Source organism: Mytilus edulis, chromosome 4 (genome assembly GCF_963676685.1).
Source record: "Mytilus edulis chromosome 4, xbMytEdul2.2, whole genome shotgun sequence".
NCBI lineage: Eukaryota > Metazoa > Mollusca > Bivalvia > Mytilida > Mytilidae > Mytilus > Mytilus edulis.
The window spans coordinates 29,447,024-29,519,112 of record NC_092347.1 but is presented as its reverse complement, the minus strand read 5'-3'; the positions used below and the strand labels follow the sequence as shown (position 1 = coordinate 29,519,112).

Genomic DNA, 72,089 nt, shown 5'->3' with positions numbered 1-72,089 from the left:
TAGGAGTTCGAGGCATATAAATGTTGAAAATATGTCGCAGAACCTTATGTTTAACTTAAAAAATAGAGCATATGAACTTTCCACTCCAGGTTATAGTTTTTTTTTATCCAACTCAAATGTAAAAGTGTCACATTTTAGCCGCAAAAGGAGCCCATTTGGAAAGTTCATTGTCTATATATATATATCTACAGAATTGTAATTTACAGAATTTTTCGTCATATTAGCATGTTAGTAGATTGAAGGCAATATCTCGTGATGGGCATTTTGAATGGACATTTACACTTTATCAACATGATTATATGTCACCTTTAAAGAACTTTATAGATCAAATCCCTTTGTGATAACTTATATATTAAAGATTTTAAATAAAACGTTGGACAATTAATTCATCAATAATTATTTATCAAAATTTATTACGAATTTTTATAATGCAAAATGTATTCATGGATTTTGAAAATTTTATCAGTTACAACAACATTTTTTTTATAAATTTAAATCTCCACGAGATAATATAATTGACAGGCATAGACATATGACATGCGCGTAGCTACGTTTACGTCAAAACGCCCGGGCGTACACTTGAATTTTGAAAATAAAACAAATAATCGACATAGAATAAGAAAATCTGATCAAAAGCACATCAGCCTTGTGCTTCTTTTTTCACTGGATTGTAATTTTGAATAAAAAGGGACTAAATTTACTCAAATAGATCATTTAATATATTTGTTCGAATCTTTTGTAAAAGTCTGAATCCACTATGAATTCTACCTTCTTTTCTTATATTTAAGCAATTCACTATCTGCTCAGATTCGATATGTTGTTTGTATTTTTGTCGAACCTGTGATTTATGTCCCAAAGGCGAGACAAAGCGGCGTCAATATTTCGGTTCCGAATGTGGATAAATTCTTTTAAATGACTCTCTGTGAAATTTTACGAAAGTTGTACAGAAACTGTTTATGATCAAAAGAGTATTCAGAGCAATATAATAATGCAATTATATCTTTAATTTTCCCGCATTTTAAGGATAAAATGTATGTCTTTCTGTAATTCATAAGTGGTCGCAGTTTGGGCTTACATTTTGTTATTTTTTCTACTTGTCGAACCTTCATCGAAATTTATGAAAATGTCGGAAGAAGCTTTTTCTATGACTAATTTCTAAAGCTAACATTTTAAAAGCATTTGTTTTCGTTCATTTTTCTTTTCTTTTCTGATAGACAGATAGCCTGACTGTTCTTTACGCAATTAATTGTTTTACATGCTCAATAAAATTAACGGTACCAATTTTCTTGCACCAGATGCGCATTTCGACAATACATGTCTCTTCAGTGATGCTCGTGGCCAAAATATTTAAAATCCAAAGCTTATATAAAAGATGAAGAGCTATAATCCAAAAGGTCCAAAAAGTGTAGCCAAATCCGTGAAAGGAATCAGAGCTTTGCATGAGGGAGATACATTCCTTAATTTATAATAATTTATAATATTTTGTATCAGCAAATTTTAATAACACAAAAAATCCGTATGTTTCATGCCAGTACCGAAGTACTGGCTACTGGGCTGGTGATACCTTCGGGGACTAATAGTCCACCAGCAGAGGCATCGACCCAGTGGTATAAACCTTCATAGATTGTCGTGAAATATTCCAGATCAAGAAAAAAATATCAAAAGATTTTTTTTTTTTTTAATCCCTTTAAAGGAATGATACATTCAATTTGAATCACTTTTTGTGGAAGAAATCCTAGATGTTCCAGAATTTTTTTATATTGCACCTCTTAGAATTTTTTTTTCGTGTTCATTAAAAGGTGCTTTTGTTGATTATATGCTTACTCACGGCACCATTTAAACTTATTCAAAAGTAATATTGGTTTGAACGTTTTCTTTAAAACCAATGACCATTAGGCTAGCTGCCACTTTAACACGATGAATAAGTTAAAATTGAGAATGGAAATGGGGAAAGTGTCAAAGAGACAACAACCCGACCAAATAAAAAACAACAGCAGAAGGTCACCAACAGGTCTTCAATGTAGCGAGAAATTCCCACACCCGGAGGCGTCCTTCAGCTGGCCCCTAAACAAATATATACTAGTCCAGTGATAATGAACGCCATACTAATTTCCAAATTGTACACAAGAAACTAAAATTAAAATAATACAAGACTAACAAAGGCCAGAGGCTCCTGACTTGGGACAGGCGCAAAAATGCGGCGGGGTTAAACATGTTTGTTAACATATTACAAAATTTAACAAAAAAAACCAAAAAAAAACATTTAGATTCAAAAGTATGTTGTTATCAATGATTTTTTACTGACAGGAATCATTATGGTATCTCATTCTCGATAGCTTTCGGGGGCTTCGTCCCTTTCGAACCCACTACCAACAGGTGCTTTGACATTAAGCGGTTGTCACCCCTCATATCCCTCGCCAAGGTTCGGGCGTACACGTAAAAATGACCCAGCTACGCCACTGTATGATAAATTATTAGCAACTTATCACATAAGGAAAAGGAAGCATCACACTTCTGTGGCATATAAAATTAGTACAAATAAAACTAGGTCGAGTTTGCATAAGTCATTTCGAGACAGTGAGTAGGCTTTTAAGTCTACGTCAAACACAGAGATGTTTCATTATAATTTCAATATGAATATTTCATTTATTCATTACAGAAAACATCCTACGTGCTTATCAGAGTTAATGTTCTCGAAAGTATCCTAGGATTCGTCCTAAGAAACATCCTACTCGCTTATCAGGGTTGATGTTCTCGAAAGTATCCTAAGATTCGTCCTAAGAAACATCCTACTCGCTTATCGGGGTTGATGTTCTCGAAAGTATCCCAAGATTCGTCCTAAGAAATATCCTACGCGCTTATCAGGGTTGATGTTATCGAAAGTATCCTAAGATTCGTCCTAAGAAACATCCTACGCGCTTATCAGGGTTGATGTTCTCGAAAGTATCCTACGATTCGTCCTAAGAAACATCCTACTCGATTATCAGATGTACATAGGGAATATTTTTATCCTATAAGGAAAAGTTAAGTCGAGAAAACTATAATAAAAAATAGCTAATCATACAAGATAAACAAAAAGAGACAATAAGCCTGATATCATTGATCAGCTATGTACACGAGGGAGCAGGACGGCTTTTTTAAAACTGTTTAAACGGAAGGACATTTGGGCTCTAAGCCTTTGAATATGTAAAAATAACAAAATTAACCAAAAAACAAGACCGGAAGTACTTTGAAAAGTATCCCCTACATACTACACAGTCAAATATTTATTTTGTTCAGATAAACAATAGATAAATTAGATATGATTTTTCTTATGAACTGCACATTTAAATTCCGCCTTTAATTAGTCAAGCAGCTTGATGCTATTTGTGGATTGATATTTGGTTTTCTTACCACCTTCTAACCATGTTACTTTGAAGACAGTATCATGGTTGCTATGATAAACTTTTAGTATTCTACCCCCTTGCAGTGTTGTCGGTTTCATTTTAAACGTATTAGACTTGCTTGCCTTTTCATATAAAAGACGTAACAGTAAATCTACTCCGCTTTTTATTTACTAAATAATAGTTTATTTTTTCATGCATGGATTAATTGTATTTTTTTAAAGAATAAACACACGAAAAAACAATTTGTGGCGAAATAACCCAGCACCTTACGAAAGAAAAGTACAATATGTGCTGTATTCAATGTTGATATAAAATCATTCGTAAACAGTAAACAGTGACAACTCAAACGATATTAACCACTTTCTCTCTTGAAAGTTAATTTCAGAAAAAATATATTCGAATATTTCAAAAAATTGATAATTGCTCATGACTGTTCATGGCATGTACGAATTCATGGTGTATCAACCAAATAAAGTCCGGCTTAACGTTTATTTAGAAAATTGAATCACACAAAATGTCTTTCCGTTGACCTGAAACAGCCAATGTGCGTCCTCTTTCTGCAATTCCCTTATTTTTTCATATAAAAACATAATGCTGATAGAGGAGTCTCTTTGTCTGCGCAGGATATACAATAACAATGTCATGAACTGTCGAAATATATATGGACATACATTCCAGTTCCTTGTTGTAAGGAAACATTTCTTTTCTTGTGCATCAGATCACAAGTGCATGGCAACTATCCATCTCGGTCGATTCATTTTTTGTTAATTGTTAACATGTTTTTGAACTAAACATTCGTTAACTATTTGTCACTGGACATTAAATACGTTTGTGGTATTGGTGGTAAATACGTTTGACATATGGAATATTTGAAATTGAGTGGTCAGGTTTGAAGTTCTGTATATTCAGCTACACGATATTTCCACCGACATCATGTTTTGTCCATGGAGGACCTACTTCGGTTGCCATCAGTTATACAATAGATGTACAAACATTTTAAGATAAAACTGAGAATGGAAATGGGTAATATATCAAGGAGACAAAAATCCGACCAAAGAGCAGATAATAGTCGAAGGCAAACAATGGGTCTTCAATACAGCGAGAAAATCACGCCCTTAGGACAGGCGCAAAAACGCGGCGGAGTTATAATTGTTTAGTGAGATCCCAACCCTCCCCTATACCTCTAGCCAATGTAGAAAAAGAAACGCACAGCACAACGCACATTAAAACTTATTTTTAAAGAAGTCCGAGTCATTAGTTAGGCAGCTGTGATTATTCTGGTACTTCGAGCGAGGATGGTTTAAAGTCTACCACTAGATTCACATATTAAAAGTTTGGTTTAATCTAATGTCAGAGAGTTCAACATTTCAAATTTGTTTTACAAATAAAACTTATAAATTGTTTTGCCATACAAGGAGATATACCAATAATTTTGACACCTCCTTAATGTTATCGGTTTAATTGAATGGCCATTTTAAAATATTAAGTCTTCTTTGTTTTTTGTTTATTTTAAGATTTTGTAATACAACCTCATTAAATACAATGATCTATAAAGATTGATTCAAGTGTTCTTATGATCATGTTTAATTAGAAACATAGTATACTATTGACGTATATTTATTGGTATTTTGTATCTAGATCGTTTAAATGTTTATGTATATAAGACATTAAGCTGCATGTGACATGAATTTCTTTAAGAAACGGATTAAAAATAATGGGTTCTATTTGGTAATAATTGATTTTAAATACTAGAATTTCCATTATCTTCGTGTAAATTTATCATGTTTTTGTAGGGTAAATTTCTTTATTTTTAAATCATTTATCTAAGTTGTAAAACTATTGAATTATTACTAAGTCATTATAAAATATTTAGTTGAATCCGAGAACAAATTGCTCTATTATGGAGAGAAAGATCTAAAGAGGGTTGAAAGATATCAGAAGGACAGTCAAACTCATAGATTGAAAATAAACTGACAATTATGAATATGACAGTTGTTGTCCATTCGTTTGATGTGTTTAATCATTTGATTTTTCCATTTGATTGGGACTTTCCGTTTTGAATTTTCCTCAGAGTTCAGTATTTTTGTGATTTTACTTTTTAACGTTAAATCGGGGAATTTTTTTAGCTACAACGAATTCAAATAAAATTCACCAAAAGTAATTGTCCCCTAAAAGTTATGTGTTCAGAAAGAAAAATAAGGTGATTGGATTATGGAATATAATATGTCTGGATATTATTTTGATTTGAATATAAAAAAAACGCTTTAAAGCATACTTTCAGACCAAATAAAAAAAACCTTCTGTTCTCTACCATAGCTGCTAACAAATACGTTAATTTACAGCTTATAATAAATCTGGATAGTCAGAGTTATTACGCTTCATTAATAATTCTATTTTTTAATAAATCTGAAGTTTTTATAACAAAATATGCACACACGCTTTTTTCACCTAGTTAATTTTAAATACGTTTTAAAAAATATACCTCGTAAGACTATCCCAAATCCGATCCCTGAGATGAGTCCTTAAGTTCACCAATTGACATGACCCGCATGACTCGTGACTGTTAATCATCGCAATAAATAATATTCACAGAATAACCATTCATTCAAATAAATTTCATAAGAGTTGAAGTCAAATAGTGAGATATTCAAGTTGACTTTCTTTTAAAAACAGTCAAAAGTCTAAGACGTTTGTTTCCTACCCATGTCCATTAGTTCCCAAAAGCATTGTTTTACTGCAAGACGTGCTAGAATGAATATACCGACAACAGAGGGGCGAAATATACAAGAGGAACAGTCAAACTCATAGATCGAAAAAAAAAAACAGACAACGCCATGGCTAAAAAAGAAAAAGACAAACAGACAAATAATAGTATACACAAGACATACATGTAACATAGCAAACTAAAGACCAAGCAACACGAAACCCATCAAAAACTGTTGGTGGTTTCAAGAGACATGCTGTTGAAACATCAATCCAAAAGTCATTTGTTAATACGATTGTTTCTTGGTATGGGAAAAAAGAAATTTGCAAGTTATTCACTATTATTTACTTTTTTGTTTGGCTTCTCTTTCTTTTCGCCAGTTTTTGTGTAATTTTGTCTATAACAACACGTTTGAAGTGTAACACAGCTTTTGATAATTAAAGTCTTTAACTAATTTACTAAAAATTTTGTAACATACTTAATAAAAAATAGGATCAAATCAAAACCAAGAAGTACTGACAAAAGTCAAGAAGATCAAAAATAGTTTAATGCCTTCAAGTGTAACATTTAAATAAAATCACATTACACATTCAATTTCACCTTTAGAAAAATAAACCAAATTTTAAAGGCTTTAATAGAAAAACAATAGCTAGTGGTAAAAAGTCTTTTTCAATCTTGTTAGTCCTATTACGAATCAAAATGGCTTTGTAATTCAATAATGCGAAATATTGGAATGAATTCAAAGAAAATATTACATAGTCAAAAAATCAAGAGACTTTTTAAGTATAAGATTATCCCATGGTTTGATATTTATTTCTTTCAGTCATCAATATTGGTTCTATATCTTTGGATAATGTGACAATATAGACAATCTGATGAGGTTAAGGTAGGAATAATTAACTATAATTCATAGAATAACAGGTGTACTTGATAATGGAGAGAAAAATACTCATTTGTTGACTTAAATCTGAAATCAAAAGAATGTTATTTTCATAATATAATGATATATAATATATTTCCGTAATTACAAAACAAACTCCGCACATCCCACAACACAAGTCTATAGAAAACCGTATTTTATGTTCTTAATTTCTAATACACCCATTAAAATAGCATTGTACTCCTGCATCATGATACTAAAACGTATAGACTTCTGATGTCAATTTACTTCTTTCTCAAAAAAAATAAAAAAAAATAAAGATTTGCCTCGGTTACTTGTTGGGGCATAAACTCGTACAAATACATTAATTATTTTCCGACAAATGAAATTCATATTGCCTGCTTATATATATGTAAATTAGTTGACCTTTTTTATTCTTTTATTTTAAATTAAGAAGATTCTTTGTATTCGTAAATAAGGAACCATAAAAAATTGAGAGTACACAAATATTTTTTTTAAATTTTCAACTAACCAACAAAAAAAAGACAAGAGACTGCATAATATAATTATGTCCAGCTCTCAATCGTTTATTACCAGTAAAAAGACTATCAGTAATTCAACTTATAGTCTGAGTATTGGAATACATCACTCCAAAGAACATTGTGAAAATTAACTTTCCATTTTATCCCGATATTTATATTAAAATCTTCTAAGTAATTGCATTTGTCAGTCATAATTCATCCGTTACCATTTCTAATTACCGATAAACAGAATATTTATTAATATAAATGAGACCCAATGTTGTAATGTAATTTCAAGCAGTGCAAGTGTCATCTGCAGAAATATTCTATATAATTGATAAATAGAAATAATAAAGAAACTAATTACAGTGACAATGTTATGCTGTCGGCTACACGTTCTAATTTCACTCACAGAATTATCACATATATTAGAAAGCTGTGAAGTTTTGTCACTGGTGAAAATCGCTTGCTAATTCTTTCCTAAAATGATGTCGATTTCATCCCTCTACTATGTTCGTTTCAATGCAATCTGCTAACTGCTTCGGGAATTAACAATAGATTGAGTCAATTGCGGTTAATTTGTTTCATAAATTAACATTCAATAATTGACAAAATAACTGTATGCGGCGATAACAACCTATTAATTTAACAATAACGGTTAATAACATATTATCAATAAATTTGTAAATAACAAATCAATACCGGACAGATGTAAGCGGAAAATGTTTTACTCGTGTTGTACCATAATTGGCTCTTATGTTATGATCTGAATAGACGAAAATTGAAGCAAATAATATCTCGATATAAATTAATAACAAAATTAAGTAATTATATATGATACATAGATATAATTAACAATAACATCAAAAGAAGGCTTTTAAATTGACAGAGTAAAGATTTTTATTTGTTTGTCTCAATTTTATAATATTTTGCTAAAAGGTCTTTAATAGCTTGATTTTATAATACAATAGAAAAGACTATTATTTGCCTGCTAAATGATTTGTATAAGAACGTGTTAATAGGTACTTAAAACTGGGTGGTATCTTTATAGAAACGGACACATAACAAAGCTTTACTTCATATCTACAACTTTGATTTATAAAAAAAACCAAGTCACAATATAAAAATTAAAATACAACGTTTTGAAAAAAAATCAATATTTGCTTTCTACTTGTCATTCTCAAAGTTGTCTTGTAAAAGTGCACTGATTGATACATGATTGTTTTATTAGTTGTCTTGTAAAAGTGTACTGATTGATACATGATTGTTTTATTAGTTGTCTTGTAAAAGTGTACTGATTGATACATGATTGTTTTATTAGTTGTCTTCGTCTTTGAGTGATTTTAGTAAATGCTATATTACTCTAAAACTGTACTTTTGTTTATTCTTGAGGTCTCTACACTAAATCCATTGTATGTGCAATGATTGATTTTTTTTTTATGGCAAAGGTGCTAAAATCTATGTGATTTGGTGTTTTGCGGACTGTTTTCTCAGTGGAAATCACGTCAAATATGCGTATGTCCATATAGATCTATTTGAATTGCTTGTCACACTAAATAGGCATTAAACACAAAGACAAATGACAAAAGTTAAATATAGCTTGTTCAATTTAATGTTTCCTAAGATTAAAATATTGAACGAATTTATTGAAAAGACGTCATAAGCAATCGGGGAAAAATGCATGACTGTAATTTTCATTGGTTGTTAGATTTCAGCAACTGCGAGTACTCTTAGAATTTAACTAAGTGTCTTTATTATTGTATGGATGTATAAATACACTGCCATGTCCGCTCAGTGGTTTTGTAACTTATCTTTTTGCTTCGTATCGATCGGAGTAGTAAAGCTCTTTTTGATATTTTTTTAAAAATTATAGTCTGTTCATATGTTGTGCTGTTTGACCTATGTCACAGGGTAGGGGGTGGGATGGGTGCCTGCAAACATACTTTATCTCGCCACATAATTTAGGTACCTGTCCCAAATCGTAATTGCTTACTTTCTGTTCATTTGAACATTGATGCATAGATGACGGGGTATCTTTAATGCATCCCTCTCTCCGACTGACCGGGACTGCATATTTATTCACCCCCTCGGATACGCGAACTCTGTGCTTTATCCATGTTCTGCCGGATGAGACAAATTCATATAAGTTAATTATTAACTCATCATAGATACTAGGACTAAAATTTTACACTTTAATACGCCAGACGTAAAAGACTCATCAGTGACGCTCGAATCAAAAAATGTTTAAAAGGCCAAATAAAGTACGAAATTGAAGAGCATTGAGGACCAAAAATTCCTAAAAGTTTTGCCAAAATCATATGATCATAATGACGTTCTAAAAGCAAGATATTGCGTCTCAAATGGTAACGTCAAATTTTTACGTTTTTCGGCGATTAATGATTATTTGGGATAAGTTTTTTGTATTGCGCTTCGATTTTTTTTTTGCAAATCAATATGGATACTTCTTGATGTTTGGTTGAATTGAATATGCATAGAATATTTCCCAATGAAAGTATCGTAAGCAACAAACAACAAATTATATCGTATTTTGGTAATGCATAAATCTATATGAAATGAGAAGATATATACGGTATGACGAGTGCGACTGCCAATGAGACAACTCTCTACCACAGACCAATTGACATAGTTTAAACATATTTATTTATAGTGGATTGGGAAACAAGTTTTGCAACTTATATTGAGGTTCATGTGGACCCTATGTCTAAAATGGCCGTATTTTCACCTCAAAATTTACTCTGAGTACAGACAAACCTGCGCATCTGTAATTTTTTCCAGGCATCTAGATAAATGAATTTTAAATATGTTTTATGTTTTAGAAAAATAAAAACTTACCAGGATTTTGCCGTGCACTTTTTTCATTCCTCCAGAAGGTGCCAAAATAAACTAAGTTGGGAAACAGGTTTGAGAACTTCCCCACAGGTAAAAATTAAAGTGGGCATTTTTAATTGACATGGACATTAGATGGACAATAGATACAAGGTAAACTCAACTGTTTGTTAATTTTATCATCTTCTGCAGAGACGAAAAAAAGTGTACGGCAAAATCCAGTTAAGTTATGAATTTTCTAAATCATACAATGCATTTGAATTCTATTAATCTAGGGCATGCTATGCCTTTAAACTTTTCCAGATGCACAGGTTTGCCTGTACTCAGAGTAAATTTTGAGGTGAAAATACGGCCATTTTAGCCATAGGGTCCACATGAACCTTAATCCCTTTCCACTTTGCGGGTGCGAGTGCTGCCTTGTAGCGGCATTAGCCTGCTCTTTTTCGAAATCTTGTAGATTAGGTGTCTTTAACGTGCAAGAGATATGGCTCTCTCTTTACACGGGTCAGCCATTTATCGTCCCCTTCCGACGGACTATCATCGTTTCCTCGAGACCATACTCGCAAATGATGTCAAGGGAGAGCCGAAAATTCAATTCCTGAAATTTTCATCCCAGACGGGAACCTTTTGTTAGTAATCCGATGCACTAACCACTACACCACGGCTCTCTTATTATGCCGATTGACATAAAACATAATAAAATGCAGTTTCCCCATTTAGAACCGAAAAGGAGATAGATATATATTTTGCTTAAATATTAAAAGTTTGTCAGGAATTACAAGTTAAAATTCACTATAATTTCTTTAATATCGGTACCATTAGATTAAGAAATGAAACGTTTGTCAGGAAAACAAATGTTAATTATAGTTCATCTGATGTGTTTACAAGCTTTGTATGATGTGGAGAGGTATATAGCCACGCTTAAGGCCCAATTTTATTTTCACTTTCAAGTTCGATACATATGAATCTTATTGCAGAAAAATAAAAAAAATCGCAGTTTAACGCTTCCCAAATTTGAAAATTTGATAAAGATGATTTTTTATCCTCTTGTGATACAAAACTTTTTCACAACTTAAGAACCTCATCTAAACGAACAACCCCAGTCATCGGATTTTTTTTTAATACTTTGTGGTTTTGTTGTTAGTATCTGACTATCAAGAAAATTCTATCTAAGGAAATATATACAGATAATCCAGCATAAATAGCGTACCCCGAATCGACAACGTTGAAAACGTATGAAAATCGTCCAGTGTACAAACTTGAAAGACATTTTATTTCTTTGAAAACGAAGTCGTTTTGACTACGCAAATTATCAAAAAGTATGTAGCTGTTTTGTAAAGTTGAAGTACAATTACGGAAAAGCACTATTTAACATGCAACTAATCTAAATTTTCAATAAATAACGTCGCAAATGACAATTTATTTGTAAAAAACGGCGAAATCCGACATTGGACATCTTGCAAGACATTTGCCAGAAGCCTTTACATTTTTATATGAGTGTGATTTTTATATATGTGTGAGTGCAAAATTTCGATTTTGATATGGTCTATGTATGTACTTTTGTGGGCATAATTTACACAAACGAAATATCATATAATCTTATATTTTAAAACCTATAAATTTTGATAACATAACATCTTCCAAAATCTGACCAATATGAACACTATTTGTTTTTGCCAAAAAATAGCGTTGGTCGTTACAGGAACGCATATTCGGTAATATTGTTATACTTTATATGTAAAGCATATCATTCATTCGAATTTTCGTTGATTTAACACTGTTTTGAAGAACACAAACATCCCTGCTAAAGTGATCATGCGTATAGTCTGTTACGTTTGACATGCATCTTTTTGACATTTTGTCAATATGTTGTCCTTATTTCAGACTATAGTTAAATATGATAAAACAACTTGTAGATTTTTTCGGAATAGTATTTACCTATCTAGTCTATGGATATAAGTTTTGTTATGATTTTATAGAAAAGCTGTTTATTAGTGTGGACTGGTTGATTACACGGTATTGACACAATAACGTGCGTAACGTCTTTGCTATTTTCTTTGGAAAGGGGGAGTGGTTGGGTAGTATATGAAGCACACATACGGTATGATTACAAAGAAAGCTCACCTTAAATTTTGTTTTTGTCGAATAAAAAAAGGTTCGACACCAAGACAATGCAAGTAATTTCACTGTTTTCATTACTTTGCACAGCTAATAAAATTAAAAGTTAATAACGGAATGGATAATGAAATTTTAGGGCTGTATTCACAGGTACGCCTACTTTTATGATCCATCTTAAGAAACGGATTACCGTGACAAAAGATGCACAATTTTTATAATGTATAATGAAACACTAGCTGCCTCAGGAAATTACAACACGGTAAACATGCATGTTTATTAGTTCTTAATACGCGACCGGGTCTTTTATAAAGGGTATCTTCGTTGTTGAGAACCGTCTAATGATCAACTAATTGTTGATCTGATGTTGGACCATTAACGATAATCATATCAAATAGCAAGACAAGAGGAAGTCATTGCACACGGCTTTTAATTTGCTTGTTAATAAATCAATCACAACAAATTTCTTCATACAACTTTATAACATCGTTTAGCCTATTGGAGGCTCGTTAAGGAAAATTTATTTAATTGAGGGAATGATTCAAATTATCATTTACACCAGTAATTTGAAATAATGACACGATGATCAATGTGTATTTGGAGATTTGTAAAGTTTTCCGTGATATTTTGTAATAGCGATTACTTTATAATATTACGATGCAATCCAGTTAATTTCATCTAGTACCATACAGCTGTAGTCGTTTATCGTTTGTAACTAGCTATGCTTGTCTAACTCAAACATTTCGATGCCAAACGGCTCGTTATCACTCGATGATAAACGGCTCGTAATCGATCGATGTTTAACAGCTGGACTCTCTCGATGGCAAGCAGTTTGCAACCTCTCGATGATAAACGACTTGTAACCTCTCGATGTACATGTCTCGTTACCATTTCAAAATTAAACAACTCGAAACCTCACCATGTTAAAGAGCTTGTTACCTCTCGTTAAGGAACAGCTAGTAATTTCTTGGTGTTTTACAGCTCGTAACCTCTCGATAATGAACAGCTCGTAACCTCTCGATAATGAACAGCTCGTTAAATCTCAATAATGAACAGATCGTAAACTTTCGATAATCATCAGGAACAGCTCGTAACCTCTCGGTGTTCAACAGCTGGCAACCTTTCGATAATGAACAGCTCATAACCTTTCGATAATGATCATGAACAGCTCGTAACCTCTTGATGTTTAACATCTCACAACCTTCCACAGCTCGTAGCCTCTCAAAGTTAAACAGCGGGCAACCTTTCGATAATGAACAGCTCTTAACCTTTCGATAATGAACAGTTCGTTACTTCTATGAAATAATATAAGATATTATAAATCCTCATAATCAAACTTAAATCCAGAGGATAAAAGGATGATAATTTTGAACTATCTTTGTTATAGAAATATCTAAACATCCTAACGGCTTGCGTCAGATAAAGAGTGACAGATTTGACACTATTGGTTGCAACATTAATTATTATAAAATGAAAGTTTATTAAAAAGAATAGATTTATTCTGTTCCATTTCATCTCCAGTCCTTGCCCAAACTATTTGATAACTGGAAATAATAAAAACTCTCATTGAGTGCTGTCTGTGACCCATATATCATCGCTTATAATTACAAATAAATTATCCCATGTGCTTCATGTAACCGCTTAGAATTAAAAAGAACCCAAGTGCTTCACTCAAAAGATATGATCGCAAATAATATCAAACATAAATCCCAGTTCAGCAGTGAAACAGGACTCAAAAATCCACGTGTGAACCCAGAAATACATTATCGCTTGAAATATAAAACAAATATCCACAGAGTTTGCCCTAGATATAACCTCTGAGAATGTTAAACATTTCATTGCAAATCCTGAAATATATGATCGCTTAAAATAAAAATGTATAGGGATTGATATATATATACATTTTCACATACAATTTGAAAAATGCCCTGACACGTATATTGAGAACGATATCGGCTTCAAAATATTTGCAGAACATATTTTGATATTTATTTTTATTTGACAAACTTTAAGTTTTGTGTCAAATTGACTTTGAATGTTCGTAGTTAATGTAAATTAGGGAAAGCACTCACTGCCATTTGAGAATTCTCTCTCAATCTATGCTAACTTATTTCCGTTGTTGAATATCTTTGAAATCTCTATGACAAACATCAATAAAAACTATTGCCTGTCCTGGGAAGAATACAATTCGTCCTAGACCTGCTTTTAAACATTTATTTCTTAAACAGTTTTTAAAAGAAGAACAGATTCCTTTCGAATTCTATGCATCCTAACCAGACACTTGTGATTTCCATCATTTAGAAGTTGTTTCATTGCTATTGTTTAACCTTAATGACATGATACTTGGTATATCTTTTGATCGCTACAAGATTATTGCATCTTATTTTGTGATGACTTGGTTTTATTTCATTATTGTAATGCAATCGTTAATATTACGTAACAATGTCGAGCTTCTATCAACCCAAAACGCTCCTCGAAAATACTAAATAAAGACATCTTAACACATATGTGAACACGCAACAAATTCTTCTTTCTTAACATGTTGATTTTAAAACTTGTCACCGAATTTCCGTTTTTCTTCAAACGGATATGAAACTAGTTGGCGTTAAATCTCGCAAAATCACGTCAAATTCTAATTTCACTAATGGCGAACAGATAATGACTTCCGGTTTACAATAATTGATCACTCATTGGTAGTTGTTTAACGACTTAGGAACGATAAAACATGATGCCATGTAATGGGGGAATTAAACCAGTAAAAATCAATTACACATCGGATATTTATCCTCGGATACCATTAGGAATAGTTAATAGAATTGAATATAGTTGAAAAGTTTGATTGAGTACTTACGTAAAATGGATAAAGCATCTGTTTTGCTAAAATTTAAGATGGATTTTGTCTCAAGAAAGATATTGATTGTATTTTAATCTAAAGAAAGCCAGCTTCGACACTCGAATTGTTGATTTTCAACATAAATGGAATCTTAGTACTATTATTCTCTGATAATTATTCAGAGCTTTTTAATTACCATAAGAAATAAATTTATTATTATCAAAAAGAGGGTACTAAATAGGTTTCCCCCCTCTCAGTTACTCTTACAGCTTGAGAGTTTTGTGTCATTGGATTGATTGGTAATATATGTGAGGGTATTTTGTTTTTTTTGCATTTTAGAACAGCAGAAAAATTTACCTTCGAATTCTGCAGTTCCCCCTTCTTTTTTTTTTTAATTCATAATGAAGTTGTGTCCTTTTTATGAAATGATTAAATATTTTGCATTTGGCATTTACATGTGTTTTTAATCACACGAAAAGAACTAAGATTTAAGTTTCACAATATTGCTTATGTTCTAAGGAAAAATTTAAAAACAAAAATGCAATATATTTTTTTTCAAATATTCTGGACTCGAACACATCACTTAAGAGACATTCGTTGCCAAGATGCGCATCTGGCGTAATTTGTGCATGTACAAAACAATAAACGAAAAACACATTAATGCTTTGCGACAAAATGCGAAAACAACCGAATTATAGAGTCCTGACTTGTGACAGACACATATAGAACGTAGCGGAACTACACATGTTGTGTACGCCTAACCCTCTTCCTATCACGAAACAGTTGTCTAAAAGTAAAACATAAGAATTAATAAAGGCACCAGTAGTAATCTGCTGTTCAATAGTCAATATTCGAATCAGCAAAACTAAATGCAGGTACCAAAACTAAAACCGAAGGAAACAAATCAGCTATAAGAGGAAACAACTGAACAACAGAAACTCTGACCTGCAACAAAAACAAACGCCAAAACACATAGAAAAGTACTGGAGGTAAAAACCGCCTGACTTTGTACTCTAAATAAAACTATTAAATCAGTTGAATAGGTAATCATGCTGTAAACTCTCATAACATGCCGACTATTTTTCAGCTGAGCAGGCTATACATTTCACCGGGTTGTACTGCTTAAACGTAAACGTTGCTTTAATTCGTACTTTGGAATCTGAATCACAAATTTCAGGTTTTATCACTTGGAGAAAAAGACATCTAACAAAAATACGTGTATACGTAAATATACAAAGTGCTGATTTTCTTGTGAGCCAACTGTCAAACTACTTGGCATTGGCATAGATTATCAACTAAGTTTTTATATTCATATTGGTAAAACATCAGGAAGGCAACTCAGCAACTAAATATTTGAAACCTTTGAGAACTTATTATAAGCTTACTATTTTTAATACATTTATTTTGTCAAATTTCAAATTCTGTCCTTTGGTATGGCATTTCTGTACCGAGAAAAGAAACAAAAAAGAAAAAAAATGTGAAAGAAAGAGCACAAACTAGGTTTGTGTATATGAAGATATCATTCATGCTCATATGAACTGTTGCTTGAAAAGACTAAGATGCCAACACTGCATAGTAAAAGACAAAGCTCAATAGCAACTGAAACGTTTAATAAGTTAACACCTGTCTGTTTACATGATCTATGGAATGTAAACGATTGTGAATATTCTTCCAGGCAGATAAAGTAATATACTCGATATTACACATGTAAAACTGATCAGTTTGGAAAGAAAAATTTTGAATTTTCAGCTGCTATACTCTGTGAAACAGCCTACCTGACCATTTCAAGACTGAAAATAGTTTTCAATTTAAGAGCCTTGTAAAGTCTTGGAATTGTTCAAAACGTGTTGTTCTGCGTGTATAGACTAGCACTTTATAGTAATTGCTCTATAAATGTTTGCACAAAGCCTTATATTTTGCATGTCTGCTATATTTTTTGGGGCTTATTTTAGTTGTGCTTTAATTGTATTTGTGCTTCAATTTTAGTTATGCTTTAGTTCTGTCATTTCTAGATGTGTAGTTAGAAATGCTTTGCATGGATTTCAATATGCCTGTGCTCTTTCTAAGGATTAGAAATATTTTTGCTGCTTATATATCTTATGTTCTGTTAATAGCTCACAAGATTTTATGTTTGTATTGCTATATGTGAACAGAATCAAAATAAAACTTTCGTATTCGTATTTGTATTCGTATTCGTATTCGTATTCGTATCGTATTAGTATTCTGTGCAATATCTTTTATGATATATTTCATTCTTAAAAATTTTCAACCGGTAGGGTACAAAGTCTATGTCCTATTGAGACAGATTTTTTTTTTTACACAAAAAATGTCATAATGTTTTAAATTATTTGTATTTAAGTTAAGAGCGTGTTTTTCTCGCTTTTATGATAATAAAGATATTTTAAGATGGTGTTAATTTTATTGATAAATGATTAGAAAGATATACCAGATATCAGTTCACTCAACTACACAAATGTCATTTCGGACGTCACGGCGGCGTCGATAATTTCCATTTAGAACTTTAAAAATTAAATATAAACAGCAGCGTGCACGAAATTAGATATTTACGGAAGCGTATTAGCGCCACACATTTTTTTTTAATTTTTCTTCCTACGTTTGCGTTATAACGCAAACCTTTGCGATATAACGCAAACCTTTGCCTTTGCGATATAACGCAATACCTTTGCGTTGTTACGCAAACCTTTGCGATATAACGCAAACCTTTGCCTTTGTGATATAACGCAAACCTTTGCGTTGTAACGCAAACCTTTGCGATATAACGCAAACCTTTGCGATATAACGTAAAAAATGTTTTAAATTATTTGTATTTAAGTTAAGAGCGTGTATTTCTTGCTTTTATGATAATAAAGATATTTTAAGATGTTGTTAATTTTATTGATAAATGATTAGAATGATATACCAGATATCAGTTCACTCAACTACACAAATGTCATTTCGGACGTCACGGCGGCGTCAATAATTTCCATTTAGAACTTTAAAATTAAATTGAAACAGCAGCGTGCACGAAATTAGATATTTACGGAAGCGTATTAGCGCCACACATTTTTTTTAAATTTTTCTTCCTATGTTTGCGTTAAACGCAAACCTTTGCGTTATAACGCAAACCTTTGCGATATAACGCAAACCTTTGCGTTGTAACGCAAACCTTTGCGATATAACGCAAACCTTTGCGATATAACGCAAATATCTTTATTTCAATTATTCATTAAGTTTTGTATATATGTCCGTCTGTCATTCATTTCGGATGTGATTTACTAGTAGATAAAAAAAGAAACATACATACAAGGCCAAATCATTATAATAAATATGCATAGAAATAATGGAATAATTGAAGTGCAATTATACATAAATTAAGACTGATTTGTGCATCAGAAAAGTATATAATTTAACAAGAAAATAGATATAGTTTAGTATGTCATATTAAAATTGAAAGATCAAAAATAATGTCATACAATTGTGAAAATTAATGGTTTTTGGGTGGTTGTTAGGTTTTTGTTTGTTGATGTTGGGGTTGTGTTGCTTTATTTTTACATTTTGTCGGCTTCTAAATTGATAATGGAAATTGGTAATATGTCAAAGAGCCGAAGGCCACCAATTGGTCTCCAATTCAGCGAGGAAAAACCCGTAACCGTAAGCGGGTCTCAGATGGCCCCTAAATAAAAATGTGCTAGTTCACTGAAAACAGACGTCATACTAAACTCCAAAACATATAAATGAACTAAAAAAAACCAAAAAAAACAGAAAAACATCCAAGACTAATAAAGACCAGGGGCTCCTGACTTGGGACAGGCGCAAGATGCGGCGGGGTTAAAAACGTGTTTTGTGATATCTTAGTATATAATAAAAGTATATATAAAAATAAGCTAAAAATGTTGATAGGTCATGGACCTTCTTTTCGAGATATTTGAGATTTAAAATATGGCGGGAAAAGGCTGACTTGGACTTTTACCTTATATTTGCATTGGTACTATCAGTTCTCAAAACAAAAGAAAGAAAATTAAGAATCTTCTAAAATTTTGGTAAATGACCTTTCATGAGCTTCTAAGTCTTACGTGAAAAAATAAATGGGTGTTATGGGGCAAAATATTTTACATTGTATTGTATGGAAAAACACCAAGGAGTCCGAACATTTGACACTAATTCCAAAACCTCACCTAAGTACATCCTTAAGTTAAGAGCGTGTTTTTCTTGCTTTTATGATAATAAAGATATTTTAAGATGGTGTTAATTTTATTGATAAATGATAAGAATGATATACCAGATATCAGTTCACTCAACTACACAAATGTCATTTCGGACGTCACGGCGGCGTCAATAATTTCCATTTAGAACTTTAAAATTAAATATAAACAGCAGCGTGCACGAAATTAGATATTTACGGAAGCGTATTAGCGCCACACATTTTATTTTTTATTTTTCTTCCTATGTTTGCGTGACGACGCAAACCTTTTCGTTATAATGCAAACCTTTGCGATATAACGCAAACCTTTGTCTTTGCGATATAACGCAAACCTTTGCGTTGTTACGCAAACCTTTGCGATATAACGCAAACATTTGCGTTACAACGCAAACCTTACGGTATAATAAATAAAACCATCACAATACGCACAGAAAAACTCAGTTTAAAAGAAGTCCGAGTCAGTTTTCTTTCATTGATATCCTTCAGTTCATGATGAAAAACTGTTATATATTGTTTTTACAATTTTGCCGCAAAAGTTACATGATTTCAGATTGATGGACTCATCAACATAATCGTCTGATGTCTTCTTAAGGAACACATATTTATATATGAGATTACATGTATTATACAGATTGGTACTTATTTAAGCAATCATTGTTCAGATCAAGTAAAACGTGATAGACTATAAGTAAAATGCACATGAGTTCGATAACAAACTAGTATATTTATGTATGTTCGATAACAAACTAGTATATTTATGTATGTCACCTTTTTCTATGTTTTGTCTTTTAGTCTTTTTAATTTTCAAAAACTTGAGGAAAATGGAATGATATTAAACTACAATCTTTAGTTGTATAAAAAGCTAAAATAAACATTTTCCAGAAACACAATAATAATCGCGTGACGGTCTTACACCATGGCTGAGAATAGACAAAATAAAAATTGTTTTAATACGATTAAGAAAATCGAACAGATCATGAGAAACCATTAACAATTTTTAGTAAATTTTCGGTACAAACATTTCTTTATTTAAAACGAGGACACTTAGGTGAATTAAAAGTGTCCCAGTCTTAAAACACTTTCGATAAACATTACTGAATTATCTTGCTACAATACATGACTTTCTTCTTTTAGTTTCTAGCGATCCTTCATTTATTGAAGATTATTGAAGACTCTGTCTGTAATAAAAACACTTGATATTAAAAAACTAACCATTTCAACATTCACGTGTATTATCGAAATGAAAATATAACATGTTGATTAAAACACAAACTATACTCCGCATGTTTATGTGTCTCGCGTTAGGTATAGTAGGTTGTCTTTCTTTAAATCAACTATCAACTTTATACATGACTTCTCTTATACTTACTTTTATACCAAATCTTTAACTTACATTTTTTTTAAATTACTTAAGCAAGCTCAATTATCTCCTTTTTAATGTAGTAAATTCGGTTGTATTGGCTAATGTAAGATACTAACATACTATTTGCATGAGCTTAATGCTTATACGACTAAGTCGAATGTCTCCGGAAGTTCCCGAGACCTTGTCGCGTGCTAAATAATTGTTTTCGAATTTCTTACCCGGATGTTGATAATGACAAAAACAGATTATAAAAGAGATGAAATTAGTATATAAAGCCTGTGTCAGATTAAGCCAATAATTAAACTAAACAAATCATTAACTCCTAATCCAAATCAATACTCTTAAGTATATCTAAATCAGATATACTTTACTTAACTTATATCTACTAATAATCAAATAATTAATTAAAACTTTTCACAGTTTATACCTTAGTCAATATTATAAGATGGTGACATATTTACAATATATTAGTTAGTGTCATGGACCTCAGCAGGCTATCAACGTTTCCACAGTTTTGTTGTTCATCTAATAATTAAAAATTGATAAAATAATTATTAAGGCAGATAGTCAGAAATATGAAATATTTTCTTTGTTAAAGAATTGTCAAGTGCATATTTTGTACTTTAAAAAAAAAATGTAATATCACTATACAATTATTTCATTTTTTTTTTTGAAAAAAAATATACATTTCAGATTTTTTGGAATTATTTCTTCAAGTTGATACCAGCATAATTATGTCTTTCAAATTGTCATTTTATCTTTGATTAGTATTTTCAATGTGTTATTTCTTTAATTTAGAATTAATTAAAATTGATAAATAATGAGAGATAAAGATTCATGAAACTTGTCACTATATAACATTTATAAAGACTGCTTCTCGTAATTTTCATTGTCCCGAATATGTATACTACTTCCCTCTAAACTTCCATCTACTTTTAATGTATCATCATTTACTAAAACATATAATGTATAGCGTAAAGTAACTATTTTAATTGGTTATACATGCATACAACCGCTATGATTGAGCACCGAATTTAAATATATAAATACCTACAAAAAGTGTTCCTAGTTCGACAGCAAGTTAATAAAATTATAAAAAATTTTGTATGAAAATTGAAATTTAAAAATAGAAGTTTGCAATTCTAATGTGTTGTTGCATATACCTACTAAAAACTTTCATAAAGAAATTAAGTATCACTAGTTTTAATTTGTATAAGAACTAATGGTAAAACAAGCTTATATATAAAAATAAACAAATATTTAGTATTTTACAAGAGAACTTTTAAAAGATGTTAAAATATATACCGGTATATGAAAATCAACTTCGTTTCAAAAACAAAGTTGATCTATATGCGCAAAATGTTGGTTCTGTGTTGTACTCTAACAGACTGCAGGGTTTGAAGATATGAAAACCTGACATTGTTGAACAATGATTTCTTGACTGAAAAATAGAAGTTTTAAAATAGTCGTTTTCTGCATATCCCAAGACTATTATTATCATCAACTTTCCTTTGAATGAGTTTTTCACGTTTAAGTAATGTCGTTGTGTTATATTCACTTAAAAGGAAAGCATTTCTTGAATTCCTAATATGTGCTTTTAAAACACTGACTCCAACATATACGAGTTAGATAGATAATGAATTGGTTTTGAAATTGTTTTATTTTACAAAACTCGTTTTATGAAGATTTATTTGTATTACCAAAAGTGTATTTATGTGTACGTATGTTGATACTTATAATGTTTAGTCTAAGTATTCCAGTATAAATCTGGAGATGAATTGCAAGAATATATGTATTATAACAAGAAAACGCCGAGATCTATCAGAATGTCCAGAATGGATTGATAGTAAAATACATTAATTGTCGGATCTGTCAGTACCAAAAAAAAATTAAGTTAGACAAATGGTCAATTGCTCCAATCCATATATTATATATATGAAAAAATGATTCATTGGTTTATAAATTAATGTTAAGAAAGAAATAAATCTCCGAGAACCTTTCATATCTCATTTCTTGAATTTGCCCTCGATTTTTTTTTTTTTTAAATAAAGATAACTTATATTCATATATTTGTATATAATACACAATTTAGGATTGGATGTAACAATATTCTAATAATAATAATATAATCAATTTAAATATATAGAGAAAGAGTTAAATGAAATAAATTAGTTTGAAAAAATCCTTTACATCCAAAGTTGTTCCGTCAAAATTAAACGACGGTGTTTTTTTTTGTTTTTTTTTTATTCTCGGATGCTTGGTGTGTCCCCCCCCCCCTCTCTCTCTCTCTCTGTTATTTGGGAATTTTTTTATTTTATTCATAATCGTTTTTTATCCTTTACTGTTACTTACTGTGTTAAGAGAAAACAGTTGGTATATTTTTTTTAAATATATAAAACTTATCATTCGCAATAATTTCCTTAAAATAATAAAATTCAACTGAAATGAAACATAATTAAGAACATTGTTGTTTGTGTGTGCCGTACTCTATTGAGTGTAATTTAACCACTTAAAAATATAACAGAATCAACTGATAAAAAATAGCAAAAAAATCAGTACAAAGACTTCTCTCCGCCCAAGTAGATCGATATACTAAACAAACAATGGCTGACAGCTGATTTTAACCAATCAGGTGACAGTTTAGATGAAATGTTAAATTTCAATTGGATCACAAACAATGAATAGAAATTGACGAATCAATTTCAATGATTACAAATAAGTGATAATTAATTTTTGTAAACGTATTGTGGATGTGTGAAATACTGAATACAGGTATTATTGCGTGATTTCAGATCAGTTTTCATCATAGTCAGCTTCACAGAGGAAGAAACAACACTATAGTTGAAACAATACAAAGAACAAATTATGGATAAAAGTCCTTCTGCTAGTGCTAAAACAACGAAAAAATCCTTCAGCGTCGAGAGTATACTTGGAACCAACGATACTGCAAAGGATTCATTATTTAACTCATTAAAAAAGCTCGAAGAATGTAAGTATATTTTTATTGACTTATTTTATTAATTTGATGCGTTTTTTTATATTTTTGTTTGAATCAGAAAAAATGAAATAATAACTTTCAATATGTAAATTAAATGAATAAATAACGTTCTGTTGTTTTAATGCAATGTTTAAATAAAACTATGAAAAATTGATATAATTTTAAAGATAAATTTGTTCTTCGAAAATAATAATATATTAACTTTTAAATATATTCTTATGGTTTAGTTTATGTTACAATTTTTATTTATATTTCCCAAACTCAAATTGTGATATTTTCTAAGATGTGTTTGGGTTGTCTTCTCATGCCATTATCCGTATAATTTTTTTTAACATAGCGTAATTTTTGTCTTATTTTTTTTCTTTTATTACTTATTCGTTTAACGTTGTACTTGAGCTACCAAAATACTTTATAAAATATATTTACAAATGTATTTATATTTCAGCATCAGCTATTTGTCATGGATTACAGAGTCCCTTGTCCTGCTCCAGTAGGTCTTTCCGAGGTTCTATCGGTGGTTCTTCTGACGAACATTCAGAAACCAGTCCGGACAAAATGGACGATTCAGCAGACAACTATCATTCCGATTACGAAAATGAAGAAATGAGAATAAATGCAGATTTTGATAAAAGTTCTTCGGACAAAGACGACGATAGGAGCTTCAACTCAAAGCCCAGAAAAATCAGACGAAGCAGGACTACATTTACAACATACCAGCTACACCAACTGGAAAGAGCGTTTGAGAAGACACAATACCCAGATGTTTTTACAAGAGAAGAATTAGCAATGAGGCTTGACCTTAGTGAAGCTAGAGTACAGGTACGCATATATTCTTTATCTTTCAACAGAATTTACAAAAAATTGCGTACACTCTGTTTACGGCTTTTATAATACCTATATGGTATGTATATTATAACTAGATAAACACCAATGAACATCAACGCAATTTAACAAAAACAAAAGATATCTATACATGTAGGCTTCCCTAAAAAGAGGGACGAAAGATGCCAGAGGGACAGTCAAACTCATAAATCGAAAATAATCTAACAAACTCTTGTTTAGCATTTCAATTATTTTTTTATTTAAACAATAAGAACTTTAGTACAATCACTAGTCAATACCGACAGCTCATCAGTGGATGTACTTGTTCGTATAATGTATTATTTAAGTAATGTATTATTTAAGTTTGGTACCGATGATAAATCTTGGGTAGTCTCTGTTATTCACAACCTTTTCCAGTTTTGTGTTAGAACTTGACATATATGATATGTTCACATGTCTATCGTTAAAGACCGTGAATTGACCTTTGAATGGTTTTTTTTTCAAACCTTTTATGGAACATTTTGTTTGGTTGATGCTTGATAGACACTACGGCATTCTACACGTTCGTGTATACGTCACAAGTCTAGTTAATACATCATGGGTTTGTTTGACTCGTCGTGAAATAATATTTTTCACAAGCAGCAACTGTTAAGATAACAATATAAATTTGTGTTGATCTCTTTTTAACCAAATATCTGTTAATCATGCTAATAAACAGAAGCTTCCTGTTAAAGAAATGCGAACAATTGTAATACAAAAGGTGCTAAAATGTTGTTGAAAAGTGTAAAGAAAAAATAAAACTTAACTAAAGAAAGTGTCATGTTAAAACAGACTAAGTTTGCATAAATGTTGCGTGTGTTACGGTATCACTTTTTTCAAATTCTGAACAGTATATATATCTGTCATAATTGCAATTGCAGTTTAAATTAACTCCGTGCTTTTAATATTTTAATATGCGTTTTATGAAAGACAGAAGACTGAGTTGCGGAGAAGTCTTAGTGGTGAATAAAGAGCTATATACATCAAGACTTTTTGGCTTTGGCAATTTGTTTAAAATTTTCTAATTAGATTTAACGGATATCGGGTTAGGACTTATTTAAAATTTACCAAATTAATGTCCCTTCTTTTCTTGTCTTTTTTGAGAACGACATAAATAAAGTTTATAAATGCATTCCATAAATTCCAGTTTACATGTTTTACAAATATTTTAAGTTCCCGCATCAAACAAATCGACTTAATTTCAATTGTAAAGAAGTAAGTATCATTTAAATATTTCTAATTTAAAATCAAATATTGCGGTTTTAGTAAAAGGTACCAAATTTTAAAGTTTATTTTTTTACTATTGAAACTTGTCTTCTAAGCTTAGATTGTAGCTAACGATGGAAATTTGTTTTTAATTGGCACTGCTTTGTTTGCATGTCACATTAACTAATTCGATTGTTTATTTATTTTGACACGGTTGTTTGTTACAAGTTGCTGGTTATAAGCCTTTTAGATTTGACTTTCTGATTAGGGTTTTACATGTGGTTTCTAGTAATATCGGATAAAATCGTCCATTTAAAGACAAATTAACAGAAAAGCAAACAAGATTTCATTAAAATACACAAAGAGGTGTTAAAATGTCGAAAATATTAACACATTTCCAAATCTTAAATGCAAACAAAGAGAAATATGAAAATATTAAAAATATCTAATTTCGCGATAATTTTTGTCTATACAACACATATAACGCAACCTTTATATCTAATCGTATCGTTTTTTGATCGTAGAAAAGATCCGTTGCGTATACAATGTGGTAATTGTATAATTAAAGTATATCAAAGGTGATACAAAAGTAAATACATTGTATAGTACGCGTAGTCAGTAAAAGACTTTGTTTTTTCTCAAGCAGCTACGAATTCCACTTTTTATTTTTTATTAATTTAAATATTTCGTAATGAGCGTTTGATTATGCTTTACAGTTCTATATTCTGGAAATATTGACAACACGGCTGTACTCTTACAAGTAATTTGTTCGTAAGCACAGTAAATAAAAACCTAATACAATTTTATGTAAGGATTGTTGACTACAAAATTAATTTTAACAGTTAAATAATTTTTGTCACAGTCTCAAGTAACAATTACATATAAGTCATATTATTGCTGTATCAAAAAGAATTAGCAGATGTAATCATCTTTATAACCAGCACGATATACTAATGCTCTTAATTTTCCTGGGAAAAAGGAGATTGAATACAAAACCTCTATGTGGTAATCAGATGCTACAGACAAATGCCGCAACAAGTGGATTATAAAACATGTAATTATCTCTTATAAGCATTAAAACTCATTTCCCACTATTGGATTATACAAAAATACACAGCGTGCAAACCAATTTAAGACATTCTAAATGACATTGTATTGTTTCATGACTTCTATGATCCAGCGATCACAGTTAGAATTTTCACAAGTTCTCTTCTATTTAATAGATATTTAACTCGCTTTTTGATCAAATTTGTCAGCCTTAATTTTCTACAAATATTTGTATTACGTGGTTAATTCGGTCCCCGGTGTTGTTTTGTATTTTATAGCTGTAGTATCTTTTAAGGGTTTTAACGCCTGTTGTGAAAATGACGTTTGAAAAGAAAGACGACTTAAGTAGCCAGTTGGAGTTAAACATCTTAAAACCTTACTAATTACTTGGCCTTTAAGAAACTTAACCGTATGTCTGAATTAAATAAAGCTTTATTTTTCGTCATTCGTTCTAGATTTATTTTTGTATCTACAATCGATGTCTAATTGGTAACATGCAGACTTGGAATTATATCTAATCATACAAATAAATGGTTATAATGACAGCGAGAACGTCGTACTAAACCCAACTCAATTCATACGGCCTGATATTTTGACCTATCTTTAAAATATACATCGAATATTCAGCTTTTTGGAGCACTATAACAATACTAAACTCCACTTTCCTTCTTTAAAATTTATTTTATATTTCTGGAATTAATTATAGTTGTTTTTTCATCAGTTACACGATTTTACAAATACAATTTGCCCTTTTCTTTCAATACTATTTCATCATGATATGCATATTTAAAACTATTTTTTGATTGGGTAAATCTAATTTGTTTCGTAATCAACATGATGTTAGCTCATAATTTACATTCCAATTCCAAATGTTGGGCGAAATTATTACATCAAATGATTACATTTTTATACATTGCTACATGCACAAAGTTATTAAAATTGTTATTAACATTATTTACAAAATTGTCAAAAGCTATTGAAATTTGGAAACAGAACCTTTCATGTTTTAAAAACTATAATTTATATCCTTTATTGATAAAATATAGAATAAGTTTCTTATTGCTTGTTCGCAACAAAGATGCCTATTTAGAAAGCGTTTATTATTTAAGTCTTTTAATAATTGGTGTTTGACTTAATGAATAGTGTATCATAAGATACCAATTATAACGCCGCCAGTATAGTTCTTTTGATAAAAGTTAATAATATAGGCCTTCAAAAGACTAGGGTGAAGATGAACATAGTTGGAGGACAGTAGACACAAGTCTGATTACAAGAATGACTTTCTTCATTTTTAATTAGAATAAATTTATAACACTTATGTGATTGAAGAATCAAATTTGAATTGAAGTAACTAAAATGATATTGTGTATGAAAAAAAAGAAATAATAAAGAACGATCCGTTCGTACGTCGCGACCGTTTCAATACACAGAATGAAACGCTTCGAGTTTTTAATCGAATGGAAAATTGCTAAATAGAAGTTTCATTATTTTGTGCTCAAAGAAGTAGTGAGTTTAACACTTGAAAGAATTACCCCTCTAGCTTTCAATAAAGCCTTTATAAACAAATAAATTTGCACATTAGCCGTAAAGAGTTCTAAAGAACGAACAATATTAAACTTTAAAGGAAAGGATATATATTTGCCAGCGGCAGCAAGATTTAATTACAACTGCAACGCTGTTTGCACTTTCCAATAAAGAAGATATTAGTTATCTTCCAATACAAATTGATTCAAGTATGGCCCTCCGGTTTGTAATTTTCGGAATAAAAACAATTTCTTGATCAAAAAGTTACTTAGAAGGAAATTATTTTCTATAAAGTGGCAAATTTAGCCTGAAATCAAATGTTTTTTAATAAATAAATGCTCTTCAGCAAAGAGATGTGTAAACACAAGACATTAACTGATTTGATATGAAATGACGTTTTCTTGTTCGCTTGAACGCTTTAGTTAACTATTCAAAATAAATGAAAAGACAAGATTGTTTTTGGTAATGAGTAAAAGAAATGAAAGGCGTGATTTAATTTTGGAAATAATTGTGACTATATCTTTTTAACAACTGTTTCCATCATAAATAAGTTTTCGAGAAATTTAAAAGATCATTTTATCAATGAAATTGTGATAAAATTATTACAGACCGTTTGTTTTCAATCATATTCGACGGTTTGTCTATTACTGAAATAATCAAAAATAAATTGTCTACATCCTCTTAAGCACTGTCAGTTTTTCATTTCATTTAGAACATGAAATCATCCACAAAATTAGATCAAAAACCAATAATGCTTCAAATTGTAGTTTAATAGATCTAAAATACAAGTTAAGTATGGTCCGTTTGATTTCCACAGTTGGGAATGTAGGAGCAAGATCTGTATTTGTTGTTTAAACATAGTTTTTTTTAATGTTCTGCTTTTCTGCTGCTAGACTTGTTCATATATTGTATTTTGTATGCTTAGTGAAAATTTGTTCTTTAGTCGAATTAGTTGTTCATGTGCAATATCTTTATTCTGTAGGTCTGGTTTCAAAACAGAAGAGCAAAATGGAGAAAAAGGGAAAAGGCACTTGGAAGAGAAAGTCCAAATTTTCTACAGGGAGAAACTAACTCTTACGCCGATCTTCCGAGCGGGCAACTTGGTCTTACTTATCCAACATCTCCGGAACTTTTCTGGTCCAACCGTATGACTCATCTTACAGGTGTCAATCCAATGATGGCAATCCATCAAGGCAATCTTAACCTTGCCGCCTATTATATGCAGGGTAAAATTCCATTCGGAGGTCTGTTCGCACATCACGCAATGAATTCAAATGCTTTTGGTGTTCCCGGCATCTTCCTAGGAGGAGGCGGCCAACGGATGCCACCATCAACCACAACTTCTCGACTTCCGTATGAAACAGAATCGTTAGACATGCGCAGATCAAGCATCGATAAACTACGTATGAAAGCCAAAGAACATTCCGCAAACATAGACAATGTCTCACCACCACCAATAAAAAGGGAAACCAAGACATGATTCATCCGTTCTTGTACTCTCAACATTGACATGTAACTTACAGCAGCAAGATGTCTATAATTATTTTTAACATTTTTTTATGGGAATTTTTGTGAAGAAGCGTTTCATTTAGTATTCTAAAGAATACAAACATTGCATTGAACAATGATTGCCCGTAACATAGAATGAGACGATTAAAGATGTGTTAATCATTAGTTTCATTTGTCAGTGTTGTGTTCTTCATCGAATAGGACTGAAAAGTCCTCTCCATTCACAGACTAGTGCATAGTATTATTTTATCATATCACGTAAAGATGGCGTGCAATTGTAATTTGTTATTGTTATTTATTTGAAAGTTCAATTGTTTTACTTAAACTATTCATTTTAAGGATAATGAGTCCTCTTAAATATTTTTTTTACTGAATAGAAGTTAAAAATGTTTTATTATCAAATGTTTACCGACAATCATTTACATATTCACAAATATATCATTTTTGTGCATATTATGAATTAAAAATCATATCATAAATTGTTAATATTTTGTTATTGTATTATTCTGAATAAATATGTCGTAGTGCCAATATATCTGACTTGTTCAATGATGTCTAAGATACCCACCATCTTATTTTTTAAAATCCACCTGATAAATTAAGATGCACAGAACAAGGAGAACTATAAAAAGCCAGTTTTGTACGAATCCCTACACACGAGCAAAATTCATAGAAAGATATCGCTTGCATATCCAACATTTACCATATTTGAGAAATTTGGACCTTTTATATATTTATTCAAATGGGGAGAAAAGAAACCAAGTGTAACAATAAAAAAATAAAGATTGAAAAGAATAACTGACGATCTCAAAGAAAATAATACAAATAGATGACAACAAAACAATAGTCTTTGAATTAAGAAACACGAACAAAGTTCCTCTAAAAACATTAACAGATGAACTTAGATGCACCTCAAGATTAGAATAGTGCCACCCATCGTGCACCAAGTGACAAGTAAACAATTATTAAAACGTTTAAAACCGCTGCGTTTGTTTGCACCTGTCTTAGTCAGGAACCTTATGTTAAGTGTTTGTCGTTTGTTGATATGGTTCATAAGTGTACGTTTCTTGTTTTTATTTTGTCTTACGTCTTTGAGTGTGTAACGTTAGGTATCGTGCGACGTTTCAATATATAAGATGCCCGCGAAATCTCGGCACAATTGGGCAAGTTTTGAAACAAAGAGATTTTTAAATTTCGCGGGTAATACGTCAACTGAGCATGCGCGAAAACATATAACACACTGATCGATAACGTTGACCGAATTGGGTAATTTTCTCAAAAAATTACATTTACTGTGGTAAAAAGTTGTTTAAAAGACAAATTAAGGAAATAAAAACACTACATTTTTATTATACGTGATATCACAAATATTTCCGACTTTGTATGGTTTCAGAGGAGATGCGGCTCAATGAAATCGTTTTACACTAGTCCTTTTTTGGGCCCTTTTATAGCATGCTGTTCGGTGTGAGCCAAATCTCCCTGTTGAAGGCCGTATTTTCACCTATAATGGTTTTCTTTTACATTTTTTTATTTCAATGCAGAGGCGTCTCATTGGCAATCATACCACATCTTCTTAAACCTATTAGGTTATGTGAACATTAAGGATTATAAGCTGAGGTCAGGATTGCGACAAACACAATATTTTCATAGTCATCTGTGATAGACATAATTATTTGACAATAGTCAACCAAATCATGATATCGTTATTTCAAAACAAGAAGATGTGGTATGAGTGCCAATGAGACAACTCAATAACAAGTCACAATGGGCAAAAAGTAAACAACAATTATAGTTCAAAGTACGGCCTTCAACATGAAGGCTTGGCGCACACCGAACAGCAAGCTATATAGAATGTTTGGAAGAGACGAATTGTAAAAAATACATGTGTACCAGTAGAAAAACGGTTAAAATTATTTTGTTAATTTTGGTGATTTTTGGATCATTAATTTTTAGGACTCGAACTAAATACAAAAAATACATAGAAAAGCTCCCAATCCGGCCTATATCGACGGAGAAATACTGTATTCCCTTTCACTTTAATTATTAAACAATATTGGAGATTATAAATAAAAGACATAACAATTTCATCCGAGATAGACTTTTGCAATATAACGAGAAAACGATCAAACAATTAAATGAGTCCCGTTTGTGCGGAATCCTAAATTCGGCAAATTTTTGGGACGCTTTTTTTCAGTTTTCGGTCATAGGACGGTTAAAAGAAGAGCTACATTAGTGATGTAAATAGGACTTATAAACAATTCATGAATGCAAAACTATTTAGAAATCTTGACTTCTGAATATAGTAAAATGTATAGTAATTGAATGTGCAAGCAACACATTTTTGTGATACAGAATCTACTTAAAATTGTCCAAAATCCGCTCTTCGGGTCTTAGCAGAAATGAACGTCTCTTTTACTTTGTCAATATTCACACTGAAATCCCGATGAATATAATGCAGTACTGCTAGCGATAATAACCCACCTGTAGTTGTTCATGGTTAATCATACATATGTTTTCAACAGATGTAGTACACTGAACGATCTCTCCGCGGTAGCACTCGTGTTCGCCATCGAGCGACCTCCCGATTGAATTTGACAAATTATATGCAAGGCCAATTTCGTATGTCTCAAACAATGCAGCAATTTGTTCGTTTATTGTATTACCGACAACACAAGGAAGCAGATAATGCGCAAAGAAGCGATTGTCTGATGATATCAGACGCGACTCCAGTTCCATTATCATGTGGTCTACGCAAAATATAATGAGACTTTCCAATACTGTTTTGGCGTATTTGCTGGGGGGATTGGCTCTGGTAGTCTGTCGAACACATCGCCTCGGCATATTTTCAACGATATCGAAGGGTACTGATAATTCTAATGTCAATTGGTACATCGCACTCCAAACAGTTAAACCGTACTCTGTAAAATGTGCCCCGAAACTTCTAGAGTATAACAAATTCAAATCTTTTTATAGAAGATGCAAGTTACTGTTAATCTTTTCATCTCCAATAAAACTTTAATTTTGAAACCAAATGCCGCTATTTAATGACATTCCATCATTTAAGAAAGCGATTAAATATATGTGTTTCCTTTAAACATTTAATTTATAAATTTTTATTTTGCTATTATTATGTCGAATTGATGTGCACGCAACTGCGTGTTGGCGTATAGGGAGCTACGCGCCTGATGCCATTATAGACACTGCTTTGTCTAGAGAGGAGAGAATCAACCGGGAAAGATATTGGACAATACTATTGTGACAAAAATGCAGTTTAAGCACAAGATAGGATTTGTAGTTATTTGTTGAATTGTTATCATTATTAATTATCCGTTTGAACAATACATAAACTAAAGCTTCATTGATAATCATCCTTTTCTCCTTAGTTGCCATGAACTCGTTGTTGCTAGGGTGTTCTCCTTGATGTCCGCGCTATTGGTATAAGGACACAGATACATTGTACGAGTTCGCTACCGACCGTACAAGGGCTGTATAGCCAGTCAAGGTCGTTAAAAACTTGCATTTGTTGTTCGAGTTCGCTTATTTGTTATTAGGCTGTTGATACATAATTTTCGGAAAGTGAATACCAGCAAATAAAGAAGATAGAATTGGGAAGTTTGTAACCTAGTTCGAGTTAAAAGTTTGTGGTTTGAAGCAAGCGGTTTAGAAGTTGTAACGATTATTGGAAGCTACAACGTTGTTCTAAAACTGTAATTTCCCTCGGGAATGGACACAGTCCCTCGAACAGATAGCTTGTAATAGTCTGGTGATTTTGGTGCTTCGAAGACTAGGTGTTTTACGATTATTGGAAGCTACCGGGTTGTTCTGAAACTGTAATTTCCCTCGGGAATGGTCGCAGTCCCTAGAACGCGTAACTTGTACTAGTCTGGTGAAATCGGTGCTTCGGACACTATGTATTTCAAAACTAGTTGTCTCGGAAACTAGGTGCTTCAAAGACTAGTTGTTTCAGAACTAGTTGTCTCAGAAACTAGGTGTCTCAGAACTATGAGTCTCAGGAACCTATGGTTTTGAAGCTTGTCTTCTTATAGTTTTTGAAAGGTTTTAATTGTTGAGCAAATCAGTTGGGACCTCGGAGTCAGTGAAAGGTAAATTGAAGTTATAGTTTTTAGACTACTTTTTAATTCAAACTTAATTGTGTAAATATTTTTGTTTATTTATTAAGTTTCAAACTTTAAAAGGTTGGTCTAGTAGTTTTTAGTAAAGTCTCCAAGTTTCAGTTATATGTTTTAAGTTAATTGAAAGATTGATATATCTCAGATTCTGTGAAAACGGATACGAACAGATAGTTTATAAGCCAAACACGTTACACTATTAAACTCCGCTGCTGTTTGTGCTAGACTAGTTTTATTTATCGCCACAAACTATATTAACAGAGGGAGTGTATGTTATGCTTTTTTTTCAATGACAAAAAAAATATGTTTTTAGTGACACTTGTGCTGTATGTTAATTTATCCAAAATGTTCTTAGAAAAAACATATTCTTACAAAAACTAGAAAAATCTTGCTTTTGACGTCATACCAACGTTTTAAAGTTATGTACTAGAAGACCGATATCTCTGTGTTTATGATTTTCAAAATTCAAAAGGCCAATATGTTTTGGCCATTGAAAAATAAAAAAAACCAATTAAGATTTCTTTGACGTACAGACATCTTTTTGTTTGTAAAGCAATACCCTAATAAGTGTGTCGACAACAACAATATTTAACTTAAATTAAAAAAAATACGGTTTTCTTTTGATTGACGTCAGCAATCAAAGTTGCTAAAATGTCCTGTTTAGAATAACCTTTACTAAGAATAGATAATACATTAGGGAGTCAAAATCCTGACATTTATTCATATATATTAAACGTTTAACTTTAGACAAATAAACTTTTATCAAAATAAGAATTGATAGTGTGACGTTTCCCTATTAACTATAACAATATTGAGATGTGGAACGATTGCCAATGAGTCATTAATTTTATTCACAGACGTCCAAATGACGTGATGTTATGAGCAATACCTCATCATACGACCTTCAACCATGAGAGAAACCAATACCGGCTATAAAAGACACAACATGACAAAATATGAAACTATTTAAAACACCTGACATTTATCAAAAATGACTCGATGCATCAATCCAGACGGTCTTTTTCTACACTCCAGTAAACCGATGGACGAGAGATCGACCCAGACGGTCTATTTCTACACTTCAATGGCTCGAGGCTTCGATCCAGACGGTCTATTTCTACACTCCAGTGAATCGAAGGACGAGGGATCGATCCAGACGGGCTATGTCTACACTCCAATGGCTCGAGATGGCTCGAGATATCGTATTGCATTATTGTTACAATTAGTTAGCCAGTAAAAATGTATTTCTTAATGGAAATGAATCTAGCAACATTAAACTTGTTTGTGTTTGCAATTAGCATAACATTACTTTTGCTTTATCGAATATAAGAAGCGCTTGAACACTATTATTAAATCATATCTAATTATTGGCCAATTATATTTTCAATAAGATAGAAAACTGCATAAATTCTGAATTTTCATCGTTTTTGTGAAAACAGTATATATTATGACGTAATTGTGACGTCATCACATAAGAATCTTAATGTTTTTCATTTATATTTCTTGACCCTATGCATTTCTAAAGATTATGTTCCAATTTGAAAAAGTTATCAAACATTTTATTTTCTTGGGCCAAAACCAGGCCTTAATGACCCTACTTAATTTTGTATTTACGCCAGACGCGCGTTTCGTCTACAAAAGACTCATCAGCGACGCTCGAATCCAAAAAAGCAAAAAAGGGCAAATAAAGTACGAAATTGAAGAGCGTTGATGACAAAAATTCCTAAAAGTTTTGCCAAATACAGCTATGGTAATCTATTCCTGAGGTAGAAAAACCACAGCTGCATTGATTCATAACATTATTCAGATTCACGGTTTTTAGTCATAGCGTTACAAGACAACTCAATTTGAAACATTAAAAATATTTGCAATGTTATACCTGGGACTATTATACAATAATAGTCCCAGGTTATACAGATAGATTTCATAAATCAGTGCTTTAATTTAAATTTCTAATAAATGTCTTAATAAAATCTGAATTATGCTTTTGTTATTGTTTTTTTCTTAAATTCTATTTTTTCAATTGATTGAAAGAGGATGCCATTGAGATTGTAGTTACGAAAATTTATAAATATCCGAGGTCATTTGCGACACAGGTATCCTATAACGGTAAAAACAACTCTTAACAGCGTCCATAAAACATCGAAGGGATGACTTTACATTTACTTATTTGAATCCATTTAATGATATCATTGTGAGCAGAAGACCTCTTTCAAAACGACCTTAGATGAAAGAAAACGCTAGCTCTGATATAAAAATTCAACTGCGATATATATGTAAGATGTAGCTACATAGAAATGGAAAGTTTACAATTGAAAAGCTTAAATCATTCCTTATGTCGTTCTATGAGATAGATGCATTCAACTTATTCACCAAACTTTGAATTATCTAGTAGGAAAACATTAATTGTCTTAATATCAGAACGTGAAGTTAACAGATAATAAAAAGCTCCTCCTGAAATCTGCTACAAAATGAGGTTGTTAAATTGTATATATGCCCTTTTGTGCTTCTTTGTTATATTTGTTTCCTTTTATAGTGATTAAGATGATAACACAATGTTTACTGATGTTCCCCTATTTTTGTCATTTTTACATATTGTGTCTGTTTGTTTTGTTCATGAATCGTTTCAGTATAATGGAATTTGATGCGAATATAATAAAAGTGAGAGGTTTGGCTAGCTATAAAACCAGGTTCAATCAATCAAGTACCAAATCAGGAATATGACAGTTGTTATCCATTCGTTTAATGTTTATAATTTCAACACATGTATAAAGGAACTAGTCGAAAGGAGGGTAGCACAGTTGGTTCCCAGAGTAATTCCGATTGTTCCAATTGGAACTATAAACAACAATCATACAATTGTGAGATTTACCTCAACTGTTGAAAAAATCACCGATGAACAAATACATTTTTGCTATATTTGTACTTCTACAGCGTTAATGTGAATTTTTCTATTTGAAAACTGCGATAATCAGACAACTATTTGAATTTAAAGAAAAAAACTTAAAGTACCGGGCGTTAAATGCAGAAAAAAAACTATATGGTACAGTACATTGTCGAAAACATAAAATTTATTGATACGCACTACGAAACAGGAGAAAAACTCGACGATACTAGCTTTTCGTCCTGTTTCTTAAGCTCGTACAAATACCAGTTATATTGACCGACAATGTACATATATTGTAAATCACTTACTTTTAAAACACAGACGTCTGGTAACATCAGACAGATTTGAAGACAAGAAATAAAGCAACACATGCATTGCCTTTAATCAAAATGGCTAATTTTCATTTCATCTGGAAACGGACGCATATATTATATCACTTGCTATTTACAGCAAACGAATCATTGGTACTATTGTCCGTTTAACTTTATCTTCAGCAGTTTAAATGATGGCGGGTGTTGTAAGGAAGCAAATTTCACTTTAAGTTCTTTCCAATAAGACAACATTTAGTTTCTAGTCACTGGACGAACTTAGAGTAGAGCTCTTTTTTTTATTCCATTATCATTTGTGTAAAGGTAAGATACAATGTAAACCTCTGAATGATAACAAAAACACCCGAAACTATATCAGTCTATATCTAAAGCTCAATGACAGATCTTCAAGAAGGGCAGGTGTCAATAACAGCTGTCTTGCTTTCAATAACGTGATTCAATTCAACCTAGTCTTTCGACATCATCACTTAACACGTGACGGGATGGAACATTTTCTGCGCGTTTAGCCTTCTCACTTTAGTATGTAAAGTCAAAGAAAAAAAACCCCAAAGATAAACTTGCTTCAGCAAAAAAGTATTATTTGTCGACTTTACAGCACGATCAGACTAATGATGAACTATTTGTTATAACAAAAACGAACCATCAAGAGTTTCTGCTTAATATTAGTGGGTATATAGGAACTAGTCGAGAAGAGGAGTAATGTTGGTTCCCATATGAACTGATTGCGTGTTGAAAAAACACATCCTCTAAGCGGAACTATAAACAAGTGAGAAGTTTAGCTAGCTATAAAAAAAGGCTAGATATACCAATTTTTACTCCAGAAAAGTCCTCTGCCAAGTCAGGAGTATGGCGTTGGCATTTTTGCTAATGTTGTTAATGTGGTACTCTATTTAAGGTTATTTGATATTTGGAGTTCTTTGTTTGGGCCCACTTGCACCTCTTGTACATTTTTGTAAGATGTGTTTACTATTTTATTTCCTATTGTTAATTATTAATTTTTAGATGGTGACGTTCCCTTGTCACCATCTTATGGTGTTTATATGTCTCAACTTGTACGACTCGCTCGTGTATGTAACAACGTATTAGATTTTAGCGAAATAAATTTATGTATTACTGAAAAATTATTACACCAGGGTTTTCGATATCACAAACTAGTCAAAACATTTACTAAATGTTATCATCGGTATAAGGAAATAATTCGTAAAATTTGATATACCTCAACAGACATCTTATACGTTCAGGTATTTAACATCCAATCTTTAATGGTAATATTCTTTACAAAGCCCAAAAATGTCAATATTCACCTCAAAAACTTACAAAACCTTTAAACAGACTTATTAAGAAGGGATATAGTTACGATACTGTTGTCAGGTCATTAAAGATTGCATATTTTGGCTTCATTATTGATTCACTTATAGGGTCTTTGCATCAGAACTAAACACATTTATTTAAAAAACAGTTGTTGGCATGACACGGGTTATGTTCTTCTCACATATTTTATGATAGTATAATACTAAACCCCTAACGGGAGGGATTGTACCTGATATTCATATGATGAAGAAGTAATCTTTCAATCAATTTAATTTAGGTCTGGAGCTGGCATGTCAGTTAACTGCTAGTAGTCTGTTGTTATTTATGTATTATTGTCATTTTATTTTTTTTATCTTCTGACATCGGACTCGGACTTCTTTTGAACTGAATTTTAATGTGCGTATTGTTATGCGTTTACTTTTCTACATTGGCTAGAGGTATAGGGGGAGGGTTGAGAACTCATAAACATGTTAAATCCCGCCGCAATTTTGCGCCTGTTTCAAGTCAGTAGCCTCTGGCCTTTGTTAGTCTTGTATGATTTTTGATTGTAGTTTCTTGTGTATAATTCGGAGTTTAGTATGACGTCCATTATCACTGTACTAGTATACATATTTTTTAAGGGGCCAGCTGAAGGACGCCTACGGGTGCGGGAGTTTCTCGCTACTTTGAAGACCCATTGGTCCTGTTTTTTTTTCTTTCTTTTTTATTAACTACAATTACCACTTAAGTAGCTAATATATTGTGGGTTTTTTATTATGGTATTGTCAATTAAATTAAGGACTTTTTATTATCAATGAGTAGGCTTAACGTTCAGAAAAATTTCCAAACCCTCACGTGTTAAGTGGTGATGTCAAAAGACAATGATGAATTAAATTACGTACAGCTGTTCTGAAAACCTGACCTATGACGATCTGTCATTGACTTTTATATATAGACTGATATAGTTTAATTATTTGTTGGTTATCATATAGATGTTTACGCAGTACCTTAACTTTTCCATTTAAACATTATTTGTTTCACAAATGATAGTGGAATAAGATTATCAAAGTGTTCATACAGTGATAAGCATTTGGTGTTGTCTTTCTGGAAAATGAATTTTGTTTCTTGTAAGGGGAAAACTGAACTACTTCTAGAACAATGCAAGTCGGTCTTTAAAACAACATCAGACAACAACTTATCAACAACAATAATAAGAGCCAAAATTGATATAACACTAATAAAGATTGACCAAAAGGAACTGGAAAAATTCATAGAAAATATCATCTAAACCTATGGTTATGATCCTGTTTTCTACAGAAATTTTAGGATTTGCCTTCATATGATGTGTTCTAGAATTTTGCTGATGACAGATGTTTAAGATCTCTGCAAGGTGTTTGTTTCCTTTTTGGGGATATACTGGATATATTTGCATCCGTCCAGTTTTTTTTAGTTCACCTGTGTCGAGCGTGCATTGCATTGTAATTTGTAGAATAGGTTGTAAGTTACGATGTTGTCATGTCCAGAGGCTTTGTTTGGATAGGTGTTTTCTATGAGTTTTTCCAGTTCCTTTTGGTCAATCTTTATTAGTGTTATATCAATTTTGGCTCTTATTATTGTTGTTGATAAGTTGTTGTCTGATGTTGTTTTAAAGACCGACTTGCATTGTTCTAGAAGTAGTTCAGTTTTCCCCTTACAAGAAACAAAATTCATTTTCCAGAAAGACAACACCAAATGCTTATCACTGTATGATCCCTTTGATAATCTTATTCCACTATCATTTGTGAAACAAATAATGTTTAAATGGAAAAGTTAAGGTACTGCGTAAACATCTATATGATAACCAACAAATAATTAAACTATATCAGTCTATATATAAAAGTCAATGACAGATCGTCATAGGTCAGGTTTTCATAACAGCTGTACGTAATTTAATTCATCATTGTCTTTTGACGTCACCACTTAACACGTGAGGGTTTGGAAATTTTTCTGCACGTTAAGCCTACTCATCTATATTAAAAAGTCCTTAATTTAATTGACAATACCATAATAAAAAACCCACAATATATTAGCTACTAAAGTGGTAATTGTAGTTAATAAAAAAGAAAGAAAAAAACAGGAAGCAAGAATATTGAATTAAAAAGACTGTGAAACAACCATGTGTTATGATATACATGTATATATTTATGATATACCTATAAGATGTTTTACTTTTGGTTTAAAATAAACAAAACTGTTAAACTTGAATGTATCTGATATTTTACCTGGTACCGGAAACAGTATTTACTATAGAAAAAATAACAGTATTGAAACATATCTTAAGCATTCATTCTATTTAGATATTAGATTACATTTGTTAAAACACATTTAATGGGAGCAGAAAAGAGATATGCATATCAAGCTTGATTATAAAACAACTATGTTATACAAGTTCACCGAATGCAAAATAGACATCTATTCAATATCCATTCGATTATAGTAATAAAGTTTGAAAAAAGTACAAAACAATTTTATTATTTTATACTTGTAATAACATAAATATCAAGCAATATGTGTAAATACAGAGAACTATTCAAAATTGAATCTGTCATGGCTAACCACATGCGAAAAGGCTGATGCGCGATTTTTGAAAAGGGATTAAAACCATTTGCAGTTGCAACAGTGCAATCAGTTAAATAACGTCCAATCATTACAACTTTAAATTTGCCACTCTGAAACAATGTTATAAATAATTGCATTAATGTTTCATACATTCAACTTGGTACATGTATATTTATGATTTATTGTTATGTTGCTTAGTTTCTTTTGTTACATATTCTGACATTGGACTCGGACTCCCTTTTTACTGTATACTGTGTGTTTCTTTATTCAACATTGACTAGAGGAATTTCAGTGAATGTTGAGATCTCACAAAACACGTTTATCTCACCCGCATTTGTGCGTCTGTCCCAAGTAAGGAACCTTAGGCCTTTGTTAATCTTGTATGTTTTTGAATTTCAGGTCATTTATATGTTTTGAAGTATTGTATGACGTCCATTCTAACTGAAAAAGAACACATTTTTATTTAGGGGCCAGTCGATGTCCACAACCGGCTAAGGGATTTTCTTGCTGCATTGAAAACCCATTGGTGGCCTTCGGTCTTTGGTCGGGTTGTTGTCTCTTTGACACACTTCCCATTTCCATTCTCAATTTTATATATTAAGATATGTTTTTTTTTGTGTAATTCGACATTTGCAACAAATAATAATTCATGTCTAGCAATTCTGCAAAATATGGGACATAAAAAGTTATTTAAATGTTAAATACAGATTTTCAACGCCCATTAGATACTTCAAGAAACACATACCACAAAAACCACCAAATTACAAAAGCATAATCAACTTATACTACCGTTAATATTCATCGCCTGTTCCACTGGTTCTCGCCATGCTAACTTTAAAAAGTAAAATCACAAAAATACTGATCTCCGAGGAAAATTCAAAAAGGAAAGTCCATAATCAAATTGCAAAATCAAATCTCAAATATATCAACGAATGGATAACAACTGTCATATACCTGACTTGGTACCGGCATATTATTTATAAAATGGTGGATTAAATCTGGTTTTATAGCTAGCTTAACCTCTCACTTGTATGACTGTCGTATCAAAGCCATTCTTGTCAGAATAGGCGGAGCAAGAACATCGAAATTACTACCAGTGCTACTATATGGCACATAATGATAGATATCAACGAAAAAGATATGTCAATAAGATCTGGCATTGAAAGATCTGGATAATATGGCCAAGTATAATCTCCAACAAAGACCTCCATAAAAACAACAGAATTAAACAACATGGAGATACTACTAAAGCAACCACGATGGAATGGATTTGTTTAAGTTATACTCGGACCAGTAGACACATATTTTTTTTCTCTTTTCAGCCATTATGTTTTGATTATTAGGTTAAATATGTTAAAAAAAATGACTGAACATTTTATGCATTCAAATTGAGATTTTGTTTCCATAACTCTCTTGAACTAAGAGAAACAAACAATAAAAAAGCCAAACTATTTGAAATGACGTTCTATTGATATATAATCCTATCATTTAATAAAAAAAAAACTATTAAGAAGTACTTATCCATATTGTTTCAGATAGTATTAGGTGTGGACACCTGTCAAACTCTTTCATAATTTAATTAGAAAGTGATAGACTGAATTTTTATATCAACATTATAAGGGTAATATAATGACATTGAAGCTTCAAGTTAATAAATATTTTGATAACATGAGATAAATGTCAAGTTACATAAATAATAATGCATTATATTTAATCATTTTTTAACTGGTTTCTACAGAGAGACTGTGAAGTGTTTACTCGCGTAGTGGTTATAACCAAAAAAACTCTATTAAAGAACTTTTGAAAAATTTTAGACCCCGAATTTTCCCTGAAATTAGTTCTATAAAAACTTTTGATTTTTCAATCCTGCATACCACCATGCCCCATGTGAAATTGAAAAATCGTCTAAAAGAAATACTCCACAACGCTTTTCAACATAAAAATTATAGCATACGCTAAAAGTTTATTACTTTTGGACATCATTCGGCATATTTTGTTAATAGTGAACAAAAACGTAAAATATACTAAACAGAGGAACAAGTGATCGTTGTGCTGAAGTTTCTTATAGACAACATATTTGTTGAATTGGGAGGTAGAGTTTTTCAACAAATTGTCGGCATTCCTATGGGAATCAACTAAGGACCTCTACCTGCCGATCTCTTCTTATTTCTATATGAATTTCCTTCAGAAACTTGTCAAAAATAAGAAGGCCAAAGAATCCATGTTATTTAATTTCACATTCAGATATATTGATGATCTACTTTCCATTTACAATCCCAACTTTTCTGATTGGGTTCCATTAATATCTACCCCAGGACTAAAAATTAAAGAATCAACAGACACGACTTTCTCTGCTTCATTTTTAGCCTCATACCTCGAATTTGACATACACAGACATCTAGTGATCAGTACCAGAATCTATGACAAACGAGACGATTTTAACTATGAAACTATCAACTTCCCCAACCTTAGTAGCAATATACTAATTCATCAGTAAAACGTCATCAGTGTCCGAGAAGAAAATTTGTTCAACAAGGTGTATGTCAAAGAACGTCTCGTCCCTTTCCCCCAAAAAAAATTCATCGGAAGGTACAAATACCTTGTTGATAAATATTTCGTATCAACTTCACAAATTATACACGATGGTCTTGCAGTATAGATTCTGGATACTGACATTGTTTATCATCTTAATAACTTGTTATAGATATTTGTTATTTGTCTTTATCAATATTTTTGTTCCTGTTTAGTCTGTTTTTGGTGATATCCATTTGACGTGACTCTGTACTTATCATACATCCCGTCATTGTGTTATTGTTCTGTGATAATTGTTATATTCTTGTCTTTCATTTTTACTAATGTACTTTGTCTATATGGCTTCTTGTGATTCTTTGATACATTTGACGTGGCTCTGCATTTATACATCCCGCCATTGTGTTATTGTGTTATTGTGCGATTATCCATTTTTGTTATTTTGTCTTTGAGTTTTGCTTATGTTCTATATCTATATGCCTTTTGCGCTTCTTTGTTACACATTAGTTTGTTTTAAAAGTGATTAGGATTAAAACAAAATGTTAACTGCTGTACCACTATTTTTGACATTTTTAAAGACTTGTTTGTTTATTTTGTTCCCATATCGTTGTCAATATAATGGAATTTGACGCGACTGTCATACAAGTGAGATGTTTAGCTAGCTTTAAAATCAAATTTCTACATTTGAAAATGCAGGAACATGACAGTTGTAAACCATACAATTGATGTGTTTGAGCCTTTGATTTTGACATTTGATTAAGTACTTTCCGTTTTGAATTTTCCTCGGAGTTCAGTATTTTTGTGATTTTACTTACTGATACCTAAAAAAGATAACAGAAAAGTTAGCATGCATTTTTGCCAGTGTATTGTACCACAGAAGGCACGAAATAACTACTACTCCGGAAAAATAAGTGTACAATAAAGAACATACAACACTTGATCCAAAAATCAGTTGGTAAAATACGACCACACAAAGAAATTAAAAAATCAGAAAAAAAACCTACATACAAGTTTTTTGCAAAATTTAAAATAACAAAAATAAAAAAAATCTAAGGAAAATTCCGTTACCAAATTGCAAAAAAGATCAAACACATCAAACTAATAGACACCAACTGTCATATTCCTTATATGGTACAGACATGTTCTTTTGTACACAAAGAGTCGTGCTGTAGTGGTTAGCGCATCTGACTACATACACAAAAGTTCCTGGTTCGATCCCCGGGATGGGAAGAACATTTCATGAACTGCATTTTAGGCTCTCCCTTGACACCATTTGTAAGTATGGTCTTGAGAAATGATACTGGTCCGTTGGAAAGGGACGATAAATGGCTGAACCGTGTTAAGAGAGCAACATACCTAAGACACCCTTGTAGATTTCGAAAAAGAGGAGGCTAATGCCGCTACAAGGCACCACTTGAATCAGAAAAGTGGAAAGGGATTAATAAGTTAAATAAGTTGCTATAAATTGTTTCCCAATCCACTTTAAATAAATATGTTTAAACTGAACTAAACTAAACTCAACCTAGTTGTGCGGGTGAGCGATTCATCCTTCTTGGACCCTCTCGTAATATTTTGCGTGTATAAAGGTCGTTTAAGGATGATGTGTCTAGCACCCGAAGTGTTCTGTGAGCTATTTAACTACTGTGCAAAATTTTATGAAAGCTAGTTACACATCTTTTTGCAAATAGTTCAAATACATTTATCCCAAATCTGTCGATGTTTCATCATGACAACATGGACTATGCCGAATATTTCAGAAAGATAAGTTTGACCCATATCTCAGTTGTGTCCTTAGAAACATTTTTGCCATTCACTAAGCGTCTGTAGACTATAACCGCCAACAACATGGACACCGTCACTGAAATACATCACATGGTTTTTTGTCTAACCTGTGACGAAAGAAACAGATAGCGAGACATATGGATTGCTTTTTCGGCGACGGCGGGGTAAACTTTTATCAATTTTTGGGATAAGGTTAGCTTCTGAGTAAATTCACATGAAAAGCCAATGATATTTGGTGTATGGAATCATCCGAGGGTTTTTATGTCAGTTCGACACCTGTCAACCGAATTAGATCTCAATATATCTGAATTGGAAATAAGATGTTTCGGCTTCTTTGATTCATATGAAAATAAGAAAAGGTCCCCATAGGAATGTCGATAATTTGTTGAAAAAGTATATCTTCAAGTTCTACAAATACGTTGTTTATAAGAAATTCCATCATACTGATCACTCGTTCCTCGTTGAAGCATGATTTACCCTTTTTCATTAACAAAACAATATGCCGTATTTTATCCCTTAAGCAATAAAAATATAGAGAATGTTACCATTTTCATATTGAAAAGCATTGTGGATTGTATAAATTTGGAGGTATCAAATACAAACGAGGTAATTCTCAGATTTTCTGTTTAATGTAATGCTCATTTTAGCCACGAAGGATGCCTGATTTGCCAAAATCGCATCCTTGTCTAATGATATGTTTCTATATATATATATATATATATATATATATATATGGGATTACCTGAGTGCTCATTTATTTCCAATTCTTTTACCAGACACTTGTAGTAGAACGATTTACATACAGAAATGATATATTTTTTTTTCTGCAGAATTACAACAAATTCATCGTTAAGAAGTGAGACATTGCATAACTTTCTCTCTAAATTTTGAATTTTGTCGACTATTCACAGAGTTTTTCAATTTTTTGATTCAACGTTGTTTTCAGAGAACTGATTGATTTAACCCAGTTTGAAAAAGTGTCCAGTTAAACTTCTTCTTGCTAAGCCCTAGATCTTGCATAGTCCTCAATGGAATCCGTGAATATTTTGTTCAAATAGATGTGTTTAAGACTATCATATATCCCTTTTCGGGAAGTTGTGAAATAATGTCGTCAAAGCTCAAGCGCGATCTATACAAGGATATATAAAGATATTGAAATTGGAAAATGAACATATCAAACACAAAAAAAGGCAAATCTGTTTTTAGTGATGGAGCAAGCAAGAATACACAGAACATGCTGAAAGAACCACTGAAATGCTGTCGGAAAATTGACAATTCTATTTAGATAAAATTTAAGAGTGCACCTGCTACGTGACGGATTCGACCTCACAAACTGAATGTTAACAGACTGTTGATACAGATGCTCCACTTTTTTGTCTCCTCTTGATAATTTCAAATATGTACTATAAAGAGTCACAAGACAATCGTAACTAACTTATAACTCAATAATAAATAACAATTCAATAACAGTTTAAATAGGATAATTCAATTACTTATTAAGTTCAGTTTATGAGTTACACATAATTTCTGCATGCTTATCTGTTACTTAAATAATCCTTGTGTCTAAAAAAAAAAGCATTACTAATGATGAGCTTTCTTTGCTCAGATTTTAAAGATGAGATAATTAAGAAGTTTATTTTTCTAACAATTTTGAAAAAAATAGTCTACTAAATTAAATTAAACTTGAAAATCCTACAACGTGATTTATTTCGATTATAAATTTCCTTAATCTTGCTATAGTCATAACAAACTCCACACACATGTTGTTTATAAGAAATTCCATCATACTGATCACTAGTTCCTGTTCCTCGCTGAAGCATGATTGGCCCTTTTTCATTTTCAACATAATATGCCGTATTATATCCCGTAAGCAATAAAAATATAGTGTATGCTACCATTTTTATATTGAAAAGCATTGTGGATTATATAAATTTGGAGGTATCAAATACAAACGAGGTAATTCTCAAATTAATGTCGACTATTCACACAGTTTTTTCAATTATTTGGATTCAACGCTTTTTTAAGAGAACGCATTGCTCTAACCGAGTCTGACAAAGTGTCCAGTTCAACTTCTTCTTGCATAGCTCTAGATCTGGCGTAGTACCCAATGGAATCCATAATAATTTCTAATTTATTGTTCCAACTGATGTGTTTGAGACTATGAGATATTCCTGTTCGGGAAGTGTTGAAATTGTTTCGTCAAAGCTCAAAGAGTGCGATCTACATTTAGAAGACTTTTTTATTACATTGAGCCGACGATTACGCTTGGGTCTTAACTTAGTACTATATAAGCTAATTACATTTTCATCACTGCTTGCTGGACCTTACCAATGTTCTTCTACTTTTATTGATCGTAAACATTGATCATAAATCATTGCAACCATTTGGATTTGAAGATGTTGAAAATGAACTTCAAAGTAAATACATTTGGTCTCCAAATATAATCAACGTTGTAGATTGACACCAGTCAACAACAAAGGTTAATGATACTGGATTTCATCGATCTTTCCTTCACGAAACGTGACAGTTTGGTAGTTGACGTCAATACAAAAATGGTAATAAAATTACTCTGGCCCTTGAATTTGTGAAATTATTAGATAAACAAGATGGAATGGTCAAGTTGCATAAGTAATATTGATAAGATATTGAAAAATAGATTGTTACAAAAATAGTATAAAACCATCTTCAATGAAGTACCTGATTCACAAGGATATGTAAAGATATTCAAATTTGAAAATGAACATGTCAAACACCAAAAAAAAAAGGCAAATCTACCTTGGTAAAATTCAGATTAAATTTTATCTGTGGATTTAGATAATCTAAAAAATTAATATTAGATTTATTGCATTTTAGTGTCTTTGTACACCATTTACCATTCTATATTTTACTCAAATATAATTCGAATACCAGTACATATGGTAAATACATATATGCGACAGCAACCCTCAGATGAAGATAAAAAAAACCTACATATTGCGGTCAACACACATGCAGTCTTCATCAATAGATTTGTACTTTTTATATCAAGCTTAACACGGCTCCTTTCTGAAAACAGAAGCTTTTCTGTGTGCAAGGCATACAAGTGAATGTTTAACCACCTTTATAGAGAAAATGAATTCAAATGTTTGATGTCAGTTTTTATTTAGTTTGATTGATTGATTAGTGTTTCACACAACAAAATCTGAAGTATTGTGCTATTTCATTGCGATCTGTTTTCAGTGATGGAGGAAGCAAGAGTCCCCGGACATAACCACTGAAATTCAGTCAAATTTACAGTTCTATATAAATAAGATTTAAGAGTGCACCTGCCACGTGAAGGATTCGACCTCACAAACTGAGTGTTTACAAACTGGTGATACAGTTGCTCTTCTATTTTTACTCCTCTTTATAATTTTGTTTTCAAATACATGTATGTACTATGAAAATTCAAAAGACAATCGTAACAAACAAATAACTCAATAATAAATAACAATTCAACAATAGTTTGAATAGGATAATTTAATTACTTATCAAGTACAGTTTAGGAGTCACACATAATTTCTGCATGCTTATCTGTTAGTTTAATAACCCTTATGTCTAAAAAAAAAGACCCAAACATTTCTAATGATGAGTTTTCTTTGCTCAGATTTTAACGATGAAATAATTGAGAGATGAATTTTTCTAACAATTTTGAAAAAATAGTCTACTAAATTGAATTAAGCTTGAGAATCCTACAACGTGATTTATTTCGATTATAAATACTAAATCTTGCCATAGTCATAAAAAACTCCACACATGTTGTTTATAAGAAATTCCAACATACTGATCACTAGTTCCTGTTCCTCGTTGTAGCATGATTAGCCCTTTTTCATTATCAACAGAATATGCCGTATTATATCCCGTAAGCAATACAAATATAGTGTATGCTACCATTTTTATATTGAAAAGCATTGTGGTTATATAAATTTGGAGGTATCAAATACAAGCGAGGTAATTCTCAAATTTATGTCGACTATTCACACAGTTTTTCAATTATTTGGATTCAACGCTTTTTAAAGAGAACGGATTGCTGTAACCGAGTTTGACAAAGTGTCCAGTTCAATTTCTTCTGGCATAGCTCTAGATCTGGCGTAGTCCTAAATGGAATCCATGATAATTTCTAATTTATTGTTCCAATTGATGTTTGAGACTATGAGATATTCCTTTTCGGGAAGTGTTGAAATTATTTAGTCAAAGCTCAAAGAGTGCGATCTATATTTAGAAGACTTTTTATTACATTGAGCCGATGATTACGTTTGGGTCTTAACTTAGTACTACATAAGCTCATTACATTTTCATCACTGCTTGCTGGACTTTACAAAATTTCTTCTACTTTTATTTATCATTGCAACCATTTTGTTTTGGAGGTATTGAAAATAAACTTCAAAGTAAATACATTCGGTCTCCAAATATAATCAAGGTTGTAGATTGACACCAATCAACAACAAAGGTTAATGATATTGGTTATAATCGATCTTTCCTTCACGAAGCGTGACAGTTTTGTAGTTGACGTCAATTTAAAAATTTGAGATGTTGAAAATGAACTTCAAAGTAAATACATTCGGTCTCCAAATATAATCAATGTTGTAGATTGACACCAATCAACAACAAAGGTTAATGATATTGGTTATAATCGATTTTTCCTTCACGAAACGTGACAGTTTGGTAGTTGACGTCAATATAAAAATGGTAATAAAATTAATTTGTCCCTTGAATTTGCAAAATTATTAGATGAACAAGATGGAATGGTCAAGTTGCATAAGTAATATTGATAAGATATTGAAAAATAGATTGTTACAAAAATGGTATTAAACATCTTCAATGAAGTACCTGATTCAAAAGGATATATAAAGATATTCAAATTAGAAAATAAACATGTCAAACACAAAAAATAAGCAAATCTACCTTGTTAAATTTCATATTAAATTTTTAGCTGTGGATTTAGATAATCTAAATACTTAATAGTGCATATTAGTTTCCATGTACATCATTTACCATTCTATATTTTACTCAAATATAATTCGAATACCAGTACATATGGTAAATACATATATATGAAACGGCAACCCTCAGATGCAGATAAGAAAAACTACATCTTGTGGTCAACACACAGTCTTCACCAATAGATTTGTACTTTTTATATCAAGCTTAAAATGGCCCCTTTCTGAAAACAGAAGCTTTTCTGTGTGCAAGGCATACAAGTGAATGTTTAACCACTTTTATAGAGAAAATGAATTCAAATGTTTGATGTCAGTTTGTATTGAGTTTGATTGATTGATTAGTGTTTCACATAACAAAATCTGAAGTATTGTGCTATTTCATTGCGATCTGTTTTCAGTGATGGAGGAAGCAAGAGTCCCCGGAGATAACCACTGAAATTCAGTCAAATTTACAGTTCTATTTAAATAAGATTTAAGAGTGCACCTGCCACGTGAAGGATTCGACCTCACAAACTGAGTGTTTACAAAATGGTGATACAGTTGCTCTCTATTTTTACTCCTCTTTATAATTTTGTTTTCAAATACATGTATGTACTATGAAAATTCAAAAAACAATCGTAACAAACAAATAACTCAATAATAAATAACAATTCAACAATAGTTTGAATAGAATAATTTAATTACTTATCAAGTACAGTTTAGGAGTTACACATAATTTCTGCATGCTTATCTGTTAGTTTAATAACCCCTATGTCTAAAAACAAAAACCAAACATTTCTACTGATGAGTTTTCTTTGCTCAGATTTTAAAGATGAAATAATTGAAAGATGAATTTTTCTAACAATTTTGAAAAAATAGTCTACTAAATTGAATTAAGCTTGAGAATCCTACAACGTGATTTATTTCGATTATAAATACTAAATCTTGCCATAGTCATAAAAAACTCCACACATGTTGTTTATAAGAAATTCCAACATACTGTTGACTAGTTCCTGTTCCTCGTTGTAGCATGATTAGCCCTTTTTCATTATCAACAGAATATGCCGTATTATATCCCGTAAGCAATACAAATATAGTGTATGCTACCATTTTTATATTGAAAAGCATTGTGGATTATATAAATTTGGAGGTATCAAATACAAGCGAGGTAATTCTCAAATTTATGTCGACTATTCACACAGTTTTTCAATTATTTGGATTCAACGCTTTTTTAAGAGAACAGATTGCTGTAACCGAGTTTGACAAAGTGTCCAGTTCAATTTCTTCTTGCACAGCTCTAGATCTGGCGTAGTCCTCAATGGAATTCATAATAGTTTCTAATTTATTGTTCCAATTGATGTGTTTGAGACTATGAGATATTCCTTTTCGGGAAGTGTTGAAATTATTTAGTCAAAGCTCAAAGAGTGCGATCTATATTTAGAAGACTTTTTATTACATTGAGCCGATGATTACGCTTGGGTCTTAACTTAGTACTACATAAGCTCATTACATTTTCATCACTGCTTGCTGGAGTTTACAAAATTTCTTCTACTTTTATTTATCATTGCAACCATTTTGATTTGGAGGTATTGAAAATGAACTTCAAAGTAAATACATTCGGTCTCCAAATATAATCAAGGTTGAAGATTGTCACCAATCAACACCAAAGGTTAATGATATTGGTTATAATCGATCTTTCCTTCACGAAACGTGACAGTTTTGTAGTTGACGTCAATTTAAAAATTTGAGATGTTGAAAATGAACTTCAAAGTAAATACATTCGGTCTCCAAATATAATCATTGTTGTAGATTGACACCAATCAACAACAAAGGTTAATGATATTGGTTATAATCGATCTTTCCTTCACGAAACATGACAGTTTGGTAGTTGACGTCAATATAAAAATGGTAATAAAATTAATTTGTCCATTGAATTTGTAAAATTATTAGATGAACAAGATGGAATGGCCAAGTTGCATAAGTAATATTGATAAGATATTGAAAAATAGATTGTTACAAAAATGGTATAAAACATCTTCAATGAAGTACCTGATTCACAAGGATATAAAAAGATATAATCTAGGTTGTAGAGGCGAATCAATCAACAAAAAAGTTCGGATATTGGTATTTCTAAAAATATGAAACAAGAAGGGGTAGTATATGACGTCAATATAAAAATGGTAAAATAATTAACTTGGCCCTTGGAATTTAGAGATTATTTGAAAAATAAGACGGAACAGTCAAGTTACATAAGTGGATGTCTCAGAAATTGGAAAATGAACATGTCCAACACAAGAAACATTGACAATCTAACTTGTTCAAATTTATATTGAAATTTTGGATGTGGATTTGAATAATATAAATACAAAGTGGTAAATTTAGTATATGCTAGTGTCCATATGAACCATTTCACGGTTTCGGTACTTATACATCTTCGAATTTCAAATGTTTGGCTTTGAGTGTTACTGATGAAGGTAAATCCAGAAAAGCGCTTTGGACGCAAGAAATTATTAAACGTATTGTTTTGAATTTTTTAACATTGTTTGCTGTGAACAAACATAACATGGATACAAGTACATACGGAATATACATTTATGAGACGACAACCTTAAGATTCACATACAAAAATACATCTTGCGGTGCGATCAACACACATTCTTCACAAATAGATAGATGATTTTACATTGCACATGTTGCGTCAAGTTTGAAATCATCTCCCATTTTAAAAACATTCCCTTTTTAGGTGCCAATTTGCATACAGTACAGCATACAGATCTGATGTTGCGAATACTTCAAAGTAGATTTGAAACTTTTGATGTTTATGTATCTTGAATAAGCAAACGAATAGTCTAATTGCGTATGGTTGGCTTCCGTTACCAAACATCACTTCTATTTGAATGGGAGCATTAGACGAATATGTACCAATTGACTATATGACATCACTTGGTATATTTATATCATCTAAATACGGTTAATTACTAATATCTTTAAAGTGAAATACATACAAAGCTATACATTATAAATATTTTAGCAGACTCTCATCATTTTAAGTCTTACCTGCATCGTTTTTCAGCAAATAAAATGTGTGGCAACATTTACCGTTCTCATCTTAAACGGAATAATTCCAAAGAAGAAAAATAAGTATTTGCACAATTTGCATATGGCTGAATTATTAAATCTAGGTTTAAACCAACGAATTTACAAAATGTTATGAATTACATATAGTCAGATAAAGTACATGCTTTAGGTATTTTTCAAATGTTTTCCGTTTCAACAATTAAAAGATAATCATAAAGTGCGCACTAATTTAACTGTATCATTTTAACACATAGACATGTATTTACTACAAGATTTCAAACCCATACAATTACAACACTGGCACAAGATACCAATGGTACGTTCAAACTCACAAGTCGAAAAAAAAACTGACCTCGCATAGAAGATAAAAACCGCAGACTCAACAGCACAAAAAACACAATATAGAAAACCAAATACCGAGCAACACTAACCCTACAATCCGGAAGAGCTAGCATATCCTGCTCAACATGGACCTGAACAACATTTACACTTTTGCTCATTATTAACTGTGTTATCTACACTGTGATTGGTTAACGTTATAACTTATCAACCGTATCAATATGTTTTGAAAACATCCTTGTACATGAATCACCCTTGTTCTGATTGTTCTCCGTACAAAGATATAAGCCATTCATTAAAGTTTTCTGCCGGACTCGTTAATTGCAGAGCAACATCAGCCAATCTTATTCTTATAATCGAAAGAAGTCGTTTAACAATACATCTCAAATGTGCAGTATTGTTAAATATACTATACAATTGTAGTTTACATTCTTGCATTTCTAATGATAAATATGATATCCCTTCAATATGACGAGGCCTACAGAATTGACTAACTACGTTAGATATTTTCGCAACATTTCAACAGTTAATCCTCCTAAACAACTATTGCTTGACCTATTGAGTCAGGTGACTTAGTCTCAAACTATTATCACTTATTCTGCTTTCGATATTAGTCGCTAAATTCCTGATATTTTATTAAGTGTTAATACCTTCCACTTTAAAGTTGTTTTAGTACTTTCAAAGCTGACATCTTAAATCTTGGCTGGACTGTTTATCTCGCCTACTAGTACTGTTATATTGATAAACTTTTGTTGGTCGTTTTCTGTAGAACGCGTTGTTATAAATCGTCCCAAAATTTGTTCACGTTACAACTTTTAAGTGTCACTAACAGATATAGATATTTTTACTGTCTGATAAACATTCATGATGGTCCTAAATACCGCCGTTAATATTCGACTCCTATTCCACTATGGAAAGCCAACGGGGTCAAAATTCTTAATTCGTAACTTGTCAATTCGTAACTTGTAACTGTGCAATTTCTAAATTGTTAATTCGTAAATTGTTAATTTGTAACTTGTTATTGTGAAATTCATAATGCTTAATTCGTAAATTGTCAATATGTAACTTGCACCTTTGTAGTTTCAACATTCTTAATCGGTAAATTGTCAGTTTGTTACTTGTAACTGTGCAATTTCATCATAATGCTTCATTTGCAAATTGTCGATTTGTAACATGTATCTTTGTATCAAAATTCAACATTCTTCATTTGTTAATTGTCAATTTGTAACTTGTAGATTTCAAAATTCTTTATTGGTAAATTGTCTTTTTGTATATTGATGTTTTGTAACTTGTAACATGTGACTTGTCGATTCGTGAATTGTCGATGTGTGAAATGTCGAAGTGTTAAATGTCATCGTTGTATTATGCTAACGATCATTATGACGACAGATGGCGCTCGGGTTTTTCTTCGGTGTATAAGCCTCCTGTAAGTAGGAGCACTGCCATATGGAATACATACCAAAGGAGTATAAATCAATTATGTACAGCACATACATATAAAAGATAACAAATAGATAAATACATTGTTTATTTTATATGGCATGTATAAAAGGGACTCGGTTTTGTATTGAGGTAACCTCGTATAAACATGTTTGTTTACTGTACTGGTCACCAAACCTGCAATGAGGTGTGTCACTTCCTTTATTTAGGTATATAGATGTGTCGCTGGAACGGGCTTCCTTATCAACTTCGTAAATATATTACTGTCACTTGGCAAGAAATTTCTACTTAATATTTAACCGGGTCAAAACAAGACTAACAAGAATGTGTCCCCAGTACACGAATGCCCCACTCGCACTATCATTTTCTATGTTCACTGGACCGTGAAATTGGGGTAAACCCTCTAATTAAAAAGATCATATCATAGGGAACATGTATACTAAGTTTGAAGTGGATTGGACTTCAACTTCATCAAAAACTACCTTGACCAAAAACTTTAACAGGCTGAAGCGGGACAAACGGACGAACGGACGGACGGACGGACGAACGAACGGACGCACAGACCAGAAAACATAATTCCCCTCTTCTATCGTAGATGGGGCATAAAAACTTGAAATATAAGACGGTGCTGGAAAAATACTAATATTGTCCTGGGCCCGCACATTAGGACTCAATGTATAATGGCAGAAATGGTTTGACAACCATCATTCATTAATATTATAATCTCAATATTAAAATTTCAGAAAAGAATGTAATTTATTCTAATGATATGTTTTACTACAAGAAACAAATGGACGCACAGTCTTTATTTATTTGGCTCCTGAGTAATGAACATAAATCAGGAATCTGATGTACAGTAGTTATCGTTTGTTTATGTAGTTTATACGTGTTTCTCGTTTCTTGTTTTTTTTTATATAGATTAGACTGTTGGTTTTCCCGTTTGAATGGTTTTACAAAAGTAATTTTTGGGCCCTTTATAGCTTGTTGTTCGGTGTGAGCCAAGGCTCCGTGTTGAAGGCCGTATCTTGACCTATAATGGGTTACTTTTATAAATTGTTATTTGGATGGAGAGTTGTCTCATTGGCGCTCATACCACATCTTCCTATATCTATAAAAAATGTTTAATGATATCATATAAGTTTTTTATAAAACAAACTGAATGAAAAAATATTTTAAATGAGCCACTTAGTTAATGTATACTATATATCAAAACTGTGTTGAATATGCACTATTTTGTAATAAAATCTAAAGGAATCAGAAAAACTAATCGAGGCCCTAAAATTTGAGATATTGTCAACCGGAATGCGAGAAAACCGCATATATTTTAATGGTCAGGTCAATAATGAGATATCATATCGTCAATAGTATGGGACCAGTTCACATCTTCAATCATCAATAAGCTTGAAAGGATACAGTGACAACCTGTGAGATTTATAACAGGAGAGTACAAGGACGTTCAAGTCAGAAGCTAATATTTCTGTACGAGATGGTCGCAGTGCTATAGAACCAGACAATTTCGAAAAAAAAAAACTCGTCCAAAAAGAACACTTAATTGCTGTCAAGGGCCCGATTTGACAATTATCAGTCAAGAAATGTTGTGAACAAACATGCAGATAAAAAACTACCCGAAGTGTTTTGAGATTTCAACGAGTAAAATACAACAATATTCTAACTCATTTTTGGTATAAACAGTATTCGAATAGGACCACATTGAAGAAGCGTAGTGCGTACACCGAGCGTTGACAGCCGTTATGTAACTTCTCTCGAGCATCGTCAATACATCGACGGCGCTCTCTCTACCGTTGTATTAAAGCCGGTATTTGTATCCAAAACGTTCTCCTACAGATACAGATCTAAAAGGATCGTGGTACAAGATCGAAATATACTAGGAGGTGTCCCCTCTATATGTTTTAATGACCATGATCGTTAAACTACGAAACTGTTTATTTTTTACTACACGCGTCACCTACATAAATTTGAGAATGGAGATGGGGAATGTGTCAAAGAGACAACAACCTGACCATAGAGCAAACCACAACCGAACGCAACCAATGGGTCTTCAATGCAACGAGAAACTCCCGTACCCGGAGGATTCTTTCAGCTGGCCCCTATTCCTTCAGTGATACCGGACGTCATACTGAACTCCGAATTATACACAAGAAACAAAAATTAAAACTTATACAAGACTAACAAAGGCCAGTGTTTTTTTGAAATCTCAAACCCCCCTTCTTAATACTCCCACTTTTAAACAAATTGACGCCCTCTCCCTCTGACTTGTCAGAGAAAAGAGCTTGCCATATCGCCATTTGCATGAAAGAGGCAATTATCTCTTACTAGTATATGCTTACACTAATTATACCCCACGCAACGAAGTTGCGGAGTTGCGGAGGGTGTAATGTTTTGACCCGTCCGTCTGTCTGTCTGCCTGTTCGTACGTCAGTCCATCGGTCCTGTTTCTTGTCATCGCAACTCCTCTCAAACCACACAACAGAATTTCATGATAATAAGGACAAACTAAGTAGATTTGCATATCGGCAAGGAATTACAATTCATTTTTTTTCTAGAAGTTACGCCCCTTTGAACTTATCCTCTGAAACCACACCACAGAATTTCATGTAACCTTGTAGATAATAAGGACATACTATGCATAGGCGGATCCAGGGGGCCCTGGGGGCCCGCCCCCCCCCCTCCCCCTTTTCGTGGAAAAAATTTGGTTGATTATATAGGGAATTACTGAAGCATGACTGGAGCGCCCCCCCTTAGGTCAGTCAGCGGGCCCCCCCTTAGGAATAGTTCTGGATCAGCCACTGCTATGTAGATGTACATATCAACAGGAAATTATGATTCATTTTTTTTTCTTATACAACATTTTTTTCTTACAGTTATTTTATTCCTCCAGTGACAATGTGGGGACGTGGGGCATGTAAGCGCGCTCACTAAGGTTCTTTAATTTTATTTCTCCACGAAAATATTTGCACATTATTTGGGGTTTGGCCAAAGGAGTATGTATTTGGTCATTTTTAGAGTAAAATGATAGCCTTGGATCCTGGCTGACTGTTCGACAGAAGAGCCAGGCGGAATACAACCTGGTTTGTCAATAGGATACAAGGATGTTACGAATTCATTGCAAATGATTTTTTATTTTATATTTGACATGCAAATTTAAAAAAAAAAGAAGGTATATTGATTAACATCGTGAATCATTTCAGTTAATTAACGATTGACAACATGTTAGATTTAGTAAGGTTGCCGGGCTATAAGGAGGTGTGGCACCAGATGGGGTTCATATCGGGAGTACGGGGCATTAAGCAGCTTTTGAGATCGAGGGAGTCGTGAATATTTTGGTCTTTTTGGTTGTACATTTTTATTGTAGGAAATCTGGTAGCGGCAATTTTTAAGCTTCTTGTCCAGAAAATTCAGTAGGCTTTATATCAATACATAAAATTGAGAATGGAAATGGGAAATGTGTCAAAGAGACAACAACCCGACCATATAACCGACAACAGCAGAATAGAATATATATGTCAGCCCTTCATGTCAGAATAAAATGGTCCGATAATAGCATTTTATGATTAATAGAAATCGTTTATTACTAGTACCTGGGGTTTTCAGTAATGATGTAGCTTTTTAAAGCCGACTATATCATGTGTATATGGTATACGGTTTTGTCATTGATGTAGGCAGTAGGTTGCCTATAATTGCTTACGGCATGGACTTTAATTGTACTTCGCGTTGGTGGATAGTTGTCTCATTGGCAATCATACGGTTTATTACCACATCTCCTTACTGTATATACCCGAATAATCCAGTCGTAATATTCCACTGACCAACGACTATTTCATTAACCTCGTAATTAGAAGAGATCAATTATTTTGAGGGACTGAACTAGTCGGGATGTTTTTTTTTATATAGTTTCCGAACGAAAGTCTACGTCAGTAATAAAAATAAAACTGGGATCCTGTAAACATGCAATTTTTGTTTTGCTTTTTTTAGAGACGCATTTGCTGTAATCAATGGATTAAAATTACTTAGGTATATATTCCACATGGAGGTACTCCGACTTACAGGAGGATTATACACCGAAGAAGAACCCGAGCGCCATCTGTCGTCATAATGATCGTTAGCATAATACAACGATGACATTTAACACTTCGACATTTCACACATCGACAATTCACGAATCGACAAGTCACATGTTACAAGTTACAAAACATCAATATACAAAAAGACAATTTACCAATAAAGAATTTTGAAATCTACAAGTTACAAATTGACAATTAACAAATGAAGAATGTTGAATTTTGATACAAAGATACATGTTACAAATCGACAATTTACGAATGAAGCATTATGATGAAATTGCACAGTTACAAGTAACAAACTGACAATTTACCGATTAAGAATGTTGAAACTACAAAGGTGCAAGTTACAAATTGACAATTTACGAATTAAGCATTATGAATTTCACAATAACAAGTTACAAATTAACAATTTACGAATTAACAATTTAGAAATTGCACAGTTACAAGTTACGAATTGACAAGTTACGAATTAAAAATGTTGACCCCGTTGGCTTTCCATATTCCACTGGTTCTTGCTATACTAACTTTAAAAAGTAATATCACAGAAATACTGAACTTCGAGGAAAAATCAAAACGGAAAGTCCCTAATCAAATGGCAAAATCAAAGCTCAAACACATCAAACAATTGGACAACAACTGTAATATGCCGGACTTGGAACAGGCATTTTTTAAAAGTAGAGATCTCTTCCTTCAACTCAGATTGTTTCTACAATAACTATTGTTTGAAGTCAGTTTCTTTAAAGGTTCATTCTAGTTAAAAATAGTTAATATTACCAAATAAAAAATTGAAAACAACACGTTTAATAATTTCATGCGTCCGAAGAGTTTTCCTGGATTAACCTTCATCAAGAACGCTCACAGCCAGACATTTGAAATCCGAGGGATGCATAACTACCAAAACAGTTGAAGAGCTATATGACAAAAATACCTAAAACATATAGCCAAATTCATATATAAATTCATATATTCATTATAAACGTACAATTTTAGAAAGGTTTTTTATAAATCATGTCAGTACCGAAGTACTCACTACTGAGCTGATGATACCCACGATAGTCCACCAACAGAGGTATCGACCCAGTGATGTAAAATTTGAAAAAAAACACGTTTCAAATATTCATGCGTCCGAAGCACTTTTCTTGATTTACCTTTTTCAGGAAACCGCTACATTTTAGCAAATTGTAATCTAGAACGGAATGACAATGGCGAACTTAAACTGAAACGTTCGACATAGTGTCTAGAACCATAAACGAGAATGAATAATGAGATGTTAAAGGCAAAGAAAGGAACTTTTAAATCAACGGCTTTACAATAAGAGTAAGCAAAAACTAAAAAGTACTCAAAACATGTTTGATATTAATTAGCAATCAAATGTAAAATAACAAAAATGCCGAACTCCGAGGAAAATTCAAAACAGAAAAATTTTAATTAAATGGCAAAATGATAAGCTCACACACATCAAACGAATATTTTCGAATTTCTATCTATTTTCGTAAGATAACTAGCTTAACATGGAGAAAAATAAAAAAAGATTATAAAAGTTATCAAACACCCAGGAAAATTCATAACGAAAAGTATACATATAAATGATAAATTATTAACTCAAACCCATCAAACGAAGGGATGACAACTGTCATATTCCTAATAAAGGTGGTAGAAAAGTCGGGAGATTTATGAAACATTTTAGATAAATTCTCGCAAAAAATTAAAACTAATTAAAATTTATGTATACAGGTCTGCAACTCAGGTAAGATAATCGAATGTGTATTTATTCACTTATTTGTGACTCTGAAATTTTGATATGTGTTATATTTTGGCGTTAGGTCATTTACATTCTTCAAATTTCAAAACATGTTAGCCTGTTAATCTGCCAAAAATGATTCGTATTTCGCACGCCTGTTGGTCCTAAGACAATAACTTTTTTACTGTTTTCAAGGATTTTCATCATAAATATAAAAAAGAAGATGTGGTATGATTGCCAATGAGACCACTGTCCACAAGAGACCAAAATGACAAATACATTAACAACTATAGGTCACCATACGGCCTTCAACAATGAGCAAAGCCCATACCGCATAGTCAGCTATAAAAGGCCCAGATATGACAATGTAAAACAATTCAAACGAGAAAACTAACGGCCTTATTTATATAAGAAAAATGAACATCAATGTTGAATTTCATATAACACCTCTTATAATAATGCAAATTCATTTATAGATCTTTACATATATCGGGTAAACATTCCAACGTTCAAACAATGAACAATAAGATTACTCACTGTATGAAGATAATTCGTCAAAGGCTGTAACTTTTTATTGTAAATGATGTGGTTCAACCTAAAAATACACAATATGACAATATTCAACTAACACACAAGTCATAAGTTTGATATGTTGACATCGCGATTGATAACCGTTAATATACACAATAAGCAGTTCAAACATTTGTTCAATAATAATGTGCATATCACTTACGCATTGACGGCCTATATCATATCAATCATTTGCTAATAACTTGTAGGTTTTCCAGAATGAACAAAGAAGTTCAAAAACCATTTCAGTGTTAAATCGAGTAAGGGGAAAGAAACGAGTCTGTATACAGTACTTTCTGCTCATGATAATACCTCCATAATTTGGAGCACCACTTCTTTAACGTATAATGTACTTTATCACATAAACAATTCAGGATAAATCCGTCATAAAATCAATACTAATATCGGAAAAGTTATCAGATTAAAATAATCGCCATACAATCCAAAATTAATTATCAATCAAAGTTATAATGTTTATCGATCCGATACATTCCCCGCCATAAAGTTTGTGTGAAATTAACTCTCATTTGTTACTAACATTGTTCTTCAACTGGAAGCAACACTACAATTCTGTGTGCAGATCTTCGGATCAATAAGTCCTGAGTTCCGGTGTATTTAGTTCCCGGTCCAATGTTCTTGTATCGAACGGTTACATCCCTCGTCACACCATCTCTACTTGAGTTTGCTTCAACTATTTGTCCTAATTTCCAATTACTACGAAACGAATTGTTGTCCTGTACAAGAACAAGGTCCAAAACTTGAAGGTTCCGTTTACTCACATGCCATTTCTGCCTAATAATTAACGATGGAAAATAATCTCTGTGCCATTTTCTCCAAAATGTATTAACTACTTGTTGCACGAATTTCCAACGTTTTTTGAAATTGTCTGATTCATCCCAATGTCCTACTGGCACATTCGAAGATGCTCTTCCGAGAATAAGATCATTCGGACATAAATATGTTCCCTCGTTCGGATCAGACGTTGAAGTTCCTATAGGTCGCTCATTCAAAATGTTGGCTACTTCAAGTAACACGGTTTGTAGTTCAGAAAATGTCATGATTGATTGTCCAATGGCAAGACTCAAACTTTTCTTGACGGATTTAATCAATGCTTCACTGCATCCATTTTCCCAAGGAGCGTCAGCTGCTTTTGTAAATTCCCATTCCATGCCGTTACCGTTCCCAAACATTTTGATCGTATCCCAATGCCAACTTTTTACTACTTCCTTTAGTTCCTTACTAGCTGATACTAGTTGTGATCCAAGATCCGACCTTATCTTCTTAGGATATCCTCTAATAGATGTAAATCGTCGTAATACCATTATGAAACTACTAGTATCGTATCCATCAGCAAGATCTACATATACAGCTCTACTGCTCATGCAGTTGAACAACACTCCATAAGCTTTTCCACGAGTGCGCCCCTTAACGGTATCCTTAATTGTAAGAGGTCCGAAGAGGTCTACTGAACAGTACGAAAACGCTGGTGACGGTTGAAGTCGTTCCAAAGGTAATGGTCCCATTTGTTGTCCAATACATTTGTTTTCTCGTCTTCGACATATAATGCATTTTTTCCTAATCATAGAAATGTATTTGCGCACCTTTGGAATCCAGAATCTGGATCTCACTTTAGCCAATGTTACGTCTACTCCTGCGTGATCCTGATCATGTACTGACTTTAAGTATAACCACACATAATGCCCTTTATTAGGTAATAGCATTAAATCAGTTCTGTTCCAAGTGGCTTTCAGCCAATCAGCTAATCTTTTACCAACAACAACTATACCCGCGTCATTCTTTTCTGGAGATAGTCTTCGAAATGTTTTTGTCCAATTATCCGAAATGTCTCTTTGTAAATATCTAATCCATTCAAATTCTGCAGCATTTAGACTTTCGGCAGTTACACCCATTGATGCACCTTTGAATGATTTCGTATTGGCGATTCGCATCAGTATGCATGTTACTCGCAAAAGTTTTGAATATGATGAAATGTTTTCCAGTTTAACATCTTCGAAATTTAAACCAGACATTGTATCATTCATCTTCTTGATATCATATGACATAACAATACCTATCGTGTCGGGTAGCTCGTCATTACCTAAGTTACAATCTTGCCTTAAAGGCCACTGGTCTATTGGATCATTTAAAAATTTAGGTCCATTTTTCCATATTGAGTTCTTAACTAAATCATTAGGAGATGTAATCCTTGTTGCGAGGTCCGCTGCATTGAATTCACTTGGTACCCACCACCAATCGGACGGTTCAGTCTTATTTTGAATTTCTGCTACTCTTGTAGCAACAAATGTGCCGAATCCATAACTCTCTCGTTGAATTTGTGCCCTAACAATCATTGAATCGACTATGTGTATAACTCGACTAAATTTATAATCCATCTCCTCTACTAACTTTTGTCTAATTCTAGCTGCCAATACAGCTCCACATAATTCCAGTCTAGGAACAGACATCTGTTTAGTTGGTGCTATACGGTTTTTTGCTATCACTAACCGTGATTCAAATCCCGCTTGATCTGTTCCCCATCTGACATATGCACATGTTCCATAAGCTAATTTACTTCCATCCGAAAATATGACTAGCATGGGATCCCCAACAGCATTATTTGGCTTTAAACATCTGTGAAATTTCAACTGTTCTATGTCGAAAAGCTCTTTGAAAAAATCCATCCATTCTAACCGTGATTCTGCTGACATGGCATAATCCCATCGAGAATTGTGTAAAGTCTTGTCATTTGTATTGTTTTCTATGCATAGCTTTCGCATTAGAACCTTAGCTGCTAAAGTATACGGAGTAGCAAGTCCTAACGGATCATATACACTAGCAACTTGACTGAGTACCATTCGAGGAGTTAATGACGTAGGTACGCTACTTTCAATCTGTGACTTCGTTATATTTTCTCCTTTCCGAACATTCTTGTACTTAGGAGAAAAATTAATCTTCACCTTGAAATCGAACAAGTCTTGTTTTGGATCCCACCTCATTCCGAGAATTTTCTCATGCGCAAATTCATCTAAATCAACCTCCACGGATTCACCACTAACTGGGGATTGTAGATTACTGCCGCATTTTTCATTCCCAGATATAATCCAATGTTTAATGCGAAAACCTCCACATGCCAGCATTTTCTCGGTCTGCTGGGTTATCAAACGAGCATTATCTACACTTTCAACTGACTGTAATATATCATCTACATAACTATTTCTTATCACCATTTTTGATGCATCTGGGTAGATGTGTTGATACATTTGTGCTGTTTGATGTAATGCAAGCGTCGAAATAGCTCCACTCGGTCTGTCGCCAAAAGTCACTGTCAACAATGCATAGTGATCTGGATCTCTGTGTGTTTCTAAATTTCTCCACACAAATCGGTGTGTGTGCTGATCTAACGGTGAAAGTCTTATCGCATTGTACATTTTTGAAATGTCACCAGCCAAAGCTATAGATTCTTGTCTGAAACGAATTAAGACCGCTAACAAATCATTGATCACATTGGACCCTTTCGCCCAATAGTCATTCAGAGTGTGTCCCATATAAGATGATGAGGAGTTAAATACGATTCTTAATGGTGTCGATTTTGATTCGGGTTTTAATACCTCATGATGTGGTATGTAATGTATCGGACCGTTATGTCTCATCATTTCCTCCTTGGTCAATTTCCTTGCTATGCCACGTTTCACCATATCCATAATCTGTTCATCGTAGGCACTTGCATATTTTAATGAATTTCGGAGTAGTCGTTTTTCGGTAGATCCAAGTCTTGATACGGCTGAATTCACGTTATTTGGTAGGTTGTTTGGATTTTTTATCCAGGGGTAATTTACTATCCATTGCTGTGATTCTTCATCATGTATCATGCCTGATTTAATGATATTTAATTCCCTCTCCTCTCTTAAACTATGTTGCGATTGTCCCACAGCACATTTGCCACACTTACATGAACCACATTTTAATGTGGTTTGTTTCCCTGGCCCTTCTATGTCAAAAAGAGAATCTAGTTTGTCTTTAATACTGTCTCTGTCCAATACATGAATATCATTTAACGGAATGATTTTTCCAGATGCCCAGTAAATACGGACTATGCCATGGTTTGACAATTTTGGCACTTCTAGTAGAGGATGACTGCCACGAATGCAGTACCCAAACTGATTTTTCATTAACTGTAGATTTCCAATTTGTTCTTCTTTATTAGGCATTAAAATACAACAATCTGTGCCGATCAATATGTCTACTTGGCCAGTTGGTCTTTGTATATCATTCTTGTTGATACCTTTGAACAGTTGTTCGACTCTACTCATATCAACTCTTGCAACCTCGGCCGTAACTTCCTCCATGCCATATGCTTTTATTGTCCATATCTTACCTCCAAGGTCAGTCAACGGTATTACATACTCTTTGCTTTGTACATGTTCGGTTACATTTCCAACCTTTGTCACAGATAATGTTATATCTTGTCCAGATAATCCTAATCGTTTAGCAGTTTTGTGTGTGATCAGTGACATGTTTGCTCCAGGGTCCCAAAGTGTTGTCAAAGACATGTCCTTACACTGAACTGAACTGATCATCAATAGTACCCCATTCTTGTTCTTGTCATTGTTTATCACCTGTGTAGAGTTATGAAAGGATATGCCATCCATGTGTGCAGTGTGCAAATTTTTGTGATGAATTTTCCCACATGGTTGATGAAGTTCATTTTGTATGTCACAAGGTTTACGGCTGTGACAATGTCTTGACAAATGTCCTATCTTTAGACAACTGAAACATCCACCATTTTTTCTCACTAAATCAACCTTTGTCTGACTATCTAATCTCGCAAATATAGAACAATCACCTATTTCATGATTATCTGATTTGTGATACCAACATTTAAACTTCCCTTCTGTATTTCTATTTGTACCGGCATATTTGTCTGCATTGTATCGACTTGTTGGTTTGTTTGACATTGCTTGAGCTACCTGTGCAAGACCTTCAACAACCTGTTTCATCACTTGTTGGTTCTCTTGTAATTGTACTTGTAAGGGATCTACAGCTACATCATTATTATTTTCGTCATTTTCGGATTCATTTGCATCCAAAGTATTGATCTTTCCTTTTGCTGTTCCATATTCACGCAAATCAGACTCCATGTACTCAAGAGCACTTTTTTCCTCTAACAAAAAATTTAAGAACTCTTTGAAACTCAGGGGAATACTTTTCGATTCTGTCTTTTGTTTTCGCAATGCCCATTCACGTTTTTGTATAGGGGGTAGGAGTTTTTCTATCTGACTCACCATAGTTGCTGTGTTCATCTCGGATTCGAGGTTCATACGTTTTAAATCAAGCCAACATTTCTCGACAGTTTCTACTACCGAAATAAACTTCATGTTGTCACCTTCTTGAACTTTCTTTAATCTTTTTAATTCATTTAATATGTGATCAATCAATTTCTCTGCTCTGCCATATTTCATATCAAGACGCCGAAACATTTCCTCGAAATCATTGTCAACACCTTTCACAACAGTTAAGGCTTCACCACTTAAACATTGCTTCAGAGCATAAGGATCTTTACCGTATGACGATATCATGTGTCTTTCATAATCAACTTTGAAACTTGGATAATCACGAATACTGCCAGCAAAAATAGGAGCCTCTAATTTTTTCACCCTAAACGTTTCAGTATCTTTATTTTTCTTAGCATGCTTCATGGAGTTTTGTTCTTTTAACTTACTGTCTTGTTCATGCTTTATCTTCTGTCTTATATTCTCACACAATGATCTTGATTTACAAAGTTCTCGGTACATACCAGTTAAATCATGATTATATTCGTTTATCTTTGGTTTGTCTTCTTCATTTTCAGAATCAAATGTTTCTAAAAATACCTCATGTCTTGCTTCTAGTTCTGTGTAAGCTGTTTCCAAATCTTGAAGTATTTTTTCAACCACAATTATCCCAGACTCATCCTGTATTCCTTCTAGTAAGCGACCATATATTCTATGAAATCTCCCTTTGGCCGTACTTCTTTTCTTCTTTGTTACTCTTTTGTGATCGGCATCAACAGACATCTTGCCTTGCGTTGAAATGTATGAAGATAATTCGTCAAAGGCTGTAACTTTTTATTGTAAATGATGTGGTTCAACCTAAAAATACACAATATGACAATATTCAACTAACACACAAGTCATAAGTTTGATATGTTGACATCGCGATTGATAACCGTTAATATACACAATAAGCAGTTCAAACATTTGTTCAATAATAATGTGCATATCACTTACGCATTGACGGCCTATATCATATCAATCATTTGCTAATAACTTGTAGGTTTTCCAGAATGAACAAAGAAGTTCAAAAACCATTTCAGTGTTAAATCGAGTAAGGGGAAAGAAACGAGTCTGTATACAGTACTTTCTGCTCATGATAATACCTCCATAATTTGGAGCACCACTTCTTTAACGTATAATGTACTTTATCACATAAACAATTCAGGATAAATCCGTCATAAAATCAATACTAATATCGGAAAAGTTATCAGATTAAAATAATCGCCATACAATCCAAAATTAATTATCAATCAAAGTTATAATGTTTATCGATCCGATACACTCACTAATGATGTTACGTACATGTATTCTGCACAAAAATGATATGTTGACAGAAAAACATATTTGCAAATGGTTGCAGAACAATAATGTCACAAATAACTGACTATGCGGTATGGACCTTGCTCATTGTTGAAGGCAGTACGGTGACCTATAGTTGTTAATTTCTGTGTCATTTGGTCTCTTGTGGAGAACTGTCTCATTGGCAATCATACCACATCTTCTTTTTATAATGTGTATCGTTATGGTGAAAGTTGATGCATTTATGTATGGCTGATTGTATATATTTATGTTGGTCATGTTAAATTAAAGGCGATCTTGTAGCGAACACAGAACCCTATACTTTTTTCCTACGATATCATGTTCAAAAAACCTTCTATTTTTCGAAGGAGAAAAACGATGGAAAAAATAACTTCAAATAAAGGCAAGTAACTTGCATAGTTTTATTGAAGTTTATACCAAATATGAATTGACAATGAAAATGTAATCGTAATTATCAGTGGTTAAAATTTATGATTGGATTATGGCATTTCCTGAAATTGAACAATCAATTAATTGCTTGGTTTCATTGAATCAGTGATCAGTTTACATCTATCGAAGTATAGATAAAAATCTATGCTGTTTAATCAGCATTGATCACAGTTATTGAGTCAAGGAAAAGTCACAAGGCAAAAGATTAAAAAAATGTTTGCTCTTCCCCTCACACATTCGCCACGTCCTCAATCAAAACCAATCCTCTCACGTATGAGTATAACGTATAACGAAAATGTGCAGTTTTTAGATTTAATAAGACGTCTATCAACATCGGACAGCGTACAATCTGCCACAAACGACATTCAATTCCGTTGACCGAAAAAAAACTAAATTTGAATTTGTCGGTCTGTTAATAGAACCATTTCAAAATTTAAATGTCACTTTTTTCGGCAATTACTCGTGGGACGATTGCTTTTGTAGAAGTTTTACTGCATGCACAACCGTAAATGATACATGTATCTCTCCGTAAAAGTATTCACCACAGCATAGCATTCTCCGATTTTCAATATTTTGATCAGTTGAATAAGAAAATTGCGATGTAGAAAAGTACATATCTTTTGAAGTGTTGACAATTACTCCACTGAAGCACAACCGGAAAATCCTCTCACGGTTTTCATTGCAGAACCAATTGTTCTGCGTGTGTAGATTACGAACCGTGGTATATATCGGCACAACTGTAAACAATGGCGTAGTGCACATGGATTTTACTGTATTCATTTTGGTCTTTGTAACCTATAAAATTAAGAAAACGACATGTAAATTATTATGTGGTTTTGATGTTTGAATAGTAAAAATAACTTAACTATAATCAATTTTTGTGTAAATTTAGAATTTTTGAGTGTATTAGAATTGAAGATGTACTTTCAATCTGAAGAACAACACTGTTTTATAAGATCTTGACTTCAAACTCATATTTAAAAAAGAAATCACCAGAAGAAAAGTTATGATTTTTTTTTTACCAAAAATACCGAACACAAACATAAATTAAAAAAAGGAAAGTATATAAAAAAAATGGAAAAAAGAAAGACTATAATAACAGAGCGAATGGATAACAACTGTCGTTTTAAGATTTGACATTTCTCGAGGAAAACACATTACTTATTTGAGACAAATAAGATGAATGTTTTCAAATGATGTTTAATATGGAATATTCGTTCACTGATGATTTTGGATATGTTTATTATGTCGTAACTACAATCTCGTTCCCTTTTCATGAATGTGACCTACCGAATTAGACTATTTACCGGGTTTTTAATAACATAAGCAACACGACGAATAACACATGTAGAGTAGGATCTGCTTACCCTTCTGGAGCACCTGAGATCAATCCCAGTTTTTGGTGGGGTTCGCATTGTTTAGTCTTAGTTTTCTATGTTGTGTATTGTGTTCTATTATTTGTCTGTTTATGTTTGTGGTTTTTTTTAGACCTGGCGTTGTCAGTATATTATCTATATATGAGTTTGAGTGTCCCTTTGGTATATTTCGCCCCTCTTTTAATCGAAGATTTGCATAAATGAAGATAAATATAAAGATTCCAAGACATTTCTAAATCATTTTTATCAGTTTTGACCACAATTATAGTTCATACTTCAACTTGAGTCAAACGTGTTACTCAAGAATAAACTCAACATGTTATCATAATTTTAAATGTAATTCTAACTCAATATAAATATAGAAAAAGAAGATGTGGTATGATTGACAATGAGACAACTCTCCACAAGAGACAAAATGACACATAAATTAACAACTATAGGTCACAATACGGCCTTCAACAATGAGCAAAACCCATACCACATAGTCAGCTATAATGCGGCCCCGAAATGACAATGTAAAACAATTCAAACGAGAAAACTAACGGCCGAATTTATGTACAAAATATGAACGAAAAAGTTCATTCGTTTTTTCATCGAACTATGTATAGAGTTCACTTTGTAAGCACAATTTTACCGACACAGGAAATAAATATTTCATTCCTAATTTGTTTTTAAAAAAGGATATGAAACCTCGCTGCAACTGAATTTTACTCTAAAGTGTAACTCTAACTTGAACACAAACTATATGTTGCAGTTTAAAGCTGAGAACAGGTTCATACATGAACCAAGTGACAGAATTTCGAAATGATTGTCAGTTGTGCAAACAACTATATTGGTTTGCTATTATTATTTACGACTCGCAGTACATCAAAACGTATTTTGTATTTATTTCCTTATTTTTTACTTTAGGTTAGTACAATTATTCTGTCATATTTCAAAACATGTTAACCTGTTAATCTGTCAATAATGGTTTGTATTTCGCACTCCTGTTGGTACGTAGACAATGAATCGTTTCGGTTTTCAAGGATTTTATCATATTTTTTTAACATCAACGTTAAATGTCAGACAATACACACAATAATAGAACAAATTGAGTTCTAGATAATAACATATTATGGGTTAACATTTCAGTATAACAAATGGAACACAAACATTGAGATAAATTACTCATGATTTTAAGTACATGTGTTCTTCAACAATCATATGTAGAAAAATACGAGTTGGAAATGGAAATTTGAAATACTAGTTGGAAATTACCATGGTTCCGTATTGAAGACTTTGACCTATACTTAGATATAAGAAGATGTAGTATGAGTGCCAATGAGACAACTCTCCATCCAAGTCATCAAAAGTAAACCATTTTATGTCAAAATGCGGTCATCAGCACAGTGCCTTTGCCCACACCGACAGAAGCTATAAAGGGTCTCAAACATGACTAGTGTGAAACCATTCAAACGGGGAAACCAGCGGTTCCAATCTATATAAAAAAAAAACGACAAACAAGAAAAAACGTATGAACCACATAAACAAACGACAACCACTGAACATCATGTTCCTGAAGAGAACTGGTGCAAACAAATGCAGCAAGTTTAAACGTTTTAATAGGTACAAACATTCACCCTTACATGATACAATAGTGTCACATCACAACACAGAAAGACACACTATAATATATCAATCTGAATTGCTTAATTCAATCAAAAGACACATTAACCTAAACATACGAGAACAAGAAAATGAACATTAACTGAACGAATAAATTTTATCTTTGACACAATGTTAATACATTTTAGGTAATTCATTTGTAGAGAGGGCTTTCATTAAATAAAATACTGTTTAAACTAAACTAAATAAACTCATCGTAAATACCAGGACTAAGATTTAAAACTTACGCCAGACGCGCGTTTCGTCTATAAAAGACTCAT

At 32.4% G+C, this 72,089-nt stretch overlaps 2 protein-coding genes across 2 annotated transcripts; one reads left to right on the top strand and one right to left on the bottom strand.

Moving 5' to 3' along the window:
• Positions 1-23,615: 23,615 nt before the first annotated feature.
• Positions 23,616-30,528, top strand: LOC139519372 (retinal homeobox protein Rx1-like). Its single transcript, XM_071311384.1, has 3 exons — positions 23,616-23,839; positions 24,294-24,667; positions 29,469-30,528. Exons 1-3 carry the CDS (start codon positions 23,716-23,718, stop codon positions 29,964-29,966), a joined length of 996 nt encoding a protein of 331 aa, XP_071167485.1. The 5' UTR covers positions 23,616-23,715; the 3' UTR covers positions 29,967-30,528.
• Positions 30,529-61,714: 31,186 nt separating this feature from the next.
• On the bottom strand, positions 61,715-68,116 carry LOC139519371 (uncharacterized). The gene is made up of 2 exons (XM_071311383.1): positions 67,994-68,116; positions 61,715-67,855 (listed from the first exon to the last, which is right to left on the bottom strand). The coding sequence occupies exon 2, from the start codon at positions 67,778-67,780 to the stop codon at positions 62,261-62,263; it is 5,520 nt and encodes a 1,839-aa protein (XP_071167484.1). The 5' UTR covers positions 67,781-67,855; positions 67,994-68,116; the 3' UTR covers positions 61,715-62,260.
• Positions 68,117-72,089: the final 3,973 nt, after the last annotated feature.

Bases quoted from the DNA above. Each gene is read 5' to 3' on its own strand.
- LOC139519372 (XM_071311384.1), top strand. From the start codon at position 23,716: ATGGATAAAAGTCCTTCTGCTAGTGCTAAAACAACGAAAAAATCCTTC. The intron at 23,840-24,293 runs GTAAGTATATTT...TTTATATTTCAG, and splicing joins ATTAAAAAAGCTCGAAGAAT to CATCAGCTATTTGTCATGGA. The intron at 24,668-29,468 runs GTACGCATATAT...TTTATTCTGTAG, and splicing joins TTAGTGAAGCTAGAGTACAG to GTCTGGTTTCAAAACAGAAG.
- LOC139519371 (XM_071311383.1), bottom strand. From the start codon at position 67,780: ATGTCTGTTGATGCCGATCACAAAAGAGTAACAAAGAAGAAAAGAAGT.